The sequence below is a fragment of the Rhopalosiphum padi genome, chromosome 3 (genome assembly GCF_020882245.1).
Source record: "Rhopalosiphum padi isolate XX-2018 chromosome 3, ASM2088224v1, whole genome shotgun sequence".
Taxonomy (NCBI): Eukaryota; Metazoa; Arthropoda; class Insecta; order Hemiptera; family Aphididae; genus Rhopalosiphum; species Rhopalosiphum padi.
In genome coordinates, this window is record NC_083599.1 from 11643119 (window position 1) to 11710274 (window position 67156).

The following is a 67156-nucleotide window of genomic DNA, read 5'->3' on the forward strand; positions in this document are numbered from 1 at the left end:
AACTTGAAAATGAATGGACCGTTTGGACTCATTTTTTATTTTTAAATGTTCATAATAGTCTAAATAGTTTTTCACGGAAAGAAAAATTAGAAATGTTGTTTAAAAAATTGAAAAATTCTGGAAAACTGAACGTGATTTTTTTTAATTGGATTTTTATGTGAACTCGCAACCATATGCGATATGCGTGTATTTGCTGAAATTTGGCAAACACGTAGGGTAGTGATGACAACAAGATTCTAAACCACTCTCAAAACAGCGTTTTCTGGGTCAGCTAGTATTATATAAAATATAAATTAGAGTTAAGTATGTGTTTTAAATTAATCAAATTATATTTGAATAACCCTAAATAATTAGTTGTTTCAACTATTTTATTTTATTGAAATAAATATGTTTTTATTAAATTTATCTGGTCTAATAATTTGATTTTGTTAATTCAAATATATTAAATTTGTATTAAAATTAATGAACATTTTAATTATAATATTAATAATTCATAAAGTTATATTTTAATTGGCTTATAACTGGATAAAGTAAATTTTTAAAAGGTTTTGTTAAATGTTAGATACTTATAAAAATTCTAAGTGCACTGTGCACATTTAACAAAAGTCACATCATTATATTATTCGTCTATTGCTCAAGAATTAAAATTAAACAGGCCATTTATTTTAAAATCATAATGCTTATCGTTTACCGAGTAAATTTTAATAACCCCACATAGTCCATACTCCATACTAGGTACTAACACAACTAAATATTTTATTTTTATTTTATTTTTATTTTAGTTTAATAATATTTTATAAGTTTATATTTGAACTATTTATAGGTATACGTATACGGTATACGACAATATAAAAATACAGCTCATGGGGAATCTATCCCACCAAATCTCCCCTGTAATTACTAATTACGCCTCTGTATCCAACCCATAGCCATATAGCCTATAGCAGTGATTCTCAATCTTTTTAGTACCACGGCCGAATTTACCCCAAAAAATCTTTCGCGACCCACATGGTTTTCTCTATTCAAAAAGTAGTTTTAAAAAACAAAATTTGTATTTTATAAATATGTATAAATTTGTAATATATATTTAGTATTTTATAATCAATTAATTTTTATAATTGTACTTTTAATAATGAGGTGTATGTGAAATTTGTGCTTGTTTTCTGTTATGGTTAATAACAGCATTGACATCATAATTCAAAAAATTGTTCGCGACCCACTAAAAATTAACTGACGACCCACACTTTGAGAAACGCTGGCCTATAAAAAAATGTAAAAAATTTGTATATTTCCAAGTGTCTCAAAATAACTCAAAAAGAGTTAATATTTTTAAAATTATCATTTATCCATTTACTTAACATTTCAAGTTTCTACGGTTATTCGTTTTTGAGTTAATTAATTCGATTTTTTAAAAAACTTAATAAAAATTCGGATTTTTTATTAATTTTACTTGTTTTCCTAATTAGTAAACACTAAACGTACTAGTAATTCTTAATTTTTAACTCCTCTAGAGTATAAAATAAACATCAATAACTACCCTCAAAATTGAAAATATATTTTGTTATTTTTTGACTGTGTATCGTGTATACATACAGTTAAAAAATACACTTTAAAATCGATATAAGTATATATTTATCGCCTGGTCACAATCTAAACCCTAAACTAATATACCTAGAATGGCTAGAACGATTGTATAACTAGGATGTTCTACACATTCATGAGTACATTATAAAAAAGCTATTCATCCTTAAAATATTTGAATGCAATACAAATTACCTCACAGAAACCAAATCGAAAATTAAAAATTGTACCTACATTTATAAAATGTACAATATAAATCTATACATAGAATCAATTTACATTTTTATATCCCTAGTAATTATCTTAACTTTAAATGTATCATTTTTATCTAGATACATGCATTACTAATTATAAATTATATTTTATGTTTTTGTGAGTACATTCAACATTTTATATTTTTTATAATTTTTAAATTTTATAGTCTGAAAAATAAACATAAAGGTTTTTAAGTAATAGTTTGGTCTCCAATTTTTAAAAGATTAATATCTAACTAAACAACTGGTATACATAAATTAATTTAAATTTGATATACATATATATAATTAGAACAAATTTAAATTTGTAATAATTTGTTGTATTGATAACTTTTTAATATCTTATTAAATATTGTATATTCTTAATAATTCATGTAAATATAATTTGTTTATTGTTTTAAATTTTGAATTAATCTAGCGCAATATTTTGTTTATATTAATTATACCAAGTATATAATATAAAATTAACTTATTAAGTTAAAAATTCTGACTTTTAACCATATAATTAATTGTAATAGCAATTTCAAATTTTGTTTAGGATAACATGTAATAGGTAACACACTAATAAAATAACATTTGTTCATTTTATACACGATTTATTATTGTTCACAAGACAAAAAAACATCATACACATTTACATTTGGTTGAAATAATAATCTTGGTTGTAATTATATATATAAATATATATATTTACGAATAATTATTACAATTAATCGTTGATATATTTCTATTACGTTATAAAAACCCTTAAACGCGAATCAATCATTGTTATACATATTCTTATCGTGATTTATTTATATATATACATTGATAGTAATAATAATCAAATTAATTAAATCTAAATGCGGACGAAAAATCTTAATTGTAAAAAATGTAATTGTTTTTTAAACCGTTTCAAGTAATAATATATACACACAATATATTGTTGTAGTCACAATAGTGTAATAATAATTAATATAATGTATAATCAATATTGATAGAATAGTAATAATAATATTAAGTAATAATAGTAGTCAAAAATTGTCCGCGTCTATAAAAATTCTAAAAATGAATTTCTTTCAATTGTAATAATTGTCATTGTATTTACAAGATAATAGTAATAATAATAATAATAATAATAATAATATAATAATAATAATAATAAAATTAAAATAAAACAATCAATAAAATTCGCTGATTTTTGCGTATACTTATTAAGCGATGTAAATATTTCATGATATAAACATTGTTTGTTTTATACTGTGTATGTTTGGTGTGCACATTAACAAAAAATGACAAGACATTTTAAGTATTATGTGTATTGATTGGCAGTGTTATTTACAATCCCATGTGTTGTTGCTGTTGCTGTTGTTGGGAAGCAGCAGATGCTGGAGACTTTTTATCTCCACCACCAGATGATATCGAATCACCGACACTATTTGGACCACCATTGCTTCCAGGGTTACCATTACCTCCAATAGATGATCCACCTCCAGCTCCAGGATTACTTCCTGGATTTTGTTGCTGTTGCCCACCACCACTATTTTGTCCAGATTGGCCACCATTTGGAGGTCCCCCACCGGTACCACCACCACTAGGTGGTCCAGTGACCCAAGAATTCTGTTGTTGCTGAAGGCCATTGTTATTTGAAGATGACGACTGAGAAACCACACCTCCACCACCACTACCACCAGTTGGAGTTCCTGGGGCGCTACCATCTGCTCCAGATCCAGGTGGTGGAAATAGAGAATCGCTACCCATAAGACCTCCTGGTCCCATCTGCCCTCCAGGTCCACCAACATTCATCGGTCCTCCAGGTCCCATCGGTCCTCCTCCGCCACTGACTGATCCCATACCACCAGGTCCACCTCCACTACCTGGTCCCATACCACCAGGTCCGCCTCCACCACCACCTATATGTTGTTGAAGATCATTGCCTCCAGCTGAACCTACAGATCCTGGACCACCAGGACCAACACCCATCACTGAAGCCGCAGCTGAGTTAGCAGCTGCAGCTGCTGCTGCAGCGGCGGCGGCGGCGGCAGCAGCTGCTGCAGCAGCATCGTACTGAGTGTTTTCCAGTCGCGTGATCAAACGTTCATCTTCGTCTCCAAATTCACCACCCATTAATGATGGTTCTCCAACAACCATCACGTCCTGCTTGATACAAACACAATTATAAATACAAATAAATTCATAGTTCAACATTATATTAATTATCTGAACATGATTACGCATGTCATATGTTTATATACCGTAACCGTACCTGTGATGCTAGGTTGAACCCTGCGCCACCGGCTCCACCGCCCCCACCACCACCACCATTTGGTCCAGGGCTCCGTTTCTTTGAAGCAGCAGTGGGTCCGCCACCCGGTCCGCCACCTGGTCCACCACCACCAAGTGTAGTTGGAGGACCTCCACCAGCTCCAGAGTTACTACCCTTACGCTTGCGCCTTTTGTTGGCCGGTCTCTGTGATTCTATCAAGTACACAAAAAACATTTATTAATATTTTTTATATTTCATCATATAACTTTTAACAGGCTTAAAAGTTAGAGCTAATAACGTTGACTTGATTAAAACACGCATGATCACCACCACTTTTGTAACAAAGATAGAGCAAATAAACTCTTTCATTAAACATTTGCAAAAACTAGTAAAATTATGTTTTCAAATGTTGTTACCAGCGATGATCATAAATTTAAACATATTGTGTCACAAAATAAGCCATAACGTCTTAGTCCAATTCTATCTAAGATGATTCGCTCGTATGTATAGTCATCTAATACAAACATACGACATAACATATTTGCGTTCACTAGTACTAATTTCATATTATTAGCTTTAATACTAAAATGAATTGACCTATGATTAAACTTAAAGAACATTATTTGTTATCTTTAGTTGGTTTTTACAATATTTTAGTTTTTAAGCAAGTAATGAGCATTTTTATATTTTAAGTATTTTACGATTTTTTAATTAGCTACATCTTGCTTAAAAATTAAAATATCATAAAAACTAACGAGAGAAAATAAATAATATTCTTATACCTTAAAGTTTGATATTAGGTCAATTAATTTTAATATTAAAGCTATAACAAAAAAAAAACGAAAAAACTAAACGTAAATTTGCTGTTTGTACGTTTATAAGACGAAAAAAAACACATATGAGTGTATGATTCTCAAAAAATACTAATATAATATGATGAAATTTCGATTATAACAACACATAATACTCGATTTTGGTTTAATAGCAGCATCCGAGTTTTGGATTTATCAAATGATGGTATAAATCAATTACGTTCTAATCAAAATATATATATATGAATTCTATCCTAGCTATAAAATTATATGGGCGTGTACCAGTTGCCCTCAAAAGTACCTATTTTTATACCAAATCCCCCAAACTACCTAGAGCAAAATGCACCAGTTGCCCTCAACTAAATGTACCAGTTGCCCCCAACTAAATTTACCAGTTGTCCTCACATGTTAATATATACACGTTTACAATATATAGCCCGTAAAATAGGGGAGGTAAATATACAAACAATAAATACAATTATTTATAAAATAAATGTAAAATAGTATAAAATAATAGAATCAAATTTTGATATTTGCAATTATATATATGATGTTGTATTTTGTAATAAATAATAAATATAATATAGTATACAAATAATATTGATAAAATGAAAATTTTATTAACAATCTTGGCCTACTACTTTGTGCAAAGCGAGGATTTTACCAAAACGCGTATAAATTTAGACGCGTCTAAGATATTATATTAATTTTATACTATTTTATTGTTAACAATTTATCACATTGATTGCCACATAATTAAAATATTTATTATTTCATTGACTATTGTATTCATATTATTTTGTTAGTAATTATTACAAAATACAATATTAGGTAGAGGTATACATAATTCCAAGCATATGAATTTTTTTCTTTCATTTTATACTATTTTTATAAATAATTTTATTTATTGTTTGTATATTTACCTCCCCTATTTTACGGGCTATATATTGTAATCGTGTATATATTAACATGTGAAGACAACTGGTACATTCAGTTGGGGGCAACTGGTACATTTGGTCGAGGGCAACTGGTATATTTTTAAAATCCCAATAAGAGCCGTTGAGTGCAACTGGTCAACACCCAATTATATTTACTAATTCCGTCCCGGTCAAAGAATTATACGTCGATTGCGTCCCGATTCAGAAAAATGAACATACTAATTTCGTCCTGCTTTAAAAAAAGATATGTCAATTCCGTCCCGGCTGAAAAAATTACCTTTATACTAATTCCGTCCGTCAAAAAAATATATAACAATTCCGTATCGGTTTAGAAACATTTACTTACGTACTATAATTCCATCCTGGTTTAAAATACTAAAAAAGTTAAAAAGCCGGAACAGAGGATAAAGAACGTATTTACTAATTTCTCCGAAGTAAAAAAAAAAATATCAATTCCGTTCCAATTAAGAAAAATATCACACTAATTCCGTCCGGACCTGGCAAAAAAAATAAATTTACTAATTCCGTCCCAAACAAAAAGAAATACATATCAATTTCATCCCTGTTAAGAAAAGTATTCATACTAGTATTCCGTTTAATTCTGGATGAAAAAAGTAATATACTAATTCCGTCCCAATAAAAAAAAAGTATAAATAAATTCAGTCTGGTTAAGAAAAATATACATATTAATTCCTTCCTGGTTAAAAAAAAGATTTATGTCAATTCCAACCCAAGCTAAGAAATATACTAATACTTTCCCAGTTGAAAAAAATGTATGAATTCTACACCTAATTAAAAGAAGGTTAACTAAAATATAAGAACATTTTAATAATTTAATCGTTCATAAATTTATAATATAATATTATTAAATTTGATTGCCTGTAATAAATTTTATATTAGTTAAGTGTAGTTTATATTTAATACCAGTTAATTTTTAAATTAGTGTAGCATCTTTTTCTTGATTAAACTTTACATTCTAATTGTACTACAATAATGAAAATATAACACAAGACTGAATTAGTACATCCAGTAACAAACAAGTAAATCTTTTAATTTAATTTATGTATTTGAGACGTAACTCAGATGCAGTTAGTTCAGTTATGTAATAATATTTTATTATTTATTCTACCCGATTCAACAAACGCTTGTTTGTTACTTTATAAATTAACATGATAGAGCACTGTTTTGAGCATAGGTGATCATTGGAAACAATAACTGACTATGAAATGTGACAAAAATAGAATCAACCAAATCAGATGAAATTGGTCGCTGCCTGAAGCAATTTTATTTAACACTGAGTATGTGCACTGTATGTGCATAACACTGTGTAATGTTTGTTAATGTATAAAATTTTGTTTTTGAATTTTAATCTTAAAAAAAACTGTAATGCATGTTACTAAAAGTGTTGATGTGCTATAATACTATTATCTTATTGCTAATATTACCTGGAGGAGCAACCATACGTTGCCACTTTTGAAATAGAGTGGTCTTCAGACAATCTCTAGGACTGAGCGCATAAGCTTTGTGTCTGGACATCAATTCTTGCATGGGTTCTAATATGACACATAACTATTTGCAAAAAAAATTTTATTAATTTAAACTAATATAACTTTAGCTAATTAAAATACACAACAGTAAACATTGAATTAAAAAAGGGGCAATAGTGAAATTTACAGATAGATTTAAAAATTTCTAATTACAATGGTATATCCCTTAATGGGGTTAATGTAATTGAATCAAAACATTTTAAGTTAAAAATGCGTAATTTTATTATTATAATTTCATTGTTTATCTTATATTAATAGTATATGGAAAAATAGGTTAGCTATTTGGTTTCTATATCATATCTATCATCAACATTGTAAGTTAGACAAACTGTCCATTATTTAAAAATAAATTAATACATTTTTGTATTCCATATTATTTTTAACATTATTTAATCTTGATTTAATTAATATTTCTTAGGAGGTAGAATATTGCTATTACACTGTAATAACTGATGAGTTAAGGAGCAATAATAATGTAATTAAAAATTAGCGCCTAGTTGTCCAATACTTACTCTCAGATAATTAAGCGTTGAGTTTGTAATGCCCTGTCGTGTGATATTTTTTGCTACTTGTTGGTGAACAATTTCAGCATTAGGTGGTGGGGGTCCACCTGGTGGGCCTCCATCACCACCACTTCCAGGTCCTCCTTGCTGCATCATAACAACCGCAGCAACAGCTGCGGCTGCAGACGATCTTGGAACCAATTCTCTATGTTGCCTGACTGCTAAATGCCACGTTCGAATACGCATCATATCGTCATAAGTAAATTCTAACGTTAGTCTACCCTCAGTGCACACCCTGGTATATACAGGTGGTGATGGAGGTCCTCCGGCACCACCCATCGGTCCACCGCCACCAAGCACTGTAAAAAAATAAAAATTTACTTATCATATGCTTATATAAAATTATTAGTCATTAAATAGAAAGTGTATTATTATTTTTTTGCAAATTCATTAGCATAACAGTTTCTTTATACAATTAACATACAAGTGACTATGTAATCATCAATGAAATTTAAATATGCATACCTGATTGCTGTGATGATGGAGGACCCTGAGCCACCAATGATTTTTGCATTCCAATACCACCGTTTAGTGATGCAGGAGGTCCTCCTCCGACACTACCTGGACCACCAGGTCCTGGTGACTGAGCAATGGAAGACGGTGGCCCACTACCAGGGCTTGATGTCAAATGCGTGGTCACCATGGTACAGTGATCACAGTCCAAAGTAAGGCTGGTATTGTGGAAAGACTCTTTGGTGGCATTAGCTCTCAAATGATAATATAGATCAGTAACTCCACCCTCAAATATTGACCTAAAGTATCTAGGGATCAAGGTCCGTCCGATTGCTGTTCAATGTTCGTTAGATATGTTAAAAAACAAATAAATGCAATTAATATTGTACTAAAAAGAATCTTTAAGACCGCTTATTATACTTACAGTATCGCTTTGGCCCATCTTCTAAGCAAAATGTAAGTGTCAATGTGGCATCATCTTCAAAAAACTCAGTGGCAAACTGGTCCCACCATACGTTGTCACTATCCTATAACCAAACAAACAGATTGTATAAATAAAAGCTATAAAAATATAAGTATACTGTGAACTTTAATTTGATCATATTTTTCACAACTCTAATCATGAAAATCATAAAATTACAATTTTGAAATTCTAGTTGTATACCAGCCAAGTTACCTCATTACGATTTTGCAGCCTTTTATTTAATTCAAATATCCGATAATCAGGCTGCACATGATGTGCATGTGGTGGATGTGGGTGTGGAGGTGGTGGAGGTCCATGTGGACCACCATGATGCGGAGGGCCATGTGGATGATGTGGTGGTCCATGTGGTGGAACTCCTGCACCACCGTGTGGATGAAGAGGAACGCCACCTCCATGATGTGGTGGTCCACCGCCACTATGTGGGTGAGGAGGTCCACCATGGGGCCCACTTCCAGGTGGTCCACCATGGTGTGGAGGACCTCCGTGGTGTCCCGGGGGTCCACCACCACCGTGATGAGGAGGACCACCTGGTGGTCCTCCATGATGTCCTGAGGGACCACTGTGGTGCACACCACCCCCTAAATGTCCCGGAGGTCCACCATGTGGACCTCCTAACACACTACCACCATGATGTCCAGGCGGTCCACCACCATGATGACCAGGTGGCCCACCACCATATCCTCCGGGTCCTCCGTACCCTCGACGACCTCCGCCACCACCAGGACCACTTGGTCCTCCTACCATTGACGATGGGAAACATCTGAATTTAAAAAAATAAATATTAAGTTACTACTTTTTATAGAACAAAAATAAACATGTAACTAAATATTGAATTAGAAATGAATTATCTTTTAATTGATTAACTTACGATGGATGATCAACCATCATGCGACCGCCAGGACCAGCGTCTGCGGCATTCATCATTCCTCCACCAGCTCCACCACCCCCGCCATGATGATTCATCATTTGTTGTTGTTGACTAAAGGGAGATCCTGGAGGCATGGGACCACCACCACTACTCCCATAAAATTGTTGACCACCAAATGGTGATTGCTGAGGAGGCGGAGGTCCAGATCCGGGTCGATTGCTTCCAGGGCCACCGCTACCGAATCCCCCACCACCAGAACTGACTGATGATGGTGATCCAAAAGGCATCTGTGCTCCACCGCCACCACCATTAAATGGTCCACCGCCACCTCCATGCTGGCTATTCGGTGTGCCTGGTCCACCACCATAAGGTACTGGGGTTGAAGATCCACCGCCGCCTGGAGTAGATGGACTATAGTGTTGCTGTTGTTGGTGTTGTGGAGTACTATTACCACCACCGCCACCTCCATAAGGGCCACCTCCGGGCGCGGGCGATCCTTGTTGCTGATGGAACAATGACGGAGACTGGTGACCTTGTTGTTGATGATGTTGCTGGTATGGACCACCACTTCCAGGTCCTCCGGGGCCACCTCCATAACCCATACCAAATGGATCTCCTGGACCACTGCCTGGTCCTCCTGGACCACCACCAGTTTTCCATGAAGACGCAGCTGCCGCTGCAGCAGCAGCAGCAGCGGCGGCTGCGGCTGCTGCTGAGCCTCCAGGTCCGCCAGGCACACCACCGCCACCTATACCATCATCTACTAGAGTTGCAGCTAAAGCTACAGCTGAACCACCACCACCTCCTGTATTACCGGCTCCGCCAACACTTCCACCTCCAGCTCCTCCGCCCCGTCTACTGCATCCGGCTAAAATAAGGCAACAAAAAAAAAATTGTAAAAATTTTGTAAGTATTTGAAACATTTGTAATTTGATAATATCCTCAAATGTTTATGCCTTTATCAAAAGGCGAAAACAGCAAAAATTTTATTAAGAACTCTAGCTTTGAAGTTAAAAAAAAAAATTAATATTGAACTTCTTTGTACATTTTCAAATTTCAAAATTTATTTTTTATCTGTGAATATATTTTGAACATATTAGAAATACATACATATAATATCTTTGTCAAACATTTCTTATGTAAGTAGTTATGAAATTAGGAATTTGAATGAATTATTATACTCAAATTTTTTATAAATACTTACATACCTATTATAAATTTAGTATCTTAAGTTTTATATTTATGTACGGAGAAAATAAAATTAATTAGATTACCTATTAAAATGTTAAAAATGACAAAAGATATATTTAGTACAGTACCTATAAGTTTTTTGTTGTTGTTATAAATTGATGTTTAATCATTATGAATGCTAAATGGTAAGCATCTAGGCATACATTTGCATTAAACGATATTTTAGATGGTACATTTTACAATCTCAATATGTATAATTTTGCATTCCCTACTGTGGTTTGGTTTTATACTCACTGATTTTTTTTTTCATTTCAGGTTTTTCAGTGAATATAACTGATTTTTTTTCATTTCTATAAATTAATATTATCAATACCTAACTAATACTTAATATATCACAATAGTAGGTAGTCTTGTTTCTATGCATACATAATATTTAAATTTTTTGAATATTAATGCCAGATTACATGAACACTTATTTTTTAATGAGATATTTATTGAATCAATAAAATAAACAGATTAAACTTTTGGCATGATTTGGCATTTTGGCTTATAAATGATCTAATACATAAATAAATGTTGTACACAAACCACCAGCGTATGATTATTAACATATTAATATCTTATGATTTAAATAATTTTAACTTTATAATTTCAACTTTTGTAAAAAAAAATGTTAAAATATAAGATATATCATCTACAAGTTGTTATTTAAAATGTTTACTGGTTAGGTACTAATAAATGTACTATTATGTGTAGTGCAATACACTTTAGTCATTAAATCATCAATGCACCCGGAACCCCTGCAGAAGTGAATTCTAGAGTTTTAAGCAGATCATCCTGACTATCAGCTCCTTACTACATCCTTCGACATAACACAAACTATGGCTGAAACCACCATATCCGCCGAATGTTGCGATTAGTAAATGAGAACCTCTATAGTCTTTAAGTCATTATGTGTATTAATACTTAATTGTAATATTTAATGTATGTTGTTTTACTGTTCTTATCGTTCTACTAAACTGTATCTTCAGCATTTGTCTGTAGTGTAATGTAAATAAAAAAAAAATGAATATTATGACCAAGTTAAAGAGCCACTGTTTCTATTCATCAATTGTTTGGGTTACACGCAAAGATATAAAATAGGTATACAGAATAAATATGAGATTTAACTTAATCTAAATGTATTTGTCTATATCTTGTTATTAGTAATGGTTATTGATTAATTACATTATGTAGGTAGTCGTTAATAATTACTGCACCGCAGATGTATAATTAAATTTATATACTCTGAAAAACGAATACTTAGCATTTATACTTACACTTTTTACTACGTTGGCCTCCACGTCCCTGCCTCATATTAGTCTTTTTTCGGTAAATGATGAATATTTTTTAATTCCAATTTCTAAAAGAAAATTCTACTCTTTGAGCGATCGTGTGCAGACAGTTTCTGATGTTGTCGATATCAGTACCAGTGTTTGTGACGGTAACCGCCTCCACTGCCACTTGTATCTGGCACCATCATTGCGTTGACTGCAGCCGTCGACTCCTCGGACATGATTATGATTTCGCGAACGAACAAGTGAATTGGAGCGTGAACACTGCTATCCACTGGCCGTATGTATTATGCGTGTTAAGCTGAAATTACCGAACGGGCGATACTGTCCCGTGACGATTCGCCGGCGTCGCGAGATACGACGGACTACACAGAAATACACGGAATACGCGCGACGACAAAAATTCATACGAAAAATATATGCACTGGACACTCATCCGGCGGGCGGCTCGAACGCGCGAAACGGCTGTACCGCACTGGTAGATGAGCGACGACCGGCGCGGCGGAGTGTGGACGCGTACTTGCGGCGGGCGCGCCGCGAACACAACAATAACAATAAACGACTTTTATTTACTGCGACGGCCACGAATTCGGCGAGCGAATAACAGGAACCGTTGGCGGACTGTGCTCGGGATCGGACTAGCCGCGAATCGCGCTCATAGTGATACGCACCGTCAAGAATGGTCCCGCGCGCGTCGTTCGGCCACGACGTGTTTACGGCAAAGTCGGAGACGGTGGTCGGTGCCGCCGATGTCGGTGCTTGGCGTGTCGGTGCGCGGACGCGGGCAGTGGCAGACGGTACAGAATCGCGGCGGTAACTGGTGGTCGTGGTCGGTTGGTGGTTTGCCGCCGCTGTCGCGCGTATATTACTATTATGTAGAGATAGACGCCGTACGACGCTGCCGCTGCTACCTTGTCATCGCCGCCGTAGCCGTCGGCCGCCGAGAGATATCGATAATAATGTGCGCGCGCGTGAGCGTGTGTGCGTGCGTGCGTCCGCCAGTGTATATAATACGTATGTGCTATAATAGCGGTCGGTGGGCGGTCGGCGGTGTTGTCGCACTGGCGGGTGGATCGGCGGGCGGGCGATGGCGGTGGGTACGGACGTTCGCGTCGTGATGGCGGGGTTGTGGGATCGGCGGGCGGGTGATGGCGTTGTGTGCTGAGTGGAAGGCAATCGAGCGACGGCGTCGCCGCACCGACGCGCAACGAACGTACCGGAACGGTTCGCGCACCGGTTCCGGACGGCAGTTCGCCTCCGTGGTCGTCCGTACGCGACGGCGGATAGGTACCTCCACCACCGACCGTCGACGCTCGAGATAACGTTGCTCCATAGGTCCGACGTTTAGTTATATTGCCGAGTGCTGACCGTTAATCGCAGTTACTTGTGCAGTCGAGTTATGCTCTTATTAGTCTTATTGCCCATCGGCGGCTGTGATCGTTGCAGTGATAATTAATAAGTTATAATTACCGCGGTACAAATGTACAAGATAGCGCTATGATAGATCATTCATAACGCACTGTACGGGCGACGCGCTTACATTGGTAGCTGGTAAGTTTGCGTTGTTTCCTAGAAACGGGAGGGCGCATACCCAAGTGTCGACTGATTGTTGTAGTAGCCGTGTAAATGGTCGGAATAGGAGCAGGGGCGGCTTTAGTTCTTTGCCTGGGGGGGGGCAAAATTTTTTTTACATTAATATTATACAAATTTTACATAAATAAATCAATGACAAAATTTTAACAAAATAAATAGTAAGATATCTAAGGCGGGCTATAGCCCCTATGCCCCCCCCCTAAAAGCCGCCACTATTTGGAATGGGAGATCCCTTACTTACAATCAGTATACTTACTGTGTATAAAAAAAGTATAATACATAACGGTTTTATAAAAGGACAATCTTTATTTATAATATTTATTAATTATTATAACTAAAATAATTATATGAAGAATTAATAATATACAAGTTCGGAAGTTTATTAATATTAGATATTAATAACAAATAATATACACTTAGAAAAAAAATTTTGATTACTGTAGCAAATTCCAGTGACCTTAAAAATGGATTATAAAAATATAAATACCTAATAAAAACTTAAGTGATTGTCGATAACAATTTGTGATCATCACAGAATCAATCGCTGTTCAAATAAATCCAATTATACATTTATACATTTCAGTTATTTTTGGTTTTGTTTTAGTTTCAACTTTTGATTACGTAAACGAAACGTATAGTAGACACCGATTCAAATGCCTAAGTATTGTTGGGTTTTTGATAACTATTAAATTTACGTTAATTATTAAGGTATAGGTAATTAATTATAATCCTGCAGGTAGGGCGCTATTTGGGAGGCGTAGGGTATACTTTGGGTCCCCTATTTTTTTCCGAGTCTTATTGGCAATAGCCTATGGGCCATAAGTATAGGGGCCTATAGGGCCTATGAGTAAAAATTAAAATATATTATTAATTGTTATGAATACTATTATAATGCGTAGGTATAAAAAATAAATGTATAATATAATATTATTATGTATCTATAGGACTATAGATAGGTAATAAATAATAATGCAAAATATTTATTATTTTTAGATTCTTATTAGATTATAAAATATAGTATAAATATAGGTGTATATAAATATATGATAGATACGTATCGGAGTATGTGGGTATTCCACTATTCCATTAAACAATAAATTATGTTTGTAATTCAGAATAATCCTATATTTCTAAAATTCTTGTGATGTCGTTACAGACTACCTACGGTTACATTTAGTATAATATTATATTTATATAATATTATAATATCTTCAATGGGTGACAAACGATTAAGTGATTTAATGGTCATAGCGATAGAAAAAGAAGATACTAACAAAATAAATTTAGACAAAACAGTAGATAGATTTTCTAAAATAAAAACTAATGTATTTTGCATGGAATATTGTATTATTATTTATTATAATATGTTAATAAATAAATATAATATATTAATTTTATTTGGAATAAATTGCATTGATTTAATTTAGTACTTAGTAGTAGTACTACTAGTACTTTATTATTAATATGATATACATGATATATCATTAGGTATAAATTATATTTAATTGTACACATTTATTAGTTGACATTTAGACTTAACAAAATAAATTAAGTACTAATACATTTTTATCATAATATGCTGTCTTATTTGTATAGTATTTATCAAATATTTGTAAATATAAAAAAAAAAAAAATAATAAAGAAATTCATAGCATGAATTATAATATTAATCAGCTAGGTACATTAGGGTTTAGGTACTTTGTCAATATCAATATTTTTCTGTTTTTCTAATAATGTGATTATGACCATAATATCTATCGTGAACATTGAACATATTATATAAATACCTATATACTGATATCGATATATCGAGGTGATTATTTAATAAATTCACATTTCATGAAAAACCTTGACATTTTCCAATATTGAAAAAACCTTCCCGGGCGTTTTTATTTAAGCTTAATAAGAGGACATGTCCCGTGAAAAGAGGACGTCTGGTATCCCTATACTTTATAAACTTAGTACCTATACTAAATATTTTTGGATCTATACCCAAAGGCAAATAAATGATTAATGAATAATTTGAATTCATTAAATATTAAAATATACCATTCAAGAGTTAAAGCGACACACAAATTATATCTGTATTTAATATTTTGAAAAAAGTGGCTTGATAAAAAAAAATTGGTCTGCTTAAATTTTGGCACCCCTATTATAAAATTCAAATGGCGCCACTGCCTAAAGGATAAAACTGATAAAAGTACTTCGTGTCTTCTTGAGCTTTATACATCAAATTCATGTGATTTTTTAAAAAAGTTGTTATAATATCACTTCTTGATATATTAGACATTGTAACTTGTAATAGCGAGGCCATATCCACATTTGGGATAACACGGGCTCGAAAAAACTGTCTAATTATATAAAAACAAAATGACAGTTAAAAATTTAACTCGTATTCCTGTACATTACGTATTTTCTGACGATAGAGAATAAAAAAGGTGAGGGTACGACATTTCAACTTGTCTGAATATTGTCTCAAAACAATTTAAACATCATTTAAATTTATATCACTTTTTTTTTATTTTGAAAATCGAATACAAAATCAAATAACAATAAAATATAAAACCGTTAACCGATATGTCATTCTCTTGAAAATATTATCCTCAATAATTTTTGTAATAGGTAGTATTGCTCTATAAGATCTATAAGATTACTCAAAAGTCTTAGAAAACGATTTTAGGTATTTTAAGCATTTTATATTGAACGTGGGTCTGAGAGAGAAAACAAATATTACGCCAATATCCTCTTAAATTATATAATCATAAATTATGGTGGAAGATATGATATAATTTTGATGTTTAATACGGCTAAGGTATTTATATTTTAATTATTTTATGCTATAATACTAGCAATAATAATTAATATAATAAAATATGTTAACAAATTACAAAATTTTAAAATATGGGTAATTTTAATTGTGTAGGAAATAAGTGAATAGAGTTATGAGAGGATTATTAAAACAACTACATCTTGTAATAATAAATTACTAATTAGCCACTGCCCAGATTAACAGCCCCCTGTTTTCTCCACCTTTAAAGTTTAAATACGACCATGGACCAAGGTCCAAGGCAAAACAAATAATACAGTATAGTTATACTATTATAGTTGATAAGAAATTTATACTAACTAAATATTTATTTTTAAAATAACATTATATATTATATTATAATATAATACAACTAAAAAGTAGAGAATCATATATTGTCAAAATACGCCAGTATGCCACTATAAACTAGCTGGAATATATCTGCTACTATATTTAGACAGTTTAATTTAATAATATTTTATTATGAATAATTTTAATTATTATTAAATTAATAAACATCAATATATTCTGAAAGTAAAAAAGTTCTTTAATTCCTATTTATTAATTGAGGCGGAAATGTATCTATACAATTTTTTTTATTTTATGTTTAGATGCTATACCAAATATTTATTGTCGAATTTTATTTGAAGGGTATTCAATCCCGATTGTGTTTTATATCAATAACAGATCTATCTTATGCCAATGCCTAATTGTACCGATTATCTATCCCAACTATCCTATAGTTATTGAATATAAATATATAATTTCAGTAAACATAAATAAATTCGCTATGAAGTTTACTTAAAAACGATTTTATCACTATTTTGAAATTTAACTCTTACCAAGACTCAAATTTTTAAAGAAGTGAAAAAATTAATTTAAAAATGTAATAAAGTAATTTTTAAACATATTTCATAGCGAAATCAAATATGTTTCTAGAAATTATATCTGATAAATAATTTAGTTAATACTGCAATAATTGGAAAAATATTGATATTTTAGATAAAAAATAAATAATATTCGTGTTGTCTTTTTGACGTATGGAATGTGGATACACGTACGGGATCGCTCTGTTATTTTTCACTACAATTCCATAGTCGTCAGTCACGCACATTAATAGGTAATCACTTACTACGCACACGCCACACATTTACACGATATGCACTCGCCTATAATGAACTTAAAAACGCACCATATTGAATTCTCATTTAATGAAAATTATATATACGAAGAAACCTATATAATAATATATAATGTTGACATTTAAAAATCAATTTATCTTGACCTTTGATCTCTGATCATTTATTATGATGTTTAATTATCATATATTATCAGTATCATGCTATATGTGATTTGTCATATAATTTAATGAAGCATATAAAATAAATTAGGAAATTGACAAACTAACAAAAAATAACTATGAGATTAAAATTATTCACATCACATCAATTGTATGATACGGTAAAAATCATTATACACTAGGAATTCATAGTTTATATTATAAATTAAAACAAATAATAAAAATATAAGTATAAAAATTGCTGCGATAAATTATTAACCATTTACTTATATAAAATAAATATTAATTTTAATAATTTTATAAAACCGCTTATATTTGTTTTACTCATACTTTTAACATAACTGTATGTCTCTTAGTTTTTATTGATCTTTATAACAACTGGGCTACAAAGGCCATTAGTTATAATTACTTAGATAATAGATTAAAAATAATTACAGTTTTATAATAGAATATAATATTTTAATTATAATAATTATATAGCCTCATAATTTATCAGCTTTAATATTGATTATTGCCAAAATTATGATATACTTTTTGAACAATTATATATTATTTTATAATATTTAAAATGTTAACTTTTGCTTTATTTTAAAAGGTCAAATCGTTGTTGTCAAGTTTAACTGATTAAATATTTATGCCTTATAAATTATAGTTATGTTTTAGAGTATAATATTTAATATAGCATAATTTTGATTTTGTACTAAAGATATTGAATTTTGAGCGGCTAATCCTCCCCACCCTCCCAATATCCCCTTAATTTGTTCCCTAGTCACTACCAAGAAGAATAAAGACCTGCGCACACCTGCGCACGCCCATCATGATCCTACACATTATAAAAATATACATACAATAGTCTATAATAATACTGCGCTATAATAGTATAATAATACATTATATTTTTTTTAATAATTTCAGACGTTGAACTAAAAATCAAATTACATTTTTTCTTATGAATTTATGTTACGAGACTAAAAATTGTTGAGGACTTTATCGATGAAAATACATGTTCGTGAGGCTATATAGAATTTACAAGTCTCGCCAGCCGACCGACATTGGTTATATTATATAGGTAATATATATATATATATATAGGTATATATATTAGTGAAAACAAATTCAATAGTATCTATGTATATCATCAAATAAGATTTAAAATTTTTATAAAATCATAATTACTATTGTTAGTTTTTTTCCACCCGATATAAGGTTATTTATATAGGTTTATTGGCTAATATCCTAATATACCTAATAGTATATGCGTAAGTAGCAAGTTTATTCAATAAAATTATTTATAATATAATATTACAACGTAAATATTATAATTTATTATTATATACTATATAGTATAATATAATATAAATACGCTCATTAACACTTATACAACAAATCAGTGACCGTGTGTGTATATGTAGGTACGTGGGACTGTGTGTGTTGTGTGTATTTGTAAGTTTAAAATATAATACTGTTTGTCTATATTACTGTATATATGTATTATATATACATACATACATACATTATAAATATGAATATAATATATGATCACAACCATGTGTATATCTGTACGTAAAAAACCTCTTTCGATGACATATAACATATTTATATGTATATATATACACATGATTTCTATGTACCATATACAAGCGAGTGTAGTATATTATGTACATAATCTCGGGAAAAGCAATCTTTTTCTCCTCCGCTCCTGTCATCGGCAACTATGCGGCGGCGGTGGCGGAGGCGGTAGCGACGGGCGCCCGTCGCCGCGACCATGGTGGCGGTGCTCTCTCCCCTCCAATCCACTGTTCCGCCGCCGCCGCCGCCAACGAGCGGCGGCGGCGGCGACGACGACGACGAAATCGAAATTCACTCTCCTGCAGCAAGCTAGACTCCTCTTCCTAATAGCTCTCTCCCCGGCGGCGGCGGCGGCCGAATCCATCGCCACCCGTCGCTGCCGCGAAGACCCGTCGTCGTCGTCGTCGTCGTCGTTCTCACTTCTTACCGTAGTCCACTGAACGCGTAGCAGCTAGACAGCCGCCGCCGCCGCCCCCTCCTCCACCACTCGCCGGCCCGCCGTTTCCAGCCATCAACACCACCCACCGCCACCACAGCCGCCGCGCTCCGCGGATCGGTCCGCAGCGGCTCGGCGGCGGTCGGCGCTCCCAGACCCGCGCGCGCTCAAAAACATCTAGCTCGACAAAGTACGGAGCTAGTGCGCTATAGCTAGCTACTGCTGCTATATGTATACAACAAAGTAGTAGAAGCGGCGGCGGCGGCCACTCACTACTACCGCCACGGCGGCGTACGAACGTACGACATTACGTATACGTTATTATTATACTATATATAGAGTATAATAATATATAATATTTTACTGTTATACATTCATTTGGCTAGCGCGTCCCTACCGCCCTCCGACCCAAGTCGTTTACCGTGTTGGCAGCGGCGCACACTACACTGCTGCTGCAGCTATCACACAATATATAGGTAGCCGAGTATTAAAAAGTCAACCTCCACGACACCGCCATGAAAAAATAATAACAATAACAATATCTACAAAATATTAACTATTATTATTATTATTATTATTATTATCATTATTTATCTATTTTCGTGCCCGGGACCTCCCCCGCCGCGCCGCCGTACACAATACACATTCGTTAGTGCGTTAGTCAAACTTGTTGTCGTAGTATTGGTATATAGATTATAATATTATTATGTATTTTATAACACAGCGGCACACTCGTATACGCTCACGGACGCACACGCACGCACAAGCTCGGCTCTCACAGACGCGCATGCACGCGCACCCGAACACACTCGCGCGCGCACACACACACACGGGAACACTGTAGCGCGCGCGCATATAATTATTTTATTAAAATATATTATTTACCCGATAGTGAACCTATAATAATAATGTATACAATAAATTTCATTCCGATAACAGAAAAAAAAAAATATATCACTAGTTTAAAATTATACTTCCACTCGCGTTAATTATTATAATACGACAATTTACGCGTAAATCGACGATGGTGACTAATTAAATTGATGTTATTATTCAGTCGTGTATGTGTATCGCGTCGTATTACACACGCATATTATTTTTTTATTATTGTTATTAATCGACGCTATTTTGATAAATCAATTTTTATTTCTCGGCAAATATTGAACAATAAGCAGCTCAGCGATCCGATTTCAGATACAAAAGTTTTTCGGCTCGGTTTGTCGCGTACGAGCTTATTATTACGAGTATTCAACGCCGACAGGATGGACGACGTTTGACACGAAAACGATCTCTCACGCCAACTTCGAAACATTATTACTTCAGGTATATTATAATACTAATATATTATTTTACTTTTTTTTCGTTGTTGTGATAACCGATTAATCATAATATTGTGTGAAAAAATAACGCTTGTACTTAAAAAATATTATAACATTTTGTTGTTTATTGCAATTCGTTAAATTGAATACATTGTGAATTCCGTTGTTTCTTTGAAATAATATTTATGAATATAATTTTTTTAAACTTAGGATGATAAGTTTGTTAAAGTTATACCCATTGCTTTATATTAATATGCTTCAAAATATTGTGTACATTATTTGATTGAAAATAAGATACAAGAATTTTTTATCTTTTGGCTATAATTTAAGATAAGAATAAAAAATACTTATAATATCAGAGTGTTAGAGAAAACATAATATTTTATAGGTATTTTTCTATGCTATTTATTTATACAAGGTCCCTAAATTCATAGATTAGATATCATAAGTATACTTTCCTCCTAATTCAATTACCAAATATTTTAAGTACAAACTGCATAATGAAAGTCATGTTTTATACTAGGAGTTTCATTTGTCCCCATACTGTAGGACAGTAACAATTTCAGTACATGGTACTGGTATCTTTTAAATTCAGGTCAGGTCATAAAAAACGTAATGGTTTTTAAAAATGTATCCCGTGTAGAGACGGATTTACACAATTGCCGCCACTAGACAAATTTTATTTTCCCGCCCCATTAAATTTGTCAACGAGAAAACATATTTTTAAATACTTATTTAACATACTTAACTACTAAAAAAATAAATCTTAAAGACTGATACTACACAATAATTATTGGATATGTTTATAGACTGTCCTAATCAAAAAAAAAGTATACCAATACAATATTTATTAAATTATAATGTATCACCATTTTTTTGAATAAATTGGCCGCCCTAGGCAACTGCCTACTTTGCTTGATGTTAAATCCACCACTGATCCCATGTATTAATTTGTGTATTGTGTAACGAAAAAATCAAACTTAAATAGAATTTTAGTAATTTAAAATTTTACACTGTAAAATATTGCAATGTACGATATTCAATGGTGTATTTACACCATTTATCTCCAACCTAATTTTTCATAGTAATTTTACTATGAAAACTTTTGTAAAAGAAACACACATCCTCTAAATTATGTGCTTTCATAATTCTTTTATAGTTTTTAAAATAATTCTAATCAATGATCAATGGATTAATAAAATATCTTTCCATTTTAACAATGTTAGAAAATCATCCACAAATATTGATAAAGAAATGATGACATAAGCATATATTTAACTAATAATAAAAATGTTCATACAAATGTTTAATTAATAGAATTAGCTTTGTTAAAGTTAATGATAAAAATAAAAATTAACTTCAGCATCACTTAAGGGTAAATAATTGTTGATAAAAATGTATACCTACTATAAATAATAATTAAAATATTTATAAACCTAGTATAGTCTTAAGAAAGAACTATTCATATAGATTAATTAAGAAAAACTATAAGGCCTGTTGCTCTCTGAAAAATAATGGTCATAGTTGCATTTATAGACAAGTAATATAACTAATTATCTTAAAAATATTATATATATCTTTGGATTAGAATTGTGGAAGAAATTAAACTATTACTGCCATGTTTTTAATATTACTATTTAGTACTGTGAAACGTTTCCTAACAGAACTTTAAATAGTGAATGTTCTTTTTGGGAACAAACTAATAAACTTTCTATATACTGAATCCTTTGAAGTCTGAATAGTAGACAAAAATGCAGCTACCAAACCAAGACTGTCCACTGTTTAGAGGTTTCACCGTATTATTTATTTTTTGAATAAATATATAAATATTTTTCTTTATGCTATTTTTTTTAAAAAACAAAATTTACTGTAAAGTAATCCAAAAATTTTAAAATTCAAATGATATATTTTAAATAATTTTTTTTCTTTATTTTAGGAATTAGAACAAAAATTAATTTTTTAAATTACAATTTTTTTTTTGTTTAAATTAATGATTTAATATCTAGTAATTTTTATGTAACCTTAGTTGCAAATAGAAGTTTTTCTTATTGAGATATTTTAAAATAATGTAAACAAATATTACTTAAAATCAGTGGCGTGTTGAAGTAGGCTTTTTTGAGGCAATTGTCAAGAGACCAAAATTGGAGATTTACCCTCAGGTGGGTACTGGACAATAGATTCAGTGTGATAAAAAGTTTTTAATAATAATATTTATATTTTAAATTGTTCAGCACGCTATTGGTTAAAATTAACATATGTATATATTATATATTTTAATTATAACATTGTATTTGTTATAAAAGAGAATGCTTAAAAAAGTCACAGTTTTCAACATTACAAAGTATTCTGTGTTTGTGATATTAAATTTAGTCTAATTTGCATTCTAAATGTTTATTTTGATGTTAATATTATGTTATTATAAAATTAGTAACCATTTAAAATAATTCTATTCTCAAAAATTATATTTACATAACTTGAAATTAAGTACCTTCACATATATTATTTCTTTAGTGTTATTTTTCAATGCACTAGTATAATTATCTACAATCCAAAACAAAATTAATCAACTTTTCACTTGCATTAGGTATTCAAAGAAATACATTATAGGTACTTAAATAAACTTGTAATAGGTAAATAATTAATAATAATATATGTTTTAAAATATTACTCATTGAGTCCAATGAATCCACATCAAAGTTTAATTTTACGTGTTGAATTATATTTGTTTGTGTTTAATTTAATTATTAATTAAACACCTTATCAATTTAATAATACAATATATACAGTTAAAAACTGAAAATTAAATTCATGTAGGACACATGTGTACTATGTACATGGGGTACAGATTAGCTTAATTTGTAATATTAATATTTGTTTTTATTCACTAAATGTCTAATACATTTTAATGAATATAATTAAAATTTAAAACTTAGTAATTTTTCTTATAATTATGATTAAAAGTACTTTATATTAAACTAATTACTATCTATTTAATTTTAATCCACTATTTTATTTTTGATCTATATATTACACGTTAATCAGTACTTTCTTTAACTAGTTAATTTTTGTTTAACACTTTCAGAGTTAAGTTATAAACATTTACTTATTAGTATCTGTATAAAATTTTAAAATAAGTGTAATAGTGTTAGATTCCAAAATATATAACTCTTAGTGTAATATATTAATGTTCTTGTTTTATTTTTAAATAATTTTATGTTCTATTTATAATATATTATTCGTATATGTATATATTTATTATATAATTGTACTAATTTAGTTATAATGCGGTATTTTCAATACTTTAAATTAAAAAAAAAAATTATTTAAGTATACATTTTCTAATCTATACCAAAAATTAATAAGAATTTTTTTAAGTTGTTTTGTTGGTAGGCGGTTGATATAATATGCTAAAATATTTTATCAATGTAATTCTGTATATAATTAATATTCTATTTATTATACAAATATACTTATGTTTTATATATTTTTGCGTATATATTGCATATAACAATAAGCTGTGCATCAAGATATATTTTACATCTTGTACATAAACAACATAAATCAAATGTTAATAATTTATATATTATAATATATAATGTAATAAATCTACCAAAAATGTACCATTTTAGCATCAATATACATTATTTTCATAAGATTATTTCACTTAAATTAGATCTCAATAATATTCCAACATATACTTTTCTTGATTACGGATACAACATCTATTTCATAACTCATTTACTTCTTTAAATATTAATACCTGCATAAAAAAATATATATAAGACTACCTCTTGTTTTGGAATATATTTGTTTAGTCCAAATGGTGTCTGTGAGATAAAATATTTTAATGATGGTGTTTATTTTTAATTTTGTCTCTATGTTTATAAATGAATAAAAAAACAAATAAAGGATACAGAAGTAACTATAAATATAAAAATCATTTTAACATAACATACATTTTTTCCAACGGGATGTTAAAAAGATGAATAACAATATATTTACCTTTTTAAACACAAGTTTTTTAATATAGTTAATAAAGTGAATATTTGCACAAATATTTTTATATTATATTATATACTATATATGAAACTTACTAAAGTAAATAATGATTACTGTTTATTTTATGTGTAGCTAAAAACGGCAGTATTGAAACTATTGCAGACGAAGACTCAATGAGCGACGTGAATAATGAAGTCAAAGCTGTTGGTGACGAAAATATTGAGGAGCAGCAGACGTCACCAAAAGTTGCCGAAGCGGACATTCCAATGACATTTGTAGAGACTGAGCCCGATTCAATAGAACACCGTAAGAAAAATAATGATAATGAAGAAAAGGAAGTTGGCCCGTCGAAAGAGGACGAGATGTCAACCACTCTACGTCTGGTAGGTGAGCCACTGGCCACACACGGGCCGTATACATTTTACAGTGCGTTAGCCTACCGTAAACGTGATGAAATAACTAAAAAGAAGAGACGGCGATGGAAAAAGCCTATGACAGGGGTGGACAATGAAAGTGATAACGCTGTCGAGTCTTACGATTCATTGTCATCATGTTGTTGTGCCAATAATGATGCCGGCAACGATTTGTGTTTCTGTGACGATGGGTCGTCTTCGTCATCGTCTCATTCTGAATGGTCCGTTGTGCGCATGAATCATTTCTATGCTGTCCGCCCATGGTATAGCAAGAAAAATAGCAGTAGTAATGACCGGCAGCAGCAGCGGCAGCGAAGACATCAACGAAAAAACTCCCAAAAATTATCGAAAACAACTACTGCGGCAGCAGAGAGACGTCAACATCACTATCAGCAATCTGTTTGTATTGGTGAATTGGAGTTATTATGGCGTGACGACAGCGTGGTAACGTCAACAACAGCTCCATCGTCTTCGTTACAACTCAAGAAACGTAATAGTAACAGAATTGTGCCACCTGCATTGTTAACAGAGGCGTCTAATGGCGGCGGTGACAGAGCAGATACCATGATAAATAGTAGTGCTATGGCCAGTTCAGATGATGACGACGGTGTTAGCGGTGGATTCGACGATGATTCGGCAACATCATTACCACGTCGTCGAACTTTGCCAAGACGCACTCGCCAGCCGTCAGCTAAAAAACTTGAGGCTGCAGAATCTTATGCCGCAGTGGCAGCTGCAGCATCGTCTGATAACCACCTCCCGTCACCATCACCGTACAACCGCAATAGGTTATCTACAGCTACGCCGTCGGATACTACCTCCGTGAGTGTTCCACTATTGTCGCCAGACACTCAGTATAATCATGGAAATGTACTGTGCAGCGTTCGGTTATACGTGATGCCTGATCAGACAGCCGCCGGTCGACTTGGTGGTGTACACGGTGAAGACGAAGTGCTAGAGATCAACACTTGGAATGCCAGTAGCGGTGCAGATAGATGGCCGAGTAACATTTTTATTAATGGCAGCAGTGGTGTAGGATCTATCTACAACGGTGGCGGCAGCGTTGACGATTATGGATATGGTAGTGGAAGTCATTCGTCAGGAACACTGCCATCCGGTTGTTCGGGATTAGTATTGCGGGCTGAAGATTTTGTCGAATGGGTTCGTGGTGGACTAATGAACGATGATGACGAAAATGAAGATACAGAGTCTGATGATGAGTCATCGGAATCAGAATGTAATGAAAATAACTCTAATGATCAAAAATCCAACAGGATAGAAATTTCGAAACCTATTGATGAACAACTATCGGAACTATCATCATTAGTAACGGATATAAAGGGTGATGTAAAACAATGTCAGAAAGATAAATTAAAAACTTCACTAGACGATAAAAACAGTGAAGTGAAATTAGAATCGACTCTGACCAAAGATGTGGTAATAAAAGAAGAATTACTTTCTGTAATTCCAGTCGAGGTGAAAAAGGAACAAGAAGATCTAACAGCAGCTGTTGATCTTGTAGTCGATGGTAGTAAACCAATAAAGCAAAACCTCGACAGTAGTAACAGTAGTTGTTACTCAAAATATACTGTTGATGAGGCTGTAGAAGCAGAACATGTCCCCTTAGCTGCAGCTAGAATTCACAAAAAGCATTGTGAACGTGTTACTTACCGTCATCGTCACTGCCATCGTCAGCGCCATCGTTTAAATCATTGGTCATTGGTTAATGGTGATAGCACAAGTACTGTTGCTAAGAAAAATGATGATCACCATGATAATGTATCAGGGGTGATAAATAAAGGTACTAATACACTATATCTGGTTTAATGACATTTTTTGTTATTTTTACTATTTTTTATTTTTTTTACAGTTGAAAAGAAGCAAGACAATGATCAAAAATGCTGCTGTTATTGTTGTAAACGTCGTCAAAGTTACCAACGTAATGACAAAAGAATGAAAAGCAATGTTAGTGGTGGTAATAGTATGAAACAACGATTAGTGGTGATGAGCTACTCTAGATACTGCCGATATAGAGCACAATTACAACGTAAGCGTGAAGAGCAAATGAACAAGGGAAATACTGCTGTTGTCATAGATGATGATAAAGAAAAGTTGATAACACCCACATACCGTGGAATAGATTCAATGACTCGAGTTTTATTTTGTCGAGACACATATGATTATCCGGCTGAACTTCTATTAGAACCTTTTAATGCACAACAAAACCATCAACAAAACACTGCAGTGTTGGTCAACCATATGGGTATGTGTATATTCATTGTCATATTTATTCCAGTATTAGTATTTATTATTAGTAATCATATAATACAAATTAAAATAATGTATCATTTCATAAATCTTAAACTAAGACAAGGTTTAAGAAAATGTGTACTCCCAACATTCAATTAGTGTGCTAAAAGTTTAGAAACATAATAATTATTATTGATCAACATTATAAAATTTGAAAAATTCCCAAAATTTAAGATTTTATCTTAGTGTTTATGTCAACAATTAAAAACAACTGGCTTGTAAGTTTGATGAATTTTAATTTTATATGGTATTTTAAAGGACTTAACAATTTAAATTAAAAAATGTTAAGAATATGTAGAATGATTGTATTTTAAGTTTATTATTTTTTTATTCTAATTAGAACCTATTTATTTTAAATAATTTTTAATTATGTGATAACACATTTTTATTGTCTTATTTTATTTTTAAACTCATTTTCTATAATTTATTCGTTTTAGTTAAACAATAATGGTTAATGAAGTATAATATTATACATCATGTATACTGATATAAAAATTATCTAAATGTGAGTAGTATAGTTTTGAACTCAAATTTAAATTATAGTACAAATAATAAATATTATATTACATATTAATAAAATAAAATATTATTAAAACAATTTATACATAATTATGGCTCCTGATAAAACTTAACAAGAATTATATGAAAAATATAAAATTATTACATTATTTTTATAATTTTACAATACATTTTTTTTTTAATATTACCCAAAAAATAAGTATTTTTTTTTTTAACTGAAATTTAGTTATTATAATTAATTGAATCAAGGTCAATTTTTAATTTAATTTAAAAATAACAGATATTTTTTTGTTTATTCTATACACTGTGTCCCAAAAGTCCCTAGGCCTTAGTATTTCCATGCAAATTAATTTATTTAAGTGTAATTAGTAAAGCAAAAAATTCTAATTGTACCTATAGCATACATTTTAAATTTATTTTTCTAAACTGCATATTTTTAAAAAAATGTATCTTTTTAAATTTTAAAGAAGGATATTATTTGTATTCATGTTTTTAAGAAAAATGATTAAAAACTGACCAATTTATGTAGATATTAGGTACTTAGCATATAAATAAGTACCCTATTTCATTGATTTTCTAATTTTATTAAAAATTGTATTTAAACTTTTTTGTAATATCAATGAGCTAAATAGGTCAGAAAAAAAATATTGACCATATCATAAACGTCTTAGAAGTGTAGTTGAATCTCCATAATAATCCGTACATTATTGATACATAGAACTTGAAGTTAGTAAGCAAATTAATAAATAATACGTTCATAGAATTTTACACCAAATAAAATAAAGACATAGAATAAGAAAAGATACAATATTTAGAGATAAATTATTTTTATCGACAAATTAATTTTAAAACGAAAATCAGCGTTCTAATCGAGATTGATTAAATCATGCGGTTCGTGTTTTGCTAACATATTTAATGATCTGAGATATTAAGGGTGATACTGGACTTTTGAGACACATTGTTGTATTTTTATTTTTTCTCTTGAATTTTCAATTACTGGTTTATGTATAAATACAGTCGAGTTACGATAACTCGAAAAACTTGACAATTCAATTTTTTTTATATTCCCTTAGACTTTAGAGGCTTAGAAATATAAATTATACATAAATTAATATAAATTTGAGTTAGATATCACGAAGCGAATTTTTATCTCCCTTTAACTTCGGATTATCGCGACTCAATGTATATAATTACAAATATATGTAAATACTTAGTATTTGTTATTATTATAATCGTGATGTTATAAATTATTCGTATTATCATTTATATGATGTTTGTCATTACTTTTACAGCGCCTAAACTCAAAGGGTGGCCTTCTCATCCAGCATCCTGGATGTCATTCCGGTGGAACCGAGTGCGCCGTCGGTTACGTCACCTAGAACGTGGTGGTGACAGCAATGATGACCGACGTAGACGTCATCGACGCCGAAAGCTTAAGAAGAAATGCAGTCGACAACAAAATGGAGCCAGTGGAGCGACAGTGGGGATGAATTATTCTTCATCAACCGATGATGACGATTCAGACGATTCGGATTCCGATGATGCGTCTTCTGCGACAAACGATGCTGCCACAAACACCACTACCGAAGCTTCGACCTCAGATTCAGATAGCGTACCACCGCCATCTACAGTAGTATCTAAAACTGCCAATAAGAATAATTCCACCACAAAAGTTAACATTCATCATAGTAACAAAAAAACTATCTCAACATCATCTACCGGTAACATGATCGTAATTAACGGCGCTACTACTGTATCTGCAGCTGTGATTAACAAACGTCCAGCGACAGCTGTCGGGCAACCTGGTCAGCAACAACCGACTAAACGTCGCCGCGTTGTATATACCACAGAACAACTTCAAAATCAACAACCGCGAGTAATTTACCAACAGCAGCAATCACATCCAAGACCTAGACAGCCGCAGCAACAGCAGCAGTCTAGTCACCGGTCTAAACAATTGGAACAATTAAATCAGCTTAGCCAATCACAGCGTCAACAACACATCCTCGCTGCTCAACAGCAACAACAAAGACTACAACCGTTAAACAGGCGACTGCCACCACCTATTTCATCATTACAATCTTCAACAACTAGAATAATACATCATCACTTACCACCTTCGGTATCTATTATGCCAGTCATAGTCCCATCTAGTAATAGTTCTCCCCACCAACAACTACAGAAATTCAACAATCGACTACAAAATCGGCAAAAAATTCATGCTACGGCTACAGTTTTACCGGTCACTTCTCAGCGAAGAAATAACATTGAACGACAACAAACACCACTTCCACCTGTCATAATAGAATACGACGATGACGATGACAACCGAGAGTATGGATCTGATGATAATGGTCGATACAGAAAATCTACAGTGGCAGCAGCTATGGAAGCTTGCCAAAGACGTGTTTCACGCCAACATTTTAATGATGAGCAAAGACAACAGCGAGAAGACGAAGAGAGGCAGCGTCGGTGGCTGGTAGATGCTTTGCGATTGGGTGGGTTAGAAGTGACAGCAGTACCTTTAAATGCAACTACTAACAGTGGAAATAGTGTTGGAAAAGAAGCTAGTGCTGCGGTAACTTCACAACAGCGTCGGCGGCGTGGTGTTTCATTTGAATCATTATTGTCCACCAATAATGAAGACTTCAATGGTGGCGTTCGGAACGAGCCATGCCACGGTGGTACTGACGATGACTCAAATTTAGATTCAGACTCAGATTCTGTAGTGATGACCGTAACGCCTGATGTTGTATGCCTATTAAACAAGTCTCAGCAACATCAACAGCAAATATCTCATCAAAGACAGACATCGCCAGGAAGTGGTTCCACTTCAACAACCTCGGTAACAATGAGTCATCACCATCAGCAACGAAGGCGGTCAGTTAATATGAACCACAGTACTATTGGTGGCCAACAGCATCCTGCAGCAGCAGCAGCAGCAGCGTTGCATGACAAAATAAATCGAGCAATTGATTCACTGAAACTACAACAGCAGCAACAAAAGCCTAACGAAGACACACCAGTCAGTAATAACGCTAATAACGTATTATTGACCGGTAGTACTAATAATAGAAATCCTATTAGTGATAATAATAGGCAACAGCAAAGACTGCGTAAAAATGGTGGTGTAGTCCGGCAACAGCAGACAGCGGCACTATTGGACCTTACTGTTAAGCCGTCCACAGCATCAAACACCACAAGGCAACAAAGATCAACATCAACAATCATGAACAGCAACCTACAAAATCAGCAAAACCGAAAAGGTTTAATACCATTCCATTCTACTACCACTACAGGACCGTCAACTCCTGCGACTAACTTGGAAATCACAATTGTACCTGTTACAACTTCTGTCCCTACTAATTCATCGAGGCTTCTCTCACAGCAGCAACATAAACGTAGTTCGTCAGCAGCAACTCATAATAGTTCTGTTGCTAATTCTTCTGGTCCGATGACGGTTAGACAACAGCTACAACGCCGGAATGCAGCAGCAGTTTCAACAGCTTCTGCATCGGCATCAATCGTAGACATGTTATGTGGAGGCAGAAGTCGAAACCATCAACAGCGTAATGGTAGTAGTATGTCTGTAACAGCAACATCTACTATTACTACTACTACTTCTTCTACAACATCTTCTTTGCATCAAAATCAGCAGCAGCAAATGCTCATAATGGCTGCTACTGCAATGGTTGCTCATCAACAACAAAAAACTGATAAACGAAAATCACAACCAAATAAAAAAGATTAAGGTGACCATCTACTAATTGTTCACAGTGTAAAACAATAGTTTAGAAGATGAAGACAATACAATTTTGTATTGTATATGAAGTATAATTTATTTATGCATATATATTATAATCATAATATATTATTATGTCCTATAATTTTAAAAATAACATGCATGTTAGAGTTAAGTATAATGTATCTGGTTTATTTTCTATAAAAAATCGTAAACAATGGTGTGTGTGTGAGTGTGTATGTGTGAGTGTGTATGTGTGTGTGTGTATGTGTGTTTTTGTTTGTTTTGTTACAACTATAACATTATTTTTTTTTCAACTTATAAACTTAATTCATAAATATATAAAATATATATAATGTAAAATGTTAATGGTATTAATAATAAAAATTAAAGAAGAACAATCAATTTTATTATAATAATTATATTGGCATTACAAATTTATTTATTTACATTAGTATGTTATAAAGTACCTGTGTATATACCTGCTGTACATAATTAAATAATATGTTGGACCTTATCAATTTTATATTATATAAAATAATAGTATGTATCTAATATGTAGGATAGGTTAAAATTTTTCATTTTATAAAGTTTTTCATGCAGTTTTAAAATATAAACTGTTAATATACAATACATGTATTGAAAAAATAACATGAAATATTGCAATTATGGAAATTGAATTATTTGATTTAAAATGCTATGTTATTATTTAAACATTAAATGTAAATATAATAATTATCACAATTTATAGGATAAACACATAGTTTATGTCTGTTTTATTTGGTAGATTAATATTATTTTGTATTGACATACATATTATTATTTATTAGATTCTTTCATAAAAATATCTCATTTAATATGGTTAGAAATGAATAAAGAATAACTAGGTTTACAATAACTGTAAAAAATGTAATGTACATGAATATTATATAGAAATTAATACCTAAATGTAAGATTATATAATACATTTACATTTTTTTAAAGCTTAATATGCATAATACACATAATAATTATTATTAGTAGTAATAAATTGAAAATATTTTATTATATCATAAAAATTGTCTAAAAACAATATTAATTTTTACACCCACTCTATACAACCATGTTTGTCTTATAGCATAAATATATGCTTACAAATTCAAATAAGAATTAATTGTTGATATCTCAGATTACTAATTACCAAAAAGCATAAATTATTATTTTCTCAAATGTTTTTAGCTTTAATTAAAAAATGAAAAATCATAGAAACTTAAATTTATTTTATGTAAATTAGTATATAATAAATTTAAGAGGATTGGAAGCGGAGATTTTCTATCTTTGTCTAACAATGTATGAATGTATAAATATGTGGAATGTATGAATTTAGACATGTTTTCATTCAAACGTATACTGTTCGATCTAGTCAAGCGATAAGAGTTGTAAAAACAAATTTTAACTTTTTGTCAAATCTAATTGAGATCAACTTTCTCAGTCTTAATTTTTTGATTTAAACTCTCCAAAAATTGAAATCATATTTTAATTACTCCTTTTTTAATATGATTTTTTTATGATTTAGGGGTATAAAATAAAAAATGTACAAAAGCCTGTCTAGTAGATTTAGCTACAAATTCAAATTTATTTTTAGAATTCTTAGGTATCGCTTTATAGATCAACGAGTAAGTTAGAATGAAAACATGTCTAAATTCTTACATTCCACGTGTGTTAGACAAAGACAGAAAATCTCCGCTTCTAATTCGCATAACAGTTAGGTACGAGTATAACTAGTATAAGCAATAAATTAATAATATATAACCTGCAACAATTTTGTTAAAAATTAGTTTAACCTGTTAACATATTAATTATGGAAAAATAAATTATTATTATAATGAGTAGCACAAATAATAAATATATTTAAAAACAAATTCTTAATAATAGAAAATGTAACTGTGTCTCGGCTTAAAATTATTTTTATATTGAAAATTATATTATTGAATTCTAACTAGCATATCCATTAAAGTGTCCTACTCAATAAATGTCGTTAGAGTTACTCTGTTTTATTAATAAGAACTCTTTCATTATTATCAAAATACTAAATATCTACTTAGATATAAAGTTTATTGTAATGATTCCATAGTAGATAAAATAGCATTTAATAATATTACAAAAATTTAAGTTATTTAGGATATTTACCCAAACCTAGTATTCAAACATCTCTAAATTAGATCACAAAAATTAATTAAAAATAACTATATTAAGTAGTATTATAATTTAATATACGTATGTTATTATTGGTTAATTATGAGTTGTTTAGTAATATTAGGTAATAACGAATAAGTATTTAAATGTTAGTTATGAATGAAATGAGTTTTTTCCTATTTTGGTGGCTTTAAAAAATTTCCTTGTAACAAACAAACTGATTATTGTATATTTGTTTCAGCCTAATCTAATGGTCTCATATTACTCCCTCAGTATTTTTAATTAAAATATATTTTTTGAACCCCCTTGGACTCGTGACCTACAGTCATAATCGAGAAACTATTTATGTCTTATAATAATAATAACTATTTCAATCAAAAACAAAATACATATTTTTAATATCAATATATCATTAATATAAACAAAAAAGGGGAACTACTTTGCAGTATAGACGTACATCAGTAGGTATCAAATGTACCTCGTCATTGAATAATCTGTCACTGTAATAGTGTAATGTGTGTATTAAATTTGAATTCAATGATAAATTATTGTAAAAGAAAAACAATTTTGAACAAAAATAGTCTGTCATGGCGTCATCCTATGTTTATATGTATATATATATATATATATATATACATTTATACATATTAATATATTACTAAGTTTATTTCATATTATGATTTTGATTTTGCTATTAAATTATTAAGTAATTTATTTTACTATTAGTATTATGGCAATTGGTCTATCGATTGATTTATATACTTATATATTTTTCAATTCCATTTAAATAGGTATCTAAATTGAAGTGTCATTAAAAGAAATGTTCTTGGATATTTATGTTTCAGAATAAACTACTATTATGAGGAACCTTATAATGAATTTACAAACTTTGATTGAGCAAAAAATTTTTTTTAGAAATTCATAGAAAAAAAAGAGCTATATATACCTATCAATTTTAAAATTGACGTCATGTATTGAAAATTGTGTTATAAACTGTGAAAAATTTTAGCATATTCTATACAGTTATATATTTTAAAACTACAATAAAATGAAAAAAATCCATTTTGTTAAAAACTTATTTTATTTTACTTTTGGTAGTCATTAAGAAAAATAGATACTGGGAATTTTTAGTTTGTACCTCCTATAACAGTTATAGAATAACAAATACATTTAATTTCCTACCAGAAAATATATTGTCGTAGTAAAATTAATACCTAGGTACATTTGTCACTCTACTAAAAATTTAAATGTTATTTAAGTTTGAAGTTTGGACGGTATAAAATAGGTAAGTATTTAATAGATTTTATTTTAATACAATATTAATTTGTATTATTTATTTAATTTTATAAGAAATAATATAAACATTATAAACCGATAGGTATGACATAGCAAATATATTATGTATAATAAAATTTATCGTTTATACACAATACACAATACACTTGATTTTTAATTATTTGACTACATAATATAAGTGTTTGATTAATTTTTGTGTGAAACCATTTTCTTGTATAATTTTATGATAACATAACAACTATTGTCATTATTGTATTATTGACAAGGTTTCGAAACTATATTTGTAAGAACTTTGATTTAGACGATTTAGTACTAAAGTCTAAAATATAATATACACACTACACAAACGTATAAAGTTTCAGAATTTAATTTTTGTTAATATTAACAATATAGCCAATATAGGTATTGTAGGTATTAAAAATTTAAAATATTATTATTAAATCAATGCGAATAATATGTGTTATCAATGTTATCATCCTATTGTGTTCTCGCATGCCATATTGCCATTATTGTATAGAATATCTATTACAAATAATGCAAATTACAATTCATAAAAGTTTTAATTAAATATATATGTTTTTGATAAACAAGTCTACATTTCTACACACAACACACGTATAATAGGTATAAATACATCCACAATCTATGTAGGTAGTGTTATTCACTAAAATTTGATTTATCAGAATTATTACTAACAAAAATGGTTAATTGCCTTTTATGTACTTACGTATTTTTTCTATTTTCTGTGTAGGTATTCTCCATATCTAATAGTTATGAACTAGAATTATTAAAAATAATATAATTTTTGAATTTCATTTAAAAAGGTAGGAGGCCCTGGCAGAGCCATAACAAAATAATTTGACGTCTGAGGCAAGTTTGAATATATGCGCCCGATTCCGTCAAAAAAAATCTCATTTTGAAAATGTTAAACTATTATATATTTGTTTATTAGAGAAGTAGTCAACAAGTATTTATTTTAAAATTAATTTTAATTGACACAAAAAATAAATCTCATTATAATTTATACTCTTTTTGTGCAAACGTCGTTTGAAATTTATTTTTTTTACTTATCTAGACATCTAGTATGCCTCTTCAGCAATCTTATTAAAAAGTATTAAAAATACTTTTAAAATACTTATAAAATAATATATTTTACGGATACTCACAGAGCCTAACTTAAAGGGGGCTAGGGGGGCTGCAGACCCGGGCCCCGATATTATAAAGTGGCACTGTGAAATTTTATGATATTATTGTTTACGTAGTTTACCTTTCAGTCTACAGTTTATCTTTACATACATTTTGTTATTCAGTTTCACATCATTAGTACAATTGGTACATTAGTTGTTAGTATTCCGTCGACCGTCGTAGAGATGTTAAATTATTAAATTAGTTTTTAGTCGAGTTTGTGAGTTTTATTCGTTATTAATGTGTGCCAAAAACTATTGAAATTTGAAAACGTCGAGAAAAAAAGCATTTATCTCAGTGGTTATGCAAAACAAAAATTAAAGAAGGAGGCTGAAGACGCAGTAAGCAAGTTACCTAAATGGCTAAATTAACGAATTTTTTTGAAACTATCAAGAGTGCAAACGGAGTAACTAACACACTTGATTTTTCAGATCTAATCCAAAAGTTTAGTGAACTAAAATCTAGAAAAAAATCGTTGTCTTAAATTCTAAATCATGATGTAAATTGTATTATTATTTACATTTATTATGTTGAAAAATGCATTACCACTTTGACTTTGTGTACAATGTATCAGTAAACGTTTGTTTAAATTAAAAACTGTATTTACAATTATTTACTTATATTTATAATTTTAATTTCATCGTTTTATTTATATTAATCTTCATTAAATAATTACTTATAGACTTATGCGGTAGTATAATTTATTTATAATTTTATAAAATAAATTGAATATAAAAAATGTATGTAGCAAAAAGACTGCATTTAAAATAATTTAAGTTGATAATTTAGAATTTAGATAATAATTAATTTTGGGGCCCCATCAAAAAGGCTCTGGATACTCATACTCATAAAGTATTTTTACTAAAATATATTATATTATTTTATACAATATACACAATATATGATATATATATACACATATATATATATAATATATAAATAAGAAATATTTCATATTACCTACATCTTACATTATTAGGTACCTATGTATAATATGTAGATTGTCTACATAGATTCAGAGTAACTCGCATAGGTATCTACTTATCATTTATCGGTAATAAAATATTATTTTTAACACGTATTACAAATTTTGCCTGTAAGTGTTTTCAGATAAGCAAAAATATCAGCAAAGTTTTTTCAATATGTATTAGTATCACCATGTACCGGCTGCCAGGAAACCTCAACCATTTCGAATTTAAAACATGTTTCCGTAATTTCATACGATCCATTCGATCCAATATTACTACTAAGTACTAGTCCATCAAATATTTAATTAAAGAAAACTATGAATTTTTTTTATTGAATTAGATAAATAATCGCCCAAAAAATAAAATAAAACGGTTAGGTCAAGAAACTAGAAAAAATATTAAATTTTACTTACAGCCTGATCAATGAAAATATTATTACAATATTACGTAAAAGTAACTGAAAATATCAAAAATACGAAAGCTCATGTTTCAATGTTTGAAAAATAAGGTGGGCAAAGGTACCATTCAGCTGGACAGTAAGTGTCGAGTTAGTCACTGTAATCGATGTGTTAAATTTGAATTTAATGATATATAATGTTTACAAATAACCATATATCATCAGTCATCACTAAATTCATTTCTTGATATTTCTATAATTGTTATTAATGTAATTTTTTTACTAATAGTATATATAATATATTATATTATTATACTATATTATATATAATTATATAATGTTTATAATATAGGAAGTTGATTGATTTTTATTTTTTGAAAACATTGCATTTATTAATTTATTTCATTATTAGTAGATAGGGTTCAGAAATTTATAAGAGACAGTAAAAATATGCATGAATAATTTTTAAATAGGTATGCATAAAAATTAATTAAAATTCCGAAAAAAAATATTTTTAAATTGAAAAAATATTTTTTTTAATTATTGTAAAATGTCAATTTTGTACAACAATTTATTAACGAATGAACAATAAATATATTTACAATAAGTTAAGGTCGATAACCTTTTGACGATAAGATATTTTTCGGTATTTATCGCGATATAGATTAAATAACCATATATTATGTTATTATAATATTATGTCGTCAAATTACGTAATATTTGACTGCGTCGATGACGATGACTAAATACCTACTTATAAAGTAATATTGAATTTTATATTCAATATTATTTAAAATACATAAGTTAAGTCATTTAAGAAAGAAAAATAAATGTTTAGAAAGTATTAAATATACCTAATATGAGTATGAAAATCAATGAACTATGCCAATGTGCGTACCTCAGTAGTTAAATGTTTTATTTGTTAAGATACAAGTATACAACTAGAAGAGATATGTATAAATATTTTTAATAACAAGACTACAAGAGGGACCCGTGACTTCTCAATTCAAGTACTGAATATATGTCATAACACTCATAACTAATAACCTAAAATTAATCTACACGTTTAAAAAATTTTACTGAGTATATTGAGTATAACATTCGCAATAAATAATAATGTATTTAAAAATTTTAAGTCTCCACAAATAATAATATTTTTGAATTATAACAAAATAATTACCTAACATCGTTATTAATCGTTTAAATGTAGGTAAACTAAATTTGAACTTTAAATATCTACAAAACTAATCGTGATTATATTATATTTTTTAGATTTTAGTTCCAGCTAGTATGAACTAATAAAGAAATTATCAAATTTTAGACATAAAAAGACATTTTTTTAAATACATTTTCAAATAGTTTGCAAACTTTTGCGATTTTTACCAATTTTGTCAAACGTATAATTTCAAATGTATGTAAAAAATTGTACATATGTATTTTTAATATTTTTATACAAATATAGAATTACAACTTATGTGGGAGAGCTCCGTGCTAGTAATGTTTATATATAAAAAAAATAAATATATTATTTCTATTGTATACAAACAACTTAAAAAGAAACAAAATATTTTTAAAATCATGTCCTGTATGAAAAATGATAATTTAATTACTTTGTGAAAATTTCAAGTTTCTATAATTATTTGTTTTTAAATTATGGAAAAATAAAGGAATCAATTTTATTAAAATATGGTTTATCGTAAAAATCCCGTTTTTTTTAAAATTTTTTTTTTTGTTTTCGTAATTGTTGAGAACACTATTGGAAACTTACTTTAACTTACCCACCTTTCAAAGTACTCCGAATTTATCATTTCGATTTAAAACATTTACCTACCAATATTTTTCAATTTGAAACATCTTCAATTTTATAGTTATATAGACGGTGGCTGTGATTTCGTTAATTATATATTTAATAAATTAAAAAATATGTGACCATAACTTAAAATTGTATATGGGTATCTTCACCATTCTGAGAGTCGAAAAAATGGTATAGAAAGGCTAATATAGATGTGAAACATATTTTAACTATTTTAAGGGCATGCAAAGATATTCGATTTTGCCAATTTCGAAAAAATAGCTATAAGGTTTTACATGTATTAAAGCCATGGGTTCTTAAACTTTTGCGGTACCATTTCATATTATTGTATGAGATGACTAACTAATACAAACTATCTACTTTATACTTACAGCGTAATTGTACAGTTCACGCCTTCACACAAAAATCACTATATACTCTGCAAAATGGACGATTTCAGAATTAGTATATATAGGTAACATATATTTTAGTATAAAATACATCCTCATTCATTTTTCAAGCAGACATATGAGGCTAACCAATTGAAAAAAAATTTACATCAAAAGTGCAATTGACTCAACGGATTGGACTAGTTAGAATAAAATAATTGTATATTTTTATATTATTTGTAATTTGTATTTATATCGACGACGCTATGGATGCTTTTGTAGTATATTTGCGATATCGCCATCGATTATTGAAAATAATCATAATAATCATTGTTCCTAAGTATAACAATAATTGGCGTTTGCTATTAAAAAGGACAGGACAGGGTCTGAGTGCCTGACTCTTCTTTTATAGATAACTATTATATAACTGTGATGGTTGTGCGTCAGTTTTTTTATTAATTTTTTTTTATCCGTAATTCTGTCCTATAATAATATTATAAAATAGATAGGTTATACTAGGTACACATTACATATTTACAAAAAAAAAAAAGAAGAAAATTGTTGGTCTTAAAAATATATGAATGGTTAATCTTCTAATTGTATCAAACTATCAACACAATAATAGGGAAAATCTTTTGGAATAAAGGCCTCCTGTATTTATTTAGTATTATTTTAGATAGAATAAATTGTCCTAAATTAATTTGATCTTTATCCTTTAAGGTCCGCAGTGTAGCGTTAAAATGTGTCCGACTTCATTTTTAATGTCATCGTTGCAGTGTTAGGAAACCTTAAATGATAAAAATGAAATTTCTAAAATATCGCAAAGAATATTGTGTACGAAAACCTATGCGTAATATGGCTATTTAATCAGCCATACTTGAACAACGTAAAATATTCGATGTGATGATGTAAATAATATTTATCGTTTACGCGTTTACCACATTATATTATAGTATGATATATCACGGCAACTAATAAGTATGCTTTAGTTCAGTTTAGTAATAAGTAATGAATAATAAAGATTATAATTCATAATGCGTTAGGATTGTATTCGTATATCGTATAGAACTTTACTCGTATATTGGTTTTTGAATTGTGACGTACTCATAGACATATAAAGAGATCTTTAAAGAGTAATATATAAACTATAAAGAGTGTCTCTTTATATGTCTATGAACGTACTACGTCGTAATGGCATATATAAATGCTAATATGCTATAAATGCATAATGTGAATGTGACCGCGGTCCCAATATGTACCTTCATTAATGTTATCACAAGCGCGGTCCAGCCGGTTATGATGATGAGTACCACAGCCGCGGTCGTAGTAGACACCGTGGTATCCTCCGTGCTATCACGGACATCCGTATACATCGAACCATACTACCACAGTATTTTCCCTACTACCGTGCGCGTTCGGACGAATGCTTATATGTATTGTCCGACTGGTGTTTATGGCGGACGGTGGTAGTGGTGGTGGTTGTGGTGCCGACAAGTGATATAATCGTCGTCGTTCTTCCTTTTCTTCTTTTTCATGCCCGTTGTCATAATCGCATGTTAACGCGATATGTTTTACAAGGAAATTTTATTTTTTACTTTTTTTTGTTTTTGTTTTTGTTTGAATCTTTTAAATTTCACAGGGTCACTATTTGTGAGTTCGATTGTCTGATTATTTTTTCGCATTATCGTTGAAACGCGCACGTACGTCATACACATATTATTATCATTGTCGTTGTGTTGTGTCACTTTTCGCTGTGCACGAACGGACTACGTACCGGACGCGGAGGTATCCAGTGGCGAAATTTTCTAGCTGAATTTTACCAACAATTGCAAATGTTTTGAGTGTCTTCGAGGTCGCCATTACACGTGGTGCGTGTTTTGCAGAGTTCGTTTTCATACCATCGTAGTAACATGAACATTGCGCCGGTCGTGGCGCTGTGTTTAACGAGTGTGTGAGCGTATAAGCGCGTGTTATCATATTGTGAATATCTGGTGTTCAATTATCGCGTCGTAAAGCAAACTAACTGTTGTTAATAGTATTATTTCCCGTGATTACAAAGTCGTAGTGTCTCAACATTTATTTCACATGCGACATATGGAGAAATTTTCAGAATGTTGAACGAGTCGAATGCAGTGCCTGCTATGATGCTGATGTCGTCCTTCTACATAAACTATAAAAACTTGTTTGTTCTATACGTTTAGACATTTATTTGATATACTATGATAATGGACACTACGTCGACTGCTAATATTGCACAGCAGCAGTCGCCTGCTTATGGACTCATGAAACGAGGGAAACGTGGTGCAGCTGCACTCATTGCAGCTGATTGTTGTAATGCTGCAGCTGATACGGCTACCATCCAACAACAGCAGCAAGATGATGGTAGCGGAGATGCAGCTGCAGCTGATTCCGCTCTAACCCGTTGTAAATTACTGGACGATATGCTGGACGTGCTGCTTAATCCATACGATGCAATTGGCGAGTGGAATAATTTGGACTGGTTACGTTGGTTAATGGCCGGTGGTAAAACCCTAGATGAATTTAGTAGTGCAGGTAAGTTTTAATTTTAACTATTTAATTGTTTACCTATTATTTATTATTCAAATATTCTTTTTCTTTTTAGTTAAAGTATATGATTACGGCACATGTTGTGGCCTCGTTTGGACAGCCAATTATGTAGCATATAGATGTCGTACTTGTAGTATATCGCCTTGTATGTCTCTGTGTGGAGATTGTTTTAAGCGTGGTGATCATACAGGTCATGATTTCAATATGTTTCGTTCTCAAGCAGGAGGGGCATGTGATTGTGGAGATACGAGTGTAATGAAACCTGATGGGTAATATATATTAAAATATATCTCTTTATTTTTATTTTCATATCTTAATTTATAATAAATATTTTACATTAATCACAGTATTTTGGTAGGGAAATTTTATAAGTATACAATTATAGTTATAAATAATTAAATCACCACAATATTGTTTTTTTTTATTTTTATAGTGGTCAAACTTATTTTTAAAGTAAAAATTAATTTTATATTTAATTACAACTAAAAAAAATAATATATACAAATGTATTTGCGATATTTAGTTCATCTTATATTGGATATGAAGGATAATAATATTTAATAGGGTTAAAATTAATAATATTACAATTTATGGTAGGTAATTTTAAGTTTTTTTAATATCTGTTAAAATTTCAACTCTGATATATTATGAATAATGTATAAAAACAATTAATGTTCTAATTATTCAAACAACATAGTTGCATTTTTACATATAACATGTACTGGCAACCTAACCTGTGAATGTTAATACCCAAATTGAGGACAATATGGATCTTATCTAGGGAATGTAAACAATATTCATTAGGATAAAGTAAATAATTAATAAAATAAGGTTATAATTTAACATAAGTACTTGACAAATTTTTAGTTTCAATATACTATAATACTAATAGGTAGTTAATTAAACATATTATTTATACCTTTTAAATTATTAACTCATGAAATAAAATCCAAATGAGAAAATAATAATAGTTGACAATTAGTGAAAACTTTTTCGTTTTTATAGAAGTAAATAAATTTATTTGTTTTGATTTTAGTTAAATTTTACTTTTCTAATTTCTAATTATATGTCATAATATATTGATTCCATTAAATATATATGGTTATTACTCTTTATTAATTAAAGTACTTAAACTTTTCGATAACTAATTAGCAATATGTATATATGAAATCAGAGGTTGTCATATACTATGCGGTCTACCTGCGGTTTTTACATAGGCTTAAGTTTATTTTTAATAGATAAACTTTAATCTTTTTCTTCGGTCAATACTTTATCTTTATTGCCTTATACACAGATAACAATACTTCGACATTTTGTAAAAGTATGGTCTCAATAGCTCAGTACGTCATTTATTGCGCAACACAATTTATATTTTACACATTCAATATGTTGGCAAAAGATTTTTATAAAAAATTTTATACTTATTACTATTTTTTATTTTTTTATTAAAAATTAGTTTGTCAAAACAATTGTTGTCAATGAGTATAAATAAATTTAACGTAATACGTATAATACAATGATATATATTATTGCAGATATCTCATGGAAACATGGTGGCGTGGCATAAATAAATCAGATTTATTTAATGCATTTTTGAGAGATATGGCGGAAGTTTTTGTATAACATATTACATTATATTTATTTATACTCATTGACAACAATTTTTTTGACAAACTAATTTTTAATTATTAATTTTTTACTATTACTGCTACAATAATTATACTTTAATATTATGATATAATTTTTAATTTATTTATTTGTGGTAGACCGCATATTATATTCGTAAATCGCCGGTAGACCGCATACTATATGACAGCCAAATCAGATACCACTTTTCTAACATTTAAGATAAGTAATATCATTGCTTATGTTATATTAAAGACAATTTTTTATAGTTGAACATTTTATCAAAGTACTTTACTAAGTCAAATATATAGGTAGATTATATATAAATTATCAGGCTAATGTACAAAAAAAATGATTCAAACATCTATATAAATTACAACTATTTAATTGTATAAATTATGATCCAATATGTAAACAATATTTGTTGAATAAAATATATATTATTATTTTTCAAGGTTTTGTCGTAAACATAGCAGTACAAATAATATTGACGGTACTAGTACCAGCAGTAATAGTGGTTGTAAACAACCTCCAGCCGATTTGTTGAGGGTAGCTGAGAGAATAATGCCAAGACTTTTGTTACGACTTGTGCAGTATTTACGTGAAAACAGGTAGTTCATATTTAATTACTGATTTACTTGTTGAATACAAATTTTAAATAATAATTTTTTTTTAGCAAAATTGCTGATTCTAGAGCAAGCAATACATCACATATACCACCAGGTGTTGCAAGTTCTGCTGCTGCTGCTGCTGCTGCTGCTGCTGCTGGATTACCAAATCCGCAACAAAGTTTATTACTTATAGACTTAGACCCATTTTTGGGTATGTTACACGACCTTGGTGCTCTTGGAGCTGCTATGCGACGTGTCATGACTGTATCTTTGACCAATGAAAGAGTATGTTTATTGAAATATAATTGATATAATAAAAAAGTATGAAAAATAACTATAAGATTTTATTTTTATTTTTCTATAGATATACCGATGGGCATGTGATTACTACAGTAGCACTGGCAATTTTGTTAATGATTCTAATATACAACAACAACAGCAGCAGCAACAACAGACTATTTATACTATATACACAGATAAGGTGCGTCGTTATTATGCTGAAGCTATACATCAATACACTACCTCAACATCATCGTCGTCGTCATCATCAAGCAATCGTCGACGACGTCGTAGTAACACAAGGATTGGAGATGTTATACATGACAGTAATAGTCTTAGTAATTCTGAAGACGACGACGATGATGAAGATGATGAATTTGGACAAGGTAAATTTTAAACATTATAATATCTTATACTATTAAATATAGGATAAAAGTGTGGAATTTTGATGCTTTTGAAAAAGTAATATTATTTTAATAAAGGCTTAAATTTTATACTTTTGTAAATAAATGAGTTTCTACTTGTTATCTTTTATTAATATATTTGTTAGTATCTACCTATATGGAATATTTTCAATTTAATATTTTATTTTTTTTTAAATGGTTCTTACATCATAATGTTTCAAAAGTAACATTAATTTTTTTTATAAGAGATAATTTTTCATGATTGATTATATTTTTATGTTTAGCAACTACTTTTTACAATGCTAAAAATTATTTATTATTAGCTTTTAAAATAATTTAAATAACTTTTTGGCTCAAATATTTTTTTTATTCAAGATAATATTAGATAGGTTACCCAAAATTATAATAAAATGATTGCTGTATAAGGAAAAAATAAAACTAGTAATAATAAATTGTATTGGTACTAGTTATTATTAACTATCTTATTTTACAGTTAATTTACAAATTATTTATAGTTACTTTTTAAATGTATACTAAACTCTAGTATAAATGAAATAGTGCGTACAAATCATACAATTTTTAATATTATTACTTCCTAAACAATTTTAAAATTTAAAATTATTCTTAATGTAAAGAACTAAACCAATATTAATATTTTTTATATATACATTTATATCAAAGTTTTAATTGTATGATGAGGATATTAATTTTTTTAGATTTAATAAATTTATATTTATAATTGCAGTACACTAAAGTAAAAGTATTTAAATACTATATCAATATATATTTTCCAAAAATAAACTAGCATTTCTACCTTTTTTAAATTTATAATTAAAACTTAAATTGAAATTACTTGGGAGTTACTATAAGACAAAAGCTTATAAATATATAATTAATATTTATAATAATAAATTTTCTAAAAAAGTAATTAATTTTAGAAATGTTACCTTAATGCAGTGGTTCTCAACCTTTTTAAGCTCACATTTCTTATAACCATACATTATGACTGAACACTAAGAAAATTAAGTACTAGGAAGTTCTATTTTTAATACCTAATAATACTATACGCGTGTACCACGGTCGCGACTCCCGGCACACCTACAGCTAGTATGTGCCGCGAAACACTGGTTGAGAAATACTGACTTAATGTTACCTATTGAAAGATTAACTTAAGTGTTATACAATGTTTGAAATAGTTGTAAATTTATTTTTTTATTATTATACAGACCATTGAAGTTTAACTTTCATACATTGAATGGTTTCTTAAAAGAATATTGTTATTGGGTTTTCTTTAAATAGTTCGAACTATTCAATATTCATAAAGATATTTCTACATTGCATTAATTATGAAATATGAAATAACTTAAAATATATAAATCAAAGTTAGATTTTTATCATATTTTAATTTATAATTAACTGTAACTATAGGTGTATTTATTTTCCATTTTGTAGACTGATAACATTTTTTTCTTAATAAATAGGTAGTTTCCATTGTTATGTATTTTTATACAATTTTTTTGTATTCAAGTAAATAATCTAACATGTTTTTTTATTATATTTTATACGATATATTGTTTTTTATTACATTGTTATTGAGTATGAAATATGGATTAATTTTTTTTAGATGATTGGCTCGTTGATGGTCAGAATTGTACTGGACGAAAGAACAAATTGAATCATTCCAGTTTTTTGCAAGAGATTGTTTTTTGGACTGTTCGATATGAGTTTCCTCAAAAGATGGTCTGCTTTCTGTTGAACATGTTGCCTGATGCGGCATACAAGGAAGCATTGACTGAAGCATTTGTTATGCATTATGGATGTGTTGCTCGTGTTTTGGCCACAACAAGAGATTCGGATACTCTTTCTAACCATATTGTTCACATTAGTGTTCAATTGTTTAGTAATGAAGCATTAGCTACACGCATGGTCGACAAATTAGGATTACTTAGAATAATGGTATCAAGCTTAAGGCGCATGATGACAAAAATACTGATACCTTCAACGTTACTTGGTAATTGATACATTTAATTATCAACTTAGAATAAGAAAATTTTAACTTTTAAATACACTCAAGTTTTGGTAACTCAAATTTGTTGTTCTATTATCTAAGACATGTTGGCTAACACTTTGACTGTGGCATGGTTTGTCCTGAGCGATTGCCCTATACGAAAAAATTTTTGTAATAATAGTAGTAAGTATAATAAAAATATAAAAAATGCCCGGAATCTCAAACCACCGCAAATTAAACAATTTCAACCGTTTATCTGTGCGGTGTCGCAAGCACAAATAGCTTATTGTATGCTGGTATTATTGGGAGAGATCAGAAAGTAATACAGGTTGTCGATGATGCGCCGACGCCCACCGCATAGAACAAATACAATTTGTCGACCTCAGCAGTCAAAGTGTTAATTACAAAGCAAGTTAAGCTATTATACAAGAATTTTAAAAGTGTACAATTTTTGTAATTTTTTTAATAGTAATTAAATTGCTTCAAAATTAAAATACCAATAAACCTCAGAGATAATTTTATAATAGGCCAATTCACTGTAGTTGTGTAAACAATAAAGTAAAATGAAATATTGTGAACTTACATTTTGCTATGTTTTTGTTTATAAGATGAAAACAATAACGTAGATGGTGCATCTTCTTATTGTTAAATAATTTAATAATCTTTTTTTATTTAATAAATAATAGGCAAATTTTTGATTCATCTCAAATTGTTTTCATTATAAATACATTTCAATTTACCTTAATGACTTATTAGATTGTGATGATGAAGAACATCCATAAATTAAACATATTTTTGTGAGTGAAGAAATGAAACATAAAATAAATATATTGAAAGCAATAAAGGTTGGAAGATTGAACTACTAAATTGTTTAAAGAGTATAATTTATTGATAAAAATGTATTAATTAAATAAAACAAATTATCCTTACACTACTACTTTAAAAAAAAATTAACATGAGGTATATGTATATGAGCTTCTAGTTTATTTATTTAATTTATCGGTTTTAATAATAATTTTTTTTTAAGATTTTCGATAACTTGGTAACTTTTTTCCCCAATGAATTTTGAATTACCATGCATAAATGATGTATAGAATAATAATTTTTAATCATGTATAATGTAACTATTATATTGCATATACCTACATATATTTATATATTATTTATATTTTGTTATAGATCCCATGAAAAACAGACACAGGGTTGTAGATTGTTCAAAGGCTGTTATGAAAGAGCATTGTTATTGGCCACTGGTCAGCGATCTAAACAATGTTTTATCGCATAGGCCAATTGCAGTTAAATTCATGTGTGATGACCGTTTATTAGATTCATGGTTTTCATATTTATCAATGTTTCAAGGTAAATTTTGTGTTTCTTGGTTAAATAATCTAAATTGATAAATTAGTTATACTGTAAATAAATATATTAATAAAAACTAATGTTTGTAGGAATGAATGTTAATTGTCGAGAGTTGGGACATCATGTTGAATTTGAACCAAACACTTATTATGCTGCTTTTAGTGCTGAACTTGAAGCTAGTGCATATCCTATGTGGGCCATGCTGTCACATCTTACATCTGCTGACACTTTGTCGTTATCCTCTCGTGTGTTACGTGCTTGTCTTAAACGTCTCCGTAAATGGCTTGTAGATGTAGGTTACTACTCTAATCAGAATGAGAATCGGAGATTTGATGATATTACTTCCTCTACTAGTAACAGTATAATTACTAGCACGAACCCAGTTCAACGATTTGATGATCGCCATCAGTTCACTTTTCACTTGCCTTTGCACCGGTATTTGGCAGTATTTTTATGTCAAGCTGTGCGTGCACAAGGTGCTCATATTGAAGACATTATACCACGAAGCAATAAGGAAAATTCAGCTGAAAGAGACTCATTGTTAATAGCAATTGCTTCACATCCTGTACGCGCTCAATCAGCATTCTATGAAATTATGCAGGGTACATGGGTGCGTAATGGCCTACAAATTAAAGGTCAAGCTATGACGTATATCCAATCAAATTTTTGTATATCTATGGTAGATGCTGACATATATTTACTTCAACTTTGTCTATCTGAATTATCAGATGCCAACATATTCATGTCTTTAATATTGGAAAAGTAATCATTATCTATATTATTATTTTATTGTATAAGTTGGTTAATTACTTTTATTAATAATATTGTAGGTTTAAAGTGTATGATTGGATGCATGCAGTCAAAAATGGGGGATTACCTCAAGTAATGGATTCAGAAGAATATGATGCAGCACCTAGTATGGAAGGCTTATTAGTTTTCCTTGCTACTTTAATAGGTGTTCGTACCAATTTATGTAAGTTGTATTGTATTTAAGTATGATTGATAAATATGAATTTATTACTTACCTACCTAAATTAATATTTAAAAAAAATTAATTATTTATTAGGTTCTGATGAAGATTATGATTATTGTCAGTCACAATTAGAAATGGTTACATTATTATGTGTTTCTGATAAAACACACAGTCAATTAATGGAACTAATGCCTGAGCGCTGTGGTGGTATTCAAACTAGCGCTACAACTACTACTAGTCCTATAAATACCAGTGGTGATGGTGCATCTCGAAATCCTCCCTCCCTTGACCAAGAATCTCCACCATCTATGCGGGATTTTGAAACTGTATTACAAGCTGTAAGATTAAATAAATTGGCTTATTTTTTAACCTTATACATTAAATATAGCAAATATTTCATAATCATTTATTATTGTAATTAAAGGTAGCAGAATATAAAAGACCTCAATTTGAAGCATCTGGTAACATGCAACAAGGACTGTATGTGCCTTTAGCACATGTCTGGAAAAAATTGTACGATCCAGTGCATGTCCTTTTAAGAGCTGTACATAGACGTGACTTCCAATCATCCATGGATCGTTACACAACTTTGTATGTTATAATCATTTTTTTTTAACATAATAGTTTACATTTTAATATGATCATCATTTAATGTATTTTGTAGTATGCGTTCTATCGGAGTGCTGAAACAAAATCAAAATACTTGGCCACCGTATAGGATGCCGCAAAAACACCATCCAGCGTATCGCAATCCTTGCAGAGCACTATTGACTAAGATATTTTATGCTGTGGTCTGGCATTGCTTATACCGTTCAACAATTTATCGAGATATTAGTGAACATACACTTAGTTTACTGGTCTATCTCCTTGACCAAGCATGGATATGTTATGATAACGCTCCCATTGACACTAGTGAATTTTATAATCAAGAACCAATGGATACAGATCCACCAACTAATCAGTCTGCATCATCATCAGCAGCTTTATCTAAAGAATATTTCTTTAAAGAGAGCCACTTTTCTCCACCAAAAAGAAGGATCAAATTAATTTTAGCAAATCCTAATAGTGTACCAGTTACTTCTAAAGAAACAACACTCTTGCTATTGAATCATTGGTATGATCATGACAATTTGGCATTAAATTTTTGTACTACTATCACACATGTTGAGTTGCCACCCCCTTTCACTCGTTATTTTTTTGGTGGAGAAGCAACTAGTGCTACTTCTAATGTAACGGCTGCTTCAACAATGGCAACCAATTTATTTGATTATTTTACATCATCTGTAGCAGCAGCTGCTTCTGTTGCTAGCTCTTCATCACCAATTACTGTTCCTCATAACTTTGAACCTGGTAAGAATAATTAATAAAATTAACTAATGAATTTAATTATTCATTAATGATTAATATACATATGTTTTTAGGTAACTCACAACAACAACCTAATGTTGTTCCATCCTTGGCTACAATAGCTGGAAATGAAATACCTCTACCTGGTTCTTCTATTCCTACACGTCCACCTTTTTATAGTTTAAATGCTGCAGCAGCTGCTACATCTTCTACAATGGGTAATACATATTATACAGATTAATATAAGGTTTTTGAATATATTATATTGACTTAATCCATACTATACTAATATTAAATACTGGTGTTTTGTTAAAAGGGTGAAATTTATAAAAATCAACTTTTTAATATCATTTTCAGAAAAAAATAAAATAATTTATAAACCTTCAATTATGTTGGTTACACTTTTCAACAATCCATCGATATTATACTATTTTTTGTGTTTATATTAAAACGTTTTTAATTATTTGATGGTTCAATATTTTGTGTAAATGATGTAAAAAATGTCAATCTTTTCATTTTTTTCTTTTTAGCAGATTCTGCGTTAAATCGTGTTAAACAACGTTTGCAATTCTTACGTCCTCCACCAAAAACAGATTCGCTTACACATGAACAACATCAGTCATCATCGTCATCATATGATAATGTGCCAATTATTGATCTTACCTTTCCTGAATGTCCATTTGAGTTTCTTAATGATAATGAAACATCAATATTGGCAATTGATAAAAATGTAAGTGATGATGAATAATTAATTTGTTTATATCTAAATTGCACCTATATTATAATAATTTTTTATTTTAAGCAGACAGTGATAGAAGTTGATGATCAACAAAATTCATCGGTATCTGTAAATGAGAGTATCATTTCCTTGCTCTTAAAATTGCACTCACAGTTGTCGGGTGAACCAGATTCATATCAGCCGCCTGTATTATCACATCAATCAACCACTTCAAATAATTTAATTGACGGGACCATGACATCAGAAAATGATGATATCCAAGAAGTTCCGCCATGTGGTGATGGGGCATTTTTTGTAGGTCGTTTGTTAGATAGGATAGCTAGAAGGTCGAAATTATGTTATGATTGCATATTGCATACTAAAAAGGCTTTATGGCCAATCGCAGTAGTATTGCGAGAAACTGCTTCAAGGGATGATGAAGAGCGTGAGCGGCGGGAACGTAAACGCCGGGCCCGTGACAAGCAACGACAAATGATGGAGGAAATGGCACGAGCCCAACGTGCATTTCTTGAAAGTGCACGTCGCTCGGGAGATCTAGATTCTACTGATACACAATTACAATCTTCCAGTGGCACTACTTCAAACATGGAATGTGACATACCGGCTCCTTCTGTGGAGCTATCTACTTCAACTGCTTGTAGTAGTGAAGCAGCCACTACCTCGATGTTGGCAAATACTATAGTTGAAATAGATGAAAATAGTAGTAGTAGTAATAGTACTACAACAAAAGAATCGGCAACTAATATTCTTGGATCTGATCAACACGAAACCACATTGACCGTAGATTGTGTGATTTGTAATCAAACTGTAAGTGTACAGATAGAGCAACAGCGTCAAGATCCAGTAGGATTAGTGATATTGGTTCAAGTATGTCCCTTTTTAAATTTTAGAAATAATTTTAAAATAAATATAATAATTATTAATTACCTAATGTTTATTATTATCATTATAAATTAATTCTATTTTATTATTGTAGGGTACAAACGTTTTAGCACATAGACGGCATATTGTTTCACAACCAATAATATCAACAAATCAATACAATGTTAATAATATAAATACTACCGAGTATCAGCAACAACCATTAGATACAGAAAAAACCACTGGTCTCACAAATATTAATAATGTTGAGAATAGTTGTGTAGTCAACAATGAACAAAATTATTATCATTTTTGGCCTGCTCTACCACCATTGAATTCGCATCAACATCACCAACAATCTACATCTGTAGTAAATGATTCTAAATCACTGCAACAACATAGTCAACCAATTGTGACAACAATTGCTGATAATTACGATGCAACTACATATGCTTCACATTCTGATCGACGCAAACGTTTGATGTCACAATATTTTAATGTGAGTTTTTTTCTGTTAACTTAAATTCTTGTACAGTTGAACATTAATGTACTTGAATTTTACATTATAATTATTTATATTTATAAATTTTATTGATTTTGTAGAACTTGGATAAGGCTGATTTTGAAGTTGGATCTCTTACAACTACTACTAGTGCTACTCCAATTGGTGGTAATGTCCATGTACAAACCTGTGGTCATCATTTACATTTGAGGTGTTGGAGTTCATATCTTGCATCGTTACGTGGTGCTCAGCGTTTTAATGCAGACCGGTAATTAATAGATTTAAACATTAATATTATATACAATAATTTGGTTGTATATGAATGATGACTTTTAGAATTTTTTTATATTCAATAATAAAAAATGTATTATGCTTACACTTTTACAGTGGTGAATATAGTTGTCCACTTTGTCGGCAATTAGCCAATTCTTTAATGCCATTAATACCAGAAGTTTCTATCGATCAAAACCAGCAACAACGAGGCTGTGCCCCTATTAACAATATTATTACCACAAGTGCTATGTCTGATGCTGTGAGTAAATTGACAGAACTAGTAAAACAGCAAGAATATGAATCACCAAATCCAGAACCATCTAGTGATGCTGTTTGCTGCAGTGAAACATCAGCTTCTGTTTTCTTTGGTGATACAGAGAATATTGTTAATCGACATCCCTTGCATCAGAATGTTAATCACCATCGTTTTATTGATTATTTTGAGGTTTGTATTCTCAATAATATATTGATAGTTTTATAAATACAGTAAAATATTACAAGATATTTTTATTTTTAGTTAAATGATGAAGTACATAATATTAATCCTGCTGCTGGTGGAGAAGATGAAATTGATGACAATGTAGGAGAGGAAGAAGATTTAGATTTAGACAGTGAAGAAGATCCTTTATTAAGTGCTGTTAATAGATGTGTGAGCGATATGATTTCTATGACTATAGTCACAGCTGCAGCTCAAACTGTATCATTGCCACACACATTGATATCAACTCAAATAGAAAAAATGTACAAAATAAGATGGCATAGTGTTGTATCTGTGGCTTGGACAAATATCCAAGTGGAATTGGTGCAGCGCAACAACAGTCTTATAGAACAACTGCAGCAAGATCAGTCATCAATACATCACGGTAATAATTATTATCGTCGACTCAATTTGTTTTCTACTACTGCAGTTAATGCTACAGACATTAATGGCAGCAATAATTATTACAACATGCTACCCAAGCGCAATTGTATAGGTATGTATGTTTTGGTCTACTTCTGTGTTGTCTCTGTCTAACTAAAACATGATATATCAAATTATACATCCAGGATAATTTATTTTACTCTATTATTTTTAACATAAGAATAATTTAACTTATTTTACAATTTTAAGGTAAAAATTATCCAGGGCACCATGTAGTCTATTTTTGTTATATTAATTTTGAAGCAAGTTTTAAAAATATTAAATTTTCCAAAAAACTTATATTTTTAAAATACTTATAAATTGTTTCATTATCATAATATTAAGAACAAATTAGTATGTAGAATTTGTATTATTATGTCCATTTGTAAGGCAGAAATAACATATGCAGATATAACGATTTTGTCAATTAAATTAAAATGTACAATAGCAAATAATATTTTTAAATTTAAATTGTCATTAGTATAATATAATATGTGTGTGTGTCGTATCTATATTTCATTATTATCCATTTCTTGAAATGGATGTAAAGACTACAGTAGAATCCGCTTATTTGGGACATCACATAAAGGGGACAACTGCTTAATAGGGACAGATTGGCATAGTCCCAAACAAATGTATCAGTTTATTAGTTATTCGGTTAATCGGGACAGTCGAAAAATGGGGGCAAATAGGTCACCGCCCAATGTGTCCCAATTAAGTGGATTCTACCATTGATTATAGAATAATAATTCTATAATATTCTATAATCAATGATTCTACTATATATATATAATATAATTTTTTCTATTACTTAGGTATCCTTGTCATATTTAAACAATAAACATTATAATCTAGGTTAAATAAAAACTAATTTCACTATTACAATTTAATTTATTTGTCATTCTTTATTATTAGTGCACTGATTGTAATTTAGAATAAAAGTAAAAATATTAGAATACATATTAATTTAAAATTAATAAATATTTAATTTTGTTCGATTCATAATCGCTATTAGTTTTATTACCTTAAAAACAATTGAAATCAATATATATTTTGAATTTTTGATATTTTAACTGTAGGAATTATCCTCTTATTCTTTACAATAAATGGATTAACAAAAACAAAAAATCTTATTTTTATATAGGAAACATTATTGATCATAATCACTGTTAATAGCAAAATTATTTAAAAGTTATAATTAAACGATAATAAACTTGTTAAAATTAACAATAATAGATCATTAAATAAATTCAACCATGAAAAATTATATTAATTTTTCAAGAAATAGATTATAACACAATATATATGCGACACATATTCACTATAGATTTTTTAATTATTTTGTTTGTTTTTTAATACTTATGTTAAATGATTAAATTTCAATTTTCTAGCACCATTGTTAAAAGTATTGCGTGCGAGTGCTCGGTCTTTGATGGCCAAATACCAAACTCCCGATTATAATCCCATTAGTGATGTATGGTACAAATTAATTGGTTGCGATCAGCCTCGACAACAATTAAGCAATACTTATCCACCATTAATGATGCGTGATCCATGCTCTGTACTCTTACAACTTGTTTTGTTATTACCTACTCTAGACCGTGGTATGTATGATGTTCTTAATTTGTACTGTACTTTTTTTGATCATAAAATTTAAAAATAACTTGTAGTTTATTAAATAACATACTTAAATCTAATATGAGTTTCATCATATGTTTAGATTTGTTTGATACATTAATCAAACTCACTTACAACATGCAATTGTATATAGCTGGGTTGAAAGTCGCCTCTACATGGAATCGTAACTGTAAATTCAACCGCCAACTTTATCACCGCCGACGACATCACAGTGGTTTCAATACAAGAAAAATATCAACAAAAACTGAAGAAAGAACTGATGGAAGCACTAGTGCTCAGATGGATTTAGATGATGAACACAATAATAAATTATCATCATTGTCTATGGATATAACCGAAGTTGACAATACACTACCATTAACACCTTTATTTTCACAAGTTGTAGCTTTAGCCAAAACAATAGTGTTTTTATCGGATGATGATGAAACGGAAATAGTCAACATTGGTTCAATAGTTAATAATGATGATGAATTTATGATGCACCAAGAAGATGAAGGTGTTGAAAATGTTGTTAGTGATGAAAAACTTGACAGGTCAATAGATGCTTCAGAAAATGACGAAGAAAATATGTTGCTTCTAGAATCTTATGGAAGACGAAGTACACTGCCATTTTTGCGGTTTGCTGCTCTATTGAAAAAATATATTAATGAAGATGATGATGATAATCTAGAAGACCACCCAGAATTCACAATGTCATCGTCACAACTTAGTAATTTTAATGTAGAACAAAACAAACAAAAAGAACAACTATTGGATGGCCAAGTGCGTCATAGCCATAAACTTTCACCACCATCGGTTGAAGTTAACTACAACGTCAATTTTTCTAGTACAAATTCTTCTCATCATCATCAACATTGGTCAAAAGACGATTATGAATACCTAATGCTCGCTCGGTATCTAAAACTATTAAATAATAATGAAGAAGCTCATGAGGTCAGTGGTCATTGTGAAGAAAGCTATAGCTACAGTTGTTCCATTGAAAATAACGACAATCAAAATCAGAACAACTATGAAAAAAGACAAAGTATGCCATTGCTGCCACCGTCTGCCATGGAAGCTGTCATTTGGCCACAATGGTCATATAATACCAACGATATAAGTAATAAAATTTCAACAACTATTTCTCGTACATGGTTTACATGTTTTCGTGAATCATTGACTACCAAAATACCTAAAGCCACTATCATCGGTGAAAATACTACTACCATTGTTTCTTCTGCTGCTGCTGAAATTGATCCAAATTCAAAAGCCACCACTTCAGCTAATATCATAATGGCTGCACGTATGTTACTTTTTGCTGACTGCTGTGATGGTGGTGGTGTCACTGATGACACCAACGCTGGTATCTTAGATAGCAGCCGTAGTTTATTCCCACCAATCAATTGGACGGGACCTCGATTGTTGAAGCTGCCACATCTATATGATGATGTTTTCCAGTACTATCATGGTAGGGCCTGTCATCGGTGTCATGGTGTGCCACGAGAGACTAGCGTGTGTTTGGTTTGTGGTACTGTGGTATGCCTGAAAGAAAATTGTTGTAAAACAAATCACATTTACGAAGCAGTACAAGTATGTTATCTTTAATATTCATTAATATTATTAGGAAATAATGATTATCGATTGAATAAAAATTAATTATTTTTTTTTATTAAAACATTAATAGCTTGATGTTCCTTAAATATTAAATTTGTTTTATCTTGTATATTAGCACTCATTGGAATGTGGCGGTGGTACAGGTATGTTCTTAGTTGTGACTTCAAGTTCCGTTGTAGTAATTCGTGGCAAACGAGCATGTCTTTGGGGATCTGTTTACCTGGATGCATTTGGTGAAGAAGATCGGGAACTCAAGTAAATTTTTATAAATCAATTAATTTAATTAAAAATTGTATTTAAATATTGACATATTTAATTATTGTCTTAAAACAGACGTGGAAAACCATTATATCTAAGTGCAGAACGATACAGACTGTTGGAACATCAGTGGTTGGCGCATAGATTTGATCACACTAATAAGAAATGGGTATGGCACAGAGATGCGTTGTAAATAATATGAAGATAACAATTATGATAATGGCTTTGATAATATACACAATGTTACTTGAATTAGTAGTTTTAATATTAGTCTAACAAACAACGGCAACTGGTGTCATTACCATTTCTTTAATAATGTTGTGATATGTTTCTTATTCTAAAACCTTAATGGTATATTGTGTTGTAAACAATTTTTTATAATTATTGTTATTATTTACGTATGAACTATTATTATTTTATTATCTTAACTATTTTACTCCCATTACAATTATATTAAAAATAATTATGTATATAAAACATGTTTATTTATGTGAATTTATTATTAATTATTATGCCGTGTGTATGTACGTAACATAGCACCCATTCTTTTATTATCTTAATATACATATGTAATAACTACATATTTGTGAGCCGTGTTTACTTATCCATTATTATTATAATTATTATATACTTGTTTTTTGTTGTTGTAGAAGCTATACAACTATCAACTGTATCACACCTATGTATACACTTGAATAATATATATTTAATAATAACAATATTAATGATGTAGAATGTACAACTACTTTTTATACTTAAATATTATTTGTCATATTTTAGTGTGTTCCCTTAAATTAAATTTAAGTAATGACATATTTATGTGTTAGAAATTTTAGAAATCTAACAGAAAGCTTGTTATTTAGGTAGATAATCAACCATTTCCACTTTTTGTATTTATTTATCTGTGATAGGAAATAAAGTCATTTTCTTCACAGATGTATAGTATTTAGATGTAAAAATATTATTATCATTTTATAGGTAGTAAAATGCACTGATATTATTATAGTTATGATAATTTGTGTATTTATATTAAATTTAAGATATTAAAGTATTCAGAACTAACTGTATTCTGAAATGTAAAATGGTTGGTTAAACATGTAAGAAAAAATGCCTACAACTTAAAGCTATTAACAATTTTTAAGATAATAGGAATTATTTTCAACCATCAAATCTAATGTTTAACCAAACATAATACTAAGTAATAAATTAAAAGTGTTAAATGTATAAGTTAAATGATGATATTTTCAAAATATTTAATTTATTGTAAACAACAATTGAAACTTAAATTTTATATGTAATTTGAGCTACGATTAAAGATATATCTTTAATCGTTATTTGAGCTTAAAAAAATATCTGTAAAATATTGTTTTTTCATCTGAGATCAGTGTAGTATAAAAAAAAAGTCAATTTTAGATTTAGGATTCTCTATAAATAATAAAATATGTATGGACGATAAATCCATTTTGTCTTGTAACACTGTACAAATTGGCATATCAAGAAACAGTTTTTTAACCATGTACTTTGTTGTATGTCACAGGATTTACTTCATACTGTATCATACTATAAAATTGCATATTAATTGTATTTTCAGTATACTCCATACTTTATAGGTATTTATATATTGTATGTTAGATTGAACAATTTACCTTTTAAAACATCAATTATTAAGATTAATTGTACTTATTGTAATGTGGTTTTAATTGTATACTCTATTTGGGGGGAGCTATTTACATAATTTAAATCCTTGCTTGTTTAACTAATATTATTCTAATTATTAACTGCAGGTAAAATGTATATTACAAAAATGAAACAAATATTTTTTATGTATATTTTAAACTATAAAAAGGGGAATTCTTGAAAACGGTTCAGTTAGATTAAATTAATAGACAGTTTTGAAATCAAATATACGGCCCCCCCATACAAATAATAAAAATAAACAAATTTACATAATTTTATCTAACTTTATTTAAGAGGATATTATACCCGCATCTGTTTTCTCTGTTTTACATACATTCAGTTTGAAAATTTTCATTCAGCAGAATTCATTTTAAGATGTTCGCTTTTACCTATTATCAAATTAAAAGGTAAGAAAATGTCATGCTTTTATTGATATTATCATTTTAAAGTCGTAATCATATATATCAGCCTTGGTCGTAATATTTTACATAGCTATAACTCACTTTAAAATGAAAATATAAATAAAATCATTTGACATTTCTTAGTTTTACCTTTAAATTTGATAAGTAAATTTACTCTTAATATTAAAGCGAAGATCACAAAATAAGTTCTGCTGAACGCATAGGCGCAGCTAGGTGGGTGAGCCCAGACAGTTTTTTAAATTTGTTATGTTAGTGTCAAATGTCAATAATCAATACTAGTGGTGTAAACTAGGGTAAAGCCCTAAGTGTTGCTGATAGTAATTTAGCCTACCCGGAAATAGAGCACTAGTTGCGCCTATGGCTGAACGCAAATTTGGTATGATATACGTTAATAAGACAGAGACAACGCATGCGGGTGTAACGTCCTCTTAGTGACGAAATAAACATGTAATTATTAATAATGGGAAAGTCGGTTCCAAAAACCTCACAGTCATCGAACCATAAAGTAATAGTGTTTGATGTTTCACGCCTTCACGGCATGTCGACATAATAATATATATTATATTATTGTACATTCATAAAAACCACGATAAAATATATATAAGATATTATATCTTTAATCGTGATAAAAACTTATTATGAAATAGGTTTATCCATGTGATATGAATGTGATAACCGATGACACCTCTAAAACACAAAAATAAAGGATTTTGAAACGATAAAAACTTTTTTCATATTAGTGATATAAAAAAATTAAATACGATGTTGCACAGTTTTTGCGATGTTTTCCTTTTCATAGTGTGAACATTTGGTTGGTTAATTTCTATAGGGTTCCCATACAAATTTACAAATATTCCATATCAAATTAATCTGGGACAGATATCAAAAATAGAAAATTAAATTAGACTAAAAATATTATTGAATCATATAATTAGGTATTGCAGTAGAGCGACGATTATCCACATTAATTGGGATCGAGGGGGTGCGGATAATCAAATAAGTATTAAAAATAAAATTTAAGACTAGTTTACTGTGTGTATAACGTATAGATAATAGATACCTATAGTATGATAGGTACATTAGAGAGCCGTAATAAATAATAAAATAAAAATAATCTCGCTCTCGCATTTCATAATATATACTCGATAAAACGAACATAACAAATAATAAAACCAAATTAAATTAGACAAAAAATACATTTGTACAAACATTTTGTGATGCGGATAATCGACGCTCTACTGTATATAATATAATAAATATAATAATATATACATTTAAAAAATGTATTTTAATATTTTATACACTATACATAATAATGCAAACAATTTTCTTTTCGTAAATTGTATTTATTGTTCAATAAATTATAATACTTTTTTAGGTAGGTACTAAAAAGATTATTATTAAACATTAAAAAATTGGTAAGTATTTAAATTTGCTTGTATTGGACTGGGTTCTCCTGTCTCCTTTTTTTTATCGCACTATTCATAATAACAAGATGAACATTATACTGTTTTAGACATTGATTTAGACATTTAGTAGACAATTTAACCGAAAAAAGTAAAGATGGCTGAATCTTAGCATACACGAAAAATTGGAAGTCTTTTTGTAGTTATACTTGCACATTAAAATAGTTAGAATAATTATAAATGATCCTGATTCCTGATGAAAGATTTTTAGTGAAATTTGTTGTTGTTTTTTTTTTTTTAATTTATGAAATATGTACCTAATCGCCTTCGTATATTCTTAGGAAGACTTCGGAGATAGGTGTAGGTAATCCAGCCACATGCATGTTTCTATATTTTACCGTTATCATGCATTATTGACAACAATTTTAAGTTATAATGTTCAAAGTTTATGAATGTACTAATTTTTTTTTAAATAATTTATCGTTATAAAAAATCATTACATTTTTAGTTGAGCTTTGTAAACATCAAAATATAAAATGTAGAAATATCAGCCACTGAGATACAAATATACAAATAGTGATGAGTTTTCTCGTTTTCTGGCAACAAAGTGATGTTGACATGTCAAGGACACATACATCTATATGCCTACTAAATTTAATTATTTACAACATGTACCATTCAATTACCATAAGAAGAATTTGTATACTTTATCAGATCTTAATATTTATACATGAAATTGATAGTGACAGAATTCAATTTATGTAGAAAGTAAAATTAATTTTATTGATTTCTACATTTTATTTAGATAAAAATAAAAGTTTTTAGTTTTCTAAGTTTAATATAATTTGATTGAAATATAAGATAATTATATTAACCTTGGTAAAATTATATTATTTCAAACCCATTCTATGTAATTTAAAGTCTCACAAAAAAAAATAATTTCCTACCTTAACTATTCAATTTATTTATACTATTTTATACTATTTCATCCTCAACTGGACTATTTTCAACTTCATTGAATTAGGAAATATACAATATCAGTTATAATGATCAACTTAAAAAAGTGGGAAAGTGGGTATCGCTCTGCTGTATAGTAGAGATGGAGAGTAGGAAGGTCACTGGTCATTTTAATGGATGTGTTAAATTTGAATGAAATGACAGGTATCATTGTATACGAAAAACGAATCTGAATGGAGATGATTTGTCAGTCAATGATTGAAATTTTAATTGTCTATAAGTAACTTAAAAAAGGACAAAATATTTTGAAAATTTAATCGTAAATAGATAACCATAATATAAACATTTGGTAAAAATTTCAAGTATTTACAATGATTTGTTTTTGATTTACAGAAAATAAAAAATCGATTTTGTCAAAAAGTGGTTATACATAAAAATTCCCGTTATTCTGTTACTTTTTCAGGGGTTTTGAAAACAACTGCAATTGTTTTACTTTTGGTCGAAGTACTAACTAGATGAATTTTCCTTTTCAAAGAGAGGCTGAAGTCAAAAATCAAAGCATTATTACTACTCCAAAACGCGATGACAGACACAAAAATAAAAAAAAAACACACATAATTTTAAAATCAATACATTCATCACTCCGTTCAAAATCTAAAAGTACATATAATTATAATCTTTGTTTTAAATGCAATTTATATAAACCCTCATCCCCTCACTATGGTTATGATGAAATTTTCAATTATTAAAATTTACATTTAAAGAATAGAAGAAACTTTCAATACATTCGATTTCTATTTTAATTACCAAATAACAATTTATATTACTTCTCCTAATTAAGCAATATTTCCTTTAAGATAAATTATCATACCTCATATTAAAAATATAAGCTTATTTTGTATTAAATATAATTTACAAAACTATCAGAAATAAAATGAATAATGTAGAATTTTTTTAATAATAAATGTATATCTATTATATTTATTCTTACTTTATTTATCTAATTGTTTATTTCATCTTATTTGAATAAAGAAAAATATGTTAAATATTTAGTTAATATATCTACAATGTATATTACATATATCTTATATGTGTTATCCATGTTGTAAATTTAACTAACTGTTCGTTAATTAAAAATAAAATAATATTAATATTATTTAATGTTTATTATTTATTCTTATACAATAATTAAAATATTATTACACAATATGTATATTTGTGATGTAAGATAAAAAAAAAATTATAATGGGAATGTATGTGATGTTGGAATCTTTTAATTAAAACTTTAGTTACTAATTTTTCTTAAGTAAACCTGAATTATATTTTACAATGCTATATATTTACTAAACAAAACTAAAAACCCATTGCAACAAAAAGGTTTGAATTAAAAAAGAACAATAACTGCATCAAAGCTAATGAATATTTGGCTACTTTATTTATTGCAAAAAATAAAAACGTAACCATTTAAAATAATAAAGCTAAACACAATGCATTTACAAAACATATGTGTTTATGTACACAGTTTTTATGTAAGGTAATGTTAAAATAATAAATATAAATATTATAATTTTAATATAATGTAATAGTGTATTTATTTTCATAAATGTTCTACATGACATGAGAGAAAATCACAAAAACAATATTCTGTGAATAATGTTTGAGTAAACCTAGTGCATAACTACTAGTTTGAAAATTACTACACAAGCAAACACAAAAAACGATAAATAATAGTAGTCTCCAAGCTCTTATTAACATTTCAATAAATTAAAGAAAAAAAAAATACATTACTGATTCATCAGTCAACTGCTAGTAACTTACATATAAACAGTACAATTAATGTAATTTAAAAGTTTTTTCATACATTTCAATAATAATTTATTGTATTTTTTTTATTAAATTATACTATATAAATATAAATTATAAAAAATAAAATGCTGCAAAAAATTGTGATGGGAAATTAATTATTGTCTTCTAAACTTAGTTGTAACTAATAGTTAAAATAAAATAAAAATAAAAAAAAAAAACACCAACCAAAGTTAAAAAAAAATTAAATTAAATTGTAACTAGAGTTGATTAGAAGCACCACAGTGACATAATAAATTTCTAAATTTGTTTAATAAAAATGACTAGGTTTTTTGGTAATTATACATTATTACGTCTTATAAGAAATAGAAAAAACAAAAATCAATAACATAATTAATAATCGCAAATAGTATTCAATAGTGTATAAAATTGTTTCTTGATTAACAATTAAATAGATTATTACACATACATCATTGTATAAATATTTCTAAAAATGGTATGAATCTAAAGAATATAATTAACTAATACAAATTTTAGCTATACAATTAAAGACTGCAAAACAAGATTGTCAAACTCAAAATTCAAGTCTTATTGGTTATTTAATTTTTTTTGTTTTGTAAAAAATTAGCTAATGGTTTATGAAGTTATATGAATTACATTATTCGCATTTTTGATTTGAATATTAATAACACATTCAGTCTTTTTAACCATTAATTTCCTAAACAATTATATTCTATTTAAACATACAATTAACAAAAAGTATATCGAATTGTAATGCAAGTATAAATATTGTACATAAATATCATATTTATTGTTTTTGTATAACTTTATTATTAAATGTAAAGAAAAAATATATGAATATTTTAGTAACCAATAATCCGATTAACGAGTTTGACGTCTTTATTTAGTAGCATAATAGGTACTGACAGATATATTAATAAAAGTAAAGGTCGAGTAACAATTAGGAACTTGACAATAGTGCGTTTATAGGAGCTGCTTTTAAATAGGTTATCTATGTATTAACTTATTAGTAGGTATGCGTACAGGTCAAAGAGATCTTTAAAATGTAGAGCTAATTTTTTTTTTTTCCCATAAAAACAAATGTGAATAAACAAAAATATGTTATCATCGTGTGTCATTTGAAATATTTATAGAGCAGGTAAAAACCTTAGAATACTACTTTTATCACAGCCTTTAGGGGTTGTTGACAATATTTAAATAAATTATGTATGTACTAAATAAATAAACAAATGAACACAAGACATAAAGTTGTTTTAAATGTGAAAAACAAATTAAAACCGTATACAACACACAAAAAATACCAATGAGATGCAATGGTGAAGGTACAGCAATTAAAATTTTAAACTAAATTATAAATTCCATTAACAATATTTTACTCAAAAATTTGAATGAATAAAGTTGTACGATTATTACATTAGATTAATGTTATTTTCAATGATATATGTATAATGTATATAAATAAATTTAAATTTAAGACACTAATACAATAGAATATTGTTAATATTAAATTAAATTTAAATAATTAATTATTATTTTACATTTTGTTTTATGATTATGTGAAATATAACCATCAGGTAAAAAAAAGTTCGAGAACTGTGGTTAAACTAAAATCTAGTTTAGAAAAATAGGTAGTTGCAGAAAGTAAATTAACTGAATTAAATGGAAAATTGTAGTATGAAAATAAGCCACAGAGAAAATTTGGTCTTTCTTGGATTTGAATTTAAAAACTCAATTGGCATCTCTTAAATAATAATAATAATAATAAAAAAAAAAAACAATATTATAATATTAAATAATTACGTTAAAATAAATAAAATACAATATATGATTCATAAACACGTTTTATGCGAGATTAAAAGTTTAAACTAATTATTCAATTACACTGAAAATAGTGTAATATATCTTCAATGAAAATGAATATAATAATATAATCTATCAATTTATAATATACTATTTTAATCTCTTGCAAGCTCAGTAGGTTTAAAAATTTGGTACCGGCGACATCTGTAAGAATAAGTAATATTTCAATATATATATTATAATATACAAAAAAATAAGAATATAAAATATTTAACATACCTAGCATTATTTTCGACAAGAGTTTGGACATCTGACGAATACATACTCGGTGGTGGTATCAAGGTAGGAGATGATAAAATATCAGACTCATAATTTCGTTCAAGACTTCTACTTGATGACCCAGATACAGGTCTGTAATTTGAAAATAATCCAGTATTATCATCTTGACTACCAGAAAATCTACAAAAATATAAAATAATATAATAAGTAATTTACTATTTAACATTTAAATATTATGTAATATAATTAAATGGTGATTTCGATTTGTGAAATTTAAAATACAAAAATAAAAATGACACAAAAATCAGTATTTTCTTCAAAATTATTAAAAAAAAGTACATTTCAAGAAATCTAAAGTGTTATATTAAAGGGA

General features: G+C 29.4%; 4 protein-coding genes across 11 annotated transcripts in view; 2 read left to right on the top strand and 2 right to left on the bottom strand.

Moving 5' to 3' along the window:
* Nucleotides 1-2410: 2410 nt before the first annotated feature.
* Nucleotides 2411-13263, bottom strand: LOC132924281 (AT-rich interactive domain-containing protein 1A). 2 transcript variants are annotated; one of them, XM_060988489.1, is made up of 10 exons: nucleotides 12256-13263; nucleotides 10560-10613; nucleotides 9746-10493; nucleotides 9070-9637; nucleotides 8818-8920; nucleotides 8406-8726; nucleotides 7890-8239; nucleotides 7276-7399; nucleotides 4081-4292; nucleotides 2411-3971 (listed from the first exon to the last, which is right to left on the bottom strand). In XM_060988489.1, the coding sequence occupies exons 1-10, from the start codon at nucleotides 12290-12292 to the stop codon at nucleotides 3153-3155; spliced, it is 3336 nt and encodes a 1111-aa protein (XP_060844472.1). In that variant the 5' UTR covers nucleotides 12293-13263; the 3' UTR covers nucleotides 2411-3152. The 2 variants fall into 2 exon arrangements, with proteins under 2 accessions (XP_060844472.1, XP_060844471.1); XM_060988488.1 differs by having other exon boundaries at nucleotides 9746-10613; nucleotides 12256-13262.
* A 305-nt stretch (nucleotides 13264-13568) lies between these two features.
* LOC132924280 (uncharacterized) lies at nucleotides 13569-32698 on the top strand. 3 transcript variants are annotated; one of them, XM_060988486.1, is made up of 6 exons: nucleotides 13569-13821; nucleotides 18885-19038; nucleotides 21150-21297; nucleotides 25425-27506; nucleotides 27576-27968; nucleotides 29827-32698. In XM_060988486.1, exons 4-6 carry the CDS (start codon nucleotides 25466-25468, stop codon nucleotides 32283-32285), a joined length of 4893 nt encoding a protein of 1630 aa, XP_060844469.1. In that variant the 5' UTR covers nucleotides 13569-13821; nucleotides 18885-19038; nucleotides 21150-21297; nucleotides 25425-25465; the 3' UTR covers nucleotides 32286-32698. The 3 variants fall into 3 exon arrangements, with proteins under 3 accessions (XP_060844469.1, XP_060844470.1, XP_060844468.1); XM_060988487.1 differs by lacking the exon at nucleotides 18885-19038; XM_060988485.1 differs by lacking the exons at nucleotides 13569-13821; nucleotides 18885-19038 and adding an exon at nucleotides 20604-21035.
* A 9211-nt stretch (nucleotides 32699-41909) lies between these two features.
* LOC132927424 (uncharacterized) lies at nucleotides 41910-59143 on the top strand. Of its 3 annotated transcripts, none has more exons than XM_060991947.1 (23): nucleotides 41910-43031; nucleotides 43102-43315; nucleotides 45128-45283; nucleotides 45349-45568; nucleotides 45648-45948; nucleotides 47591-47977; nucleotides 49154-49333; nucleotides 49423-50095; nucleotides 50164-50306; nucleotides 50400-50644; nucleotides 50731-50897; nucleotides 50971-51656; nucleotides 51728-51871; nucleotides 52187-52383; nucleotides 52456-53259; nucleotides 53369-53752; nucleotides 53857-54023; nucleotides 54143-54473; nucleotides 54546-55002; nucleotides 56321-56533; nucleotides 56650-58136; nucleotides 58276-58415; nucleotides 58494-59143. In XM_060991947.1, the coding sequence occupies exons 1-23, from the start codon at nucleotides 42698-42700 to the stop codon at nucleotides 58609-58611; spliced, it is 8148 nt and encodes a 2715-aa protein (XP_060847930.1). In that variant the 5' UTR covers nucleotides 41910-42697; the 3' UTR covers nucleotides 58612-59143. The 3 variants fall into 3 exon arrangements, with proteins under 3 accessions (XP_060847930.1, XP_060847928.1, XP_060847929.1); XM_060991945.1 differs by having other exon boundaries at nucleotides 41911-43031; nucleotides 52184-52383; XM_060991946.1 differs by having other exon boundaries at nucleotides 41911-43031; nucleotides 52184-52383; nucleotides 52459-53259.
* A 5304-nt stretch (nucleotides 59144-64447) lies between these two features.
* LOC132924369 (tau-tubulin kinase homolog Asator) overlaps nucleotides 64448-67156 on the bottom strand; it is a 15050-nt gene continuing 12341 nt past the window's right edge. For 2 of the 3 annotated variants that reach the window (XM_060988642.1, XM_060988644.1), the window contains 2 exons: nucleotides 66784-66963; nucleotides 64448-66708 (listed from right to left, as the gene is read on the bottom strand). In XM_060988642.1, coding sequence (XP_060844625.1) covers nucleotides 66660-66708; nucleotides 66784-66963 — 229 coding nt within the window. In that variant the 3' untranslated portion in view covers nucleotides 64448-66659. The remainder of the gene's footprint in view (nucleotides 66709-66783; nucleotides 66964-67156) is intronic. The other variant, XM_060988643.1, reaches the window with a different exon arrangement.

Excerpts from the sequence above, each read along its gene's own strand:
- LOC132924281 (XM_060988488.1), bottom strand. The coding sequence starts at position 12,292 with ATGAGGCAGGGACGTGGAGGCCAACGTAGTAAAAAGT. Across the intron at positions 8,727-8,817 it reads AGATGGGCCAAAGCGATACT|CAATCGGACGGACCTTGATC; the intron begins GTAAGTATAATA and ends AACATTGAACAG. Across the intron at positions 7,400-7,889 it reads CAACGCTTAATTATCTGAGA|TTATGTGTCATATTAGAACC; the intron begins GTAAGTATTGGA and ends TTTTGCAAATAG.
- LOC132924280 (XM_060988486.1), top strand. The coding sequence starts at position 25,466 with ATGAGCGACGTGAATAATGAAGTCAAAGCTGTTGGTGACGAAAATATT. Across the intron at positions 27,507-27,575 it reads ATCAGGGGTGATAAATAAAG|TTGAAAAGAAGCAAGACAAT; the intron begins GTACTAATACAC and ends TTTTTTTTACAG. Across the intron at positions 27,969-29,826 it reads AGTGTTGGTCAACCATATGG|CGCCTAAACTCAAAGGGTGG; the intron begins GTATGTGTATAT and ends TTACTTTTACAG.
- LOC132927424 (XM_060991945.1), top strand. The coding sequence starts at position 42,698 with ATGATAATGGACACTACGTCGACTGCTAATATTGCACAGCAGCAGTCG. Across the intron at positions 49,334-49,422 it reads ATATTTATCAATGTTTCAAG|GAATGAATGTTAATTGTCGA; the intron begins GTAAATTTTGTG and ends TAATGTTTGTAG. Across the intron at positions 50,645-50,730 it reads TTGAAACTGTATTACAAGCT|GTAGCAGAATATAAAAGACC; the intron begins GTAAGATTAAAT and ends TTGTAATTAAAG.